This window comes from Adiantum capillus-veneris, chromosome 23, assembly GCF_014529385.1.
Source record: "Adiantum capillus-veneris isolate H3 chromosome 23, ASM1452938v2, whole genome shotgun sequence".
NCBI lineage: Eukaryota > Viridiplantae > Streptophyta > Polypodiopsida > Polypodiales > Pteridaceae > Adiantum > Adiantum capillus-veneris.
The window spans coordinates 116,426,004-116,486,951 of record NC_140953.1 but is presented as its reverse complement, the minus strand read 5'-3'; the positions used below and the strand labels follow the sequence as shown (position 1 = coordinate 116,486,951).

The following is a 60,948-nucleotide window of genomic DNA, read 5'->3' as shown; positions in this document are numbered from 1 at the left end:
AAAGGAAGAGAAAGATATTAGGCTGTCCCACAAGGAAATTCAGCTTTGCCGACTCCTAAATTGTGAAGGGTGAATGAACCAGCTATAAGCTAAAAGCCAAAGGCTGTCGACATTGGACATGGTGGTAGTGCAGATGGGACCGGGAGAGGAGAGGCATCTAGTTCACGGGTGGGACGACAGCTTGTCAGATCAGGCATTGGTTGAAGGAAGCAAGTGTGGAGCCAAGACCTTCACGATGAGATTGCTAGTCAAGGACTATTGGATATGTATGACAACTATGGCAAGGAAGAAGCAACGGGTTGTTTTAATGAAGGGAAGGCATTTCGGACGTAGCTGCAAATGCCTACGCTTGTATCTTGAAGACATGTGGTCTTATTCAATACCTTCACATAACAATGAGAAAATTCACACAAATGGGTGAGCTCAAGGACTATTGGAGAAACCTGTTATGCTTGACAATATATGTGTCAAATGTGGTGCTTAGCATGATCTAAACCATTGGACCCCAACCAATATCGAACGACCAAGAATGATAGAAACAATGTGAAAAGTCTCATGTAATCTTAATATTATTGGACAGCCAAGAGTGACAAATATCGTTAAAAGTATTACGTAATCTTAATATTGTCACACATGACGTAGTTGTGATAAAGCACATAGACCTTTTGATCACCTACGCTGACTTATATACAAAGGGCAAGAGATGGGAACTCACAAATAGTGAGAAGCAGGATGGAAGCATGGCAATGATGAGCACAAAGATCAAAGCAAGAGCGATCGAGATGCAACCACGACTCCAACTCGACAATACTGCAAGGTTTGTTATTTGCATCCAATTCCCCATGCCTATATGTTAACTTGGTGCAACACATAAATGCTACGGGGCAAGGCACAACTTCAGTTTCTTATAATTTTTGGAGAGACTATAGTGCCAACTCTCCACCATACTTTTGTATGGAACTTTTGCATGACATGCACTATGTAATTAGCATTTTCACTTTATGACGCTTCATTGCAAGACGAAATGTGATCTGTTTGTGCCAAGAATGTGACATATGATGTGTCCTTGAGATTGTATTTCAGAGTGTCATCATGCCAATCTGGAACTGTTTTGTAAGTGCACATCCATGAAGCTCCCAAGACCATTTCTTCATTAAGATACTATCTGCCATGATGTGGAATTGATGTGGGCAGTGGTTACCGTTGATGTTGACTGAGACATTGACTTGTCCCAATCTTACCCATTGTTCCTCTGCTAGCTGGAATCTGAGCTCAATGTTTAGCTATTCATATTGGTTTTATGTAGGTTGACAGAAACATTGTTCTCCGGCTTGGGCAATTGGACAACACCAGTACACGATTGATGTCAATCTACATATGTCCTTGTTTGCAATGCATTTTAGCCTAATCTTCTCCTCTACAGAATCATTCTTTAGCACGAGAATAACACTTTATCCCAGCATTTTCCTCCTCAGACATGTTTTGCATGATCGACATCCAAGACAATACTTCTCTCTCTCTCTCTCTCTCTCTCTCTCTCTCTCTCTCTCTCTCTCTCTCTCTCTCTCTCTCTCTCTCTCTCTCTCTCTCTCTCTCTCTCTCTACGAGAACTAAGGAAAAATTGAGTACGCTTGATTTACAGTTTGATAGGTCCCCGATCTAGAGACTAAATGGCCAATATTACTAGGTTGAATGTCAATCTGCAAACAACTACCAAAGTAGATTAAGGGATAGGGTTTAAGCAAAATGATGAAGCTGCAACCCTTTTCTTGATTCAATCACCCACTTTAGTAGCCCTTTGTTGTATAGTCAACTCTATGGGATGCAACTTGCATCTTTCCAATGCTCATCAACTCGAGCTAAGCTATTGTTGTTGCCTATCAATCTGTTCTCTCATCCGCTCGTGTTCCACAACAAAAATCGAAGCGACAACAATTACAACTAACTACGTACGTAATCAACTGCGCTCTAAAATCTATCAAAATACGTACGACAAAGAGTAGTGACTTGGTCTCATTGCTCAAACAATTGTAAAGAAATCCGTGAAATTGGACCATTTTACAGACAACTGTAGAGGTAACCAATCATCATATATGCAATATTTTTTTGCAAAGTCGCCATTGCACTTTGTACTTATTTACTTTAGTGGTAAATGCTTGATGTCAATCTGCGTATGTCCTGTTATGTTCTATAGCAAAGCCCATCAAGCAAGACTAGTTGTATTTTTTGAGTTTGTCAATGCTTCCTTAAGTTTAGTTTAGCTACATGTTTCTCAATGCATCTTTATACATTGCAACCCAACGTTCTCCTCTACGTAACCATTCTGTAGCACGAGGACAAATCCTTTATCCCAACATTTTCCTCCTTATATACGTTTTGCACTAGGTTATGTGATCGACATCCAAGACTCCTTGCTCCCTTGAATTGTTCCAACTAACGAAGTAACCAACTAGCATGTGGGGCAAAGAGCAACGCCCACCGAGCAAAGACTAGTTCTGGAAATGATTTTATTTTTCATTTTCAACGAGCCAATGTCCTACGACGTTAAAATTTCTTCTTCGTCGGCGATGGCTGCGTCATCTTCGTCGGCATGCAGTTTACAGACCCGGCTGCAGTACCTTCCGCCCGCTTCCTCCTCTTTCCTCCGATGCTGCCCTCTCCCTTCAGCCCCCAAATCGCCTCTTACCATTGACATTTCCAGCAGGTCCATGGCGGCAGGTGCCTCAGGTTCCTCTCTCTCTCTCTCTCTCTCTCTCTCTCTCTCTCTCCAAAGCTCAGAATTCGATTTTTGCCTCATCTGTAACGGAATTTTAGTCTATTAATGTCCATAGCCTATCAAAGGTCATAAAAAATATGTGTCCTTTAGCACCCTCATAAACTAACGCCTGTCAGAATATCTTTTCTTGATGCCTATATGGCATTACTTGCTGTTTAGTTGGGACTGATATGGGCCTTCTGCCTGCTTTTTGTCTTGTTTATGTATAGCGCAAAAGGTTCTTACCCAGCATGAGCTTAAGATGATGGCAGCTGACAAGGTAGCTCGATGACTCTGTATCTTACTTGTTGCAAGTAGAATGCACCTTTTCTTTTGTGGTTGTTGTTCCTTATGCGTTATTTTTGCTAGTGTTGCTCAAATGTGTCCCCGGGCGATTGTTCGTTCAGAGTACCAACCACAATCTCCTCCATCGATTGCTGCTTTTTATCATAGCGTTTGATTAGGATAACATTGTTTGCAGCTGTTGGCAACTGGGAACTGATGCTGGGTTCTTTTGAATAGGCTGTGGAGCATGTGAAGAGCAGGGTGGTTTCGGGATTGGGAACATATCTCAAGGTGCTATCGAACTTCTCAGCTGCTGGTTTGCTCAAGCATTTGGTTTGTTAGTATGCTGCACTAGTATGCATTATGCATGCATTTTATGATCATCCGAAGATCAGTTTCTGAAGTAAGTTTGTGCTTCACATGTGATATGATTGAAAGTGGTGTTTTTTTAACTTACATATTTGATCAAGAATCTTGAGATTGTGGTTTGATTTTTCAAATTGATTTCTCCGGGATTTATTTTCTTATTTAAATCATAAAATATTTATTTTCAACCCTTGACTTTGTTTGTTTGTTGCTTTTATCTGATTATTTTTAAAAGTTAAAGTGCTTGTCAGCACCCCCTAAATCTCAAAGAGAAATCAGTCGACTCTATTCCGATCCATGCAATCTTTGACAAAGGAGTGGAGTGGCTCCCTTCTTGTGCAACACACATTGCAGTAGATTCAACCTACGGAGTCGATGTGCACTTTGGAATAGACGAGACTAAATCAAAAGCCTCAAGGTAAAGCTCTAAAATCTCAGGGGAGATGGTTTGTAGACCAACTGTGCTCTGAGAACAATTTGGAGGATCATCGAGTAGAGAGCTGCGTCTCTTGAGTTTCTGAAAAGGAAGGAAAGTACCATTGAGTATGAGATGTGGAACGGAGGGTGGCAATAGTGCTCCACCTCCGGTTCATGTGCTTGTCTCAGATTCTTCCAATAAATAAATATACTCTTTAAGGGTGGCCCATCTTTTGGTCCTAATACTGCGTCAATCCCTTATTCTTTTTTCTCCCTACTTTCTCTGTTGGATCCTATTTATTGCATTGATTATTTGTGTGCGTTTCGGATGTCTAATGCACTAAATCTCGTCAATCCCTTATTCTTTTTTCTCCCTACTTTCTCTGTTGGATCCTATTTATTGCATTGATTATTTGTGTGCGTTTCGGATGTCTAATGCACTAAATCTCGTCACTCCGGATTCACATCAACAAGACTAAATGCTGCAGATTATCATCTTCACACATACTCAGACCAAACAACAATTGTAAGAGTATATGAATCATTCATTTATTAAGGAATTTCAAACCACAGTCCCAAAAATTATAGTCAGCTTTTATGTACATATCGATAAAATCACTCAGTAGAGGAGAGTACTGTCAGCTTGTCAGCACCCCCAAAATCTGGAAGAAAAATTTGTCGACTTTATTCTCTTATGGGCATTTTGTGACAAAGGAGTGGGACAACTACTTTCTTTTGCAGCACACACTGCATGTAACAAACTTGGACACTCCAAGTCAAGATTCTACCACGACACAACAGAGATTCACTTCAAAACAGTTCACAATTCACACTTAAGTCGACACGGCCCGGCATAGTTCCATGTCTAGAGATATTGGCCCCAAAGACTGGCGCCCCTTTCGGTATTTCTTTTTGTATTAATCTGTGTTCAAAGTACAAGAGAGTGGGAGGGTGCTCACTCTCAGACTCTGCGTCCAGATGCTCTGAGAAGTGAGGCCCTGCCCACTTATTTATTGGTACAAGGGATGCTCAAAAGTTGAGCCCCAAAAGCATTCATCTTTTAAAAGCTTTCAAAATAAAGCAACTGGCCCAAGAGCTGTCTTAAAATTTAGCCAGCACAAAATCAGGAATTCCGTATAGCTTTGTCAACGTAAAAAGCGAAAATCCGTATGGTAGGCCACGTCAGTACTGTCAGTACTTTTCACGCCGCAAAATCCAGAATCTGCCACATTAGCCTGTCGCCTCGGCGCTTGTCCGGGTCTGTTGCCACTCTGTCCAAGAGCATGCCACGTCACCCATTTGTTGAAAGCATTGTAATCGCCCTCGATTACGCCTGCAAGACAGACAGGCCATAAACTGTCTTAGTAGACATTGACTGCTAGTACCGACGCACTAGGAACAACACATCTAGCACATGTACCAATCGACAATCATATCACAGGACATCATTTGACATCACAAGACATCACATAACAAATCACATTGAAAATTTATTCCAAATCTTAAACCATGATTAATCGGCAACGTATTTAGCAATCGCATCTAGATCCAGTCGGAACGTAATAGATGCTCGATTAACTAATCCATATTGCAATCATGTCTATAGAGATTTATGATACCGAAATGGTGCAGTCATTTCGTCTATTAGTTCCTGCACTTAAACAAGTCAAGTACAAATCAATCAGTATCAGTTTCATTAGCGGGGATTCCAGTTCATAAAGTCATACAGCAGAATACTGTCAGCTCAGCAGTATCCCTGAAACCCAAAGGGACATCAGTGACGCTATATCAAAATATCGGGGCAATCTGTCGACAAAGGAGCGGAGTGACTCCCCTCTTGTGCAAACCCGCTGCACTAGATTCGCCCATGCTGAAATTGGGGTTCTATCAGAGTAGGCTATGCTAAACCGAATGCTTCAAGGTAAAGGTTCACAATCTGAGGAGTATCTGCTAGGTCCTCCTTCTCCATCCACTTCGCATCCAATGCGGGATTTTCTTGAATTTAACAAAAAACGGCCTTATCACTTTACCTTTAATCTTTCTATCTTTATGTGCCAGTATCTGTTCTGGAACGAGTATCTCCTCGCTTTCCTCCACTTCGGGTTGCTCATCTGGCTCCCCATCATGGGGCACATCGCCTTTAAAAGGCTTCAAGAGACTCACATGAAAAGCATTGTGATGTTAGGTGCAGCGGAATGAATGTTGTATTTTCTCAAGATTAGTGATCTTTATTGCTCAAGGTTCCTTTTAGTTCTTAGGGAAAGAAGAGAGTCTTCCGTCTTGTAGAGTGCTGTGGTCACGAACAAAGTGAGTGGATATTGTGCATGCAAGTGAATGAGACTGAGAGAAGGAGAGAGAAAGTTACGACACCGAGAGGTTGTAAAACCCTCCTCCGAAGGCCCCACTCTTGTCGGCGAGAGTGGTCTATTCTTTCATTGCACAAAGGTGTACAATGCGTATGCAATGGACTATGCAACTTGGTCTATGGCGATGACGATGACGATGACGACGACGACGGCTGAAATCTGAGATCTTCTAATCGCTGAATTTCGGGACTGTTTCGGTGGCTGAAAATGACTGATTTGGCTGCGTTTTCTTGGCTGAAAAATGAGGTTTCTTAGGGCTGAAAACTGATGGTCTTTACGGGCTGAATTTGCTACATTTTAGGTGAATAATGCCGGTCTTAATTTGCTGCTGAAATCCAAAACGCCAGGGGCTGAAATTGGTCCTTCTGTCGCCGGGGTTCTGCAAATGCAAAAACGCTAGGCTGATCTGCTGTGTCGTGATGACGCCGGGGCTGATCTGCTATGCACAAATCGCCAAGGCTGATCTGATGCAAAAACGCTAGGTCTTCTGTGGAGTAAACGCTAGAGTAGTCGCGGGGGTTGGTCTTGCCGAGAAGTTGCCTGTTGAGCAAGGTGCTCCTGCTGCCTCTTCTGCCAGAAAGTGCTAACTTGGGTTTGCTTATATATTAACTTAGCAAAATTGCCCTACCTACTTTTGTTGGAAAGTCACTTAAAAATAATAAGTGAAAATACTAATAAATAGGAAAATAGGCTAAATGCACTAGAAAATTCCCCTAACTGATGCTAATGGATTCTGATGGGAATTCCGATGATCATGTTGTGTGCAACCGGAGGATATGCATCTATGCTAAGTGACTGGGCATGCACGGTCTACGAATAGACTCACAAAAGTGCTAGATCACTGACTGAACCCTACTGTGGTGTAGCTTGTCCACGGACACATAGGGTTGGGATGTGTCACGTGACATCCCCTCCTTTTCAGAGTGAGGTACTGGTACCGAACTGTATGGCGTCGAGGGAGATCGCCAACAGCATCCTGAATCCTGGAAGGTCGGAATCCTGGAAGGGACTCTTCGCCGGCCCACTCTGATGTGTGGGTCGTGCGGTACTTGAACTTCATAAAGGTCTGCAACGCTTGCTTCTTTGGGCCACGCCGAAAGCGACTCAAAGTCTTTTGTGGCTCCTTCGATGCTTCAACTTTGTCTAGAGTCCTGCTTCTTCCGTCTTCAAGAATCTCCATGGCTGAAAATTCTTGAAACCATCTCCAACACAAAACCATGAACATACCCATTCCATGTAAAGTGAAGGAAAAAAAATCTTGTCTTCTCTAAAGACTGTGCATGCAATGTAGATGAACAAATAGACGGAGTGACAACCCGTTCATCAAACACATGCAAACACTGTTTGATCGAAATCAATCAACTGTGGCAAATCATAATGAAAATGCCCATGCTTGGTACTCATACAATCATGTGCTCGTTCAGAAACTATGTCATGCCAAGGAAGAGACATGGAATGTGACTTCCTGACATACAAACTTTTCAACTTTTCATAAACAATCCGCATACATTCGTGCTCATCCATGAGAGAAACGTGCTCAACATGCAATATGTCATGCCTAGAAAAAGGGATCACATAACGATGCTGACTAAAATACAGGAAACCTTCACGAATGAAACACTCGAACAATGCGTGCGTATCAATCATGCGAACACACAATACTTCCTGTGAGGGTAATTTTGACCAAGGCTCGAGAGCCACGATCGGTTCTTCGGGGTCTATCGAATCTTCTTGGGGGGATCTGTGGACCTCGACTCGAAAGCCAAGATCGATTCTACAACGAGGTTAGCTTCGCTAGGAAAAGCATCAACTAGCACATCATCCTTGTGAACAATCACATCTTCTTCATGCAACTCATCATGCTTGTGAGAAATCACATCTTGATCATGCAAATCATCATGCTTGTCATTGTCATCCAAATCATCATGCTTGGCATTCAAATCATCATGCAAATCATTGTCATTCAATTCATCATTATGCTTCAATCAATCATGCAAATCCTGTGTATCCTGCTTTGGAGAAGAAGAGACTGAGAGAGTCTCCTTTTCTCGAATTTCGTGCATCGGTGCCGGCACTTGAGAAAAGAGTTGCAACAAGGCGGCTTTCCTTTCTTTGTACTCATGCGTTATGGCTGCCATTCTTTCTTCATATTCACGCTCTCTTTCTGCTTTTCTTTCTGCATTTCGTGCTTCTCGTTCTAACTTCTGTTTCAGAAAAAATCGCTGCAAAGCCTCCATAGGAGTTAGTGTAATCTTTGTCGTAGATGGGGAAGGGTCGGAAAAACCTCCTAGTGGGGAAAATTCTTCTTCGCCTCTCTCATGCTCATCACCTCCAAGCGAAGTATCCATTCCGCTTTGAGTAATGACCATTCTGCAATCGTGGGTTCTTGTGGGTTCTTGGATTCTTAAGTTCACGAGGAACTTGGGTTCTTGAGGGTCTTGGGGTTCTTGAGGTCCTTGACTCGTGAGAATCTTGGGTTCTTGAGGTTTTCTTTCGCTTGCAAATCGCGTTGGAGAAGGATCTTCTCTTCACCCGAGTTCTACCCTTTTCTGCGGGCGCACCCCTTGGCGGCCTTGCGCTCACACCAAGGTTGCTTTTTCCCACCTCGCTTCGATTGGCCAGCCGCTAAGTGCACGGTCTGCTCTCAATGAGTGAAAAGAGACACAAGGGGAGGCTGGACAAGCCCTTCTTTCTTGGGATTCCTGTCACTCTTCAACAAAACACGATTAGGAATTGCCACGCCAAGTAAATTGGGTTCGTGCGATCGCAACAAGCAAAAAAATTCTTGTGGTTCTTTCCTTGCGTAATGCAGAACACTTCCAAAGCTCTAATACCAATGTTAGGTGCAACGGAATGAATGTTGTATTTTCTCAGATTAGTGATCTTTATTGCTCAAGGTTCCTTTTAGTTCTTAGGGAAAGAAGAGAGTCTTCCGTCTTGTAGAGTGTTGTGGTCACGAACAAAGTGAGTGGATATTGTGCGTGCAAGTGAATGAGACTGAGAGAAGGAGAGAGAGTTACGACACCGAGAGGTTGTAAAACCCTCCTCTGAAGGGCCCACTCTCGTCGGCGAGAGTGGTCTATTCTTTGATTGCACAAAGGTGTACAATGCATATGCAATGGACTATGCAACTTGGTCTATGCCGATGACGACGATGGTGACGACGATGACGACGATGGCTGAAATCTGAGATCTTCTAATCGCTGAATTTCGGGACTGTTTCGGTGGCTGAAAATGACTGTTTTGGCTGCGTTTTCTTGGCTGAAAAATGAGGTTTCTTAGGGCTGACAACTGATGGTCTTTACGGGCTGAATTTGCTACATTTTAGGTGAATAATGCCGGTCTTAATTTGCTGCTGAAATCCAAAAACGCCAGGGGCTGAAATTGGTCCTTCTATCGCCGGGGTTCTGCAAATGCAAAAACGCTAGGCTGATCTGCTGTGTCGTGATGATGCCGGGGCTGATCTGCTATGCACAAATCGCCAAGGCTGATCTTATGCAAAAACGCTAGGTCTTTTGTGGAGAAACGCCAGAGTAGTTGCAGGGTTGGTCTTGCTGAGAAGTTGCCTGTTGAGCAAGGTGCTCTTGCTGCCTCTTCTACCAGAAAGTGCTAACTTGGGTCTGCTTATATATTAACTTAGCAAAATTGCCCTACCTACTTTTGTTGGAAAGTCACTTAAAAATAATAAGTGAAAATACCAATAAATAGGAAAATAGGCTAAATGCATTGGAAAATTCCCCTAACTGATGCTAATGGATTCTGATGGGAATTTCGATGATCATGCTGTGTGCAACCGGATGATATGCATCTATGCTAAGTGACTGGGCATGCACGGTCTACGAATATACTCACAAAAGTGCCAGATCACTGACTGAACCCTACTGTGGTGTAGCTTGTCCATGGACACATAGGGTTGGGATGTGTCACGTGACATGTGAATTCTCCAAGTATCGGGCAGCTTCAGTCTAAAGGAGACATCATTTATCTTTTCTTTTATTTAGAAAGGTCCATAGTATCTCATGCTCAGCTTTGGAAAAAAGCCGCTCCTTTCCCTTTTTCTTCTCAAGCGTGCCTTCTCAAAACGTAAGAGCACCCAATCTTCTTCCTTTAATTTCAAATTGCGACGGTGTCGATCTGTTGCCTTCTTGTGTCTTTCCTGAGATTTCTGTAAAGCCTCCCGGACCTTGGCAAAAGTAGTGTCCAAGTCCCACGTGTACTGGTCCGCTTCAAAAATCTTATCTTTCGTGGTTAGGAAGGGTGGAACCTTTGTAGCACCTTCAATAACCTCAAATGGCGCCTTCCCCATCGAAGAGTGAATCGTGTTATTATAGGCAAATTCCACCAAAGGCAAAAACTTTTCCCATTGAGTCTTCTGATCCAAAATGTAAGACTTCAGTAAATCCAGTACGACTGAAGTTGCAATCTCAGATTGCCCATCTGTCTGCGGGTGGAGAGATGACGAGAACTGCAAGTATGTGCGAATGTTTTCCCAAAATAGCCTTCCAAAACAAACTCGTGGATCGGGGATCTGTGTCAGAGACTATTGTCTCAGGCATGCCATGTAATCTGAATATCTGGGCAATGAACAGTCTCACTAAATGATCCGGCTTGACTATTTTCTTCATTGGAATGAAATGAGCTTGCTTGCTAAATCTATCAATAACAGTCTCGATACTGTCGTGTCAACTCTGTGTCTTCAGGAGATCAAAAATGAAATCCATTGCAGTACTTGCCCACGGGCGGGTGGGAATGGGTAAAGGCTATAATAATCCCTGTGCTTTATGCCTATCAAACTTGACCTTCTGGCATACCAAGCAACTGAGTACAAAATCGTCCATGTCCTTCTTGAGTCTCGGCCAAAAGAAGTATCGCTCCACACCTTTCAAGGTGGTGTCAATGCCGGAGTGACCTGTAAATGGTGGACAGTGGCATTCGGTTAGAACCTTTTCCCTCAACGGCTGTGTAACGCACAGCATAGTTTTCTTCATCAAGTAGCCATCCCGAATGGAATATTCCGCTACTACCTCCCCATTCTGTATTCAACTCAATACATCTACAAAATCTGGATCTGTGGCGTACTGATCGACCATGTCCTCGAAGCTTCTATGATGTATTGCGGAAATAGCCAAGACCAACGACTTCCGGGACAAAGCATGTAACAAACTGCTGACGTGTCAAAGCCTAAAGAATGGAGCCAACTTACAGATGCCGGCCGAGGGGCCTAAACCCTAAGAAGAACAAGTACCAGAAGAAGTCCTACCAACTTATGGGGACCCCGTCCGATGGGGCCCCAAGAGACATAAAGGATTAAAATAAAGCAGGACCCGCAAACGGATGACATGGCAGTTTTTTCAAAAATTGCACTGACATGATGACGTGGCATGTTGTACGGATTTCCGCGTTCTGCGCTGGCATGATGACGTGGCAGCTGTATGGATTTCCGTGATTTACACTGGCAGCTTTTTGGCTTTGCTTTTGGACCAGATGCTTTTGAGTTTTAAAGGCTTTTCACTGTAACTGCTTTTCAGGCCAAGGGCCTTTAAATATGAGGCTAGGGCTCATTCTTTGGCATGCTTCCTGGAGAAGGTGCACAGTCTGGAGTATCGGCTTGTACTGTGTTGATGCAATATAAAGAAATACCGAAAGGGGTGCCAAGGTTTGGGGCCAATACTCTCTGGGGTGGAATTCAGCCACTCCGTGTCGCGTGTCGTCTTTCTCTATTTCAGTTCAGTTGTTATTTGAAGTGCTAAAAAAGTCTGTTCAGTCTGTTCTTTTCTATTGGCACGTGGTGCCCGTCTGTGACAGTGGTATCAGAGCATCAGGCGTGTGCTTTTCTGAAAGCATACCGGTCCCACAAAAGAGCAAATAGAGCTTTTTTTGAAATATCTTCGCCCTCCAACCCGGACTTATTAGCCACTCCCACCCTTACTTCATCGCGCATCGGGCGCGCTCCCGTCTTCACCGCTCATGTCGTACAGGGCATAAGCCATTAAGATCACTTGTAAAAAAGGATCCGATATTTGTTTCGAGTCACTGTTTTTCTCAAAAGCAGTGCCATGCAAATGTTAATTTCTATAGCTACCAAGCCGCACACGCCAAGTACTTGGCAAGCTTTCAAGAAAAAGAATTTATTCAAAGTTATATGGTTTCTGACATCTTCCTTTGGAGTGCAACTTCTGGCAGAGGGGTATTTTGAAATGCTTTCTATGGAAACCCTAGTAGATTATAACTTGAAATTTCTCGACATCTCTCAGTAGATGTCTCTTCACGAGCAGATGACCTTGGAGGTTCGGTGTGATTGCTATCTCTTGGGACTACTATCGCTGCCAAAGAAACATTGTCTGTCCAAGAGCTGATGGACCATGCTGTGCTCGGCTACGACCTCATGGAAGGAACCTAACCCTAATTTTTGGTGCAGGTTTCAAGATGGAAAGTCAGTCGACTTTTTGAGCTCGACTGATGTCGAGATTGCTTTTAAGTTTGAGTTCTGTTTGATCTTGTTTGGTGATCCTGTTTGGAATTTTTTTGAAATGGATGGTATCTGTTTTGGTGCCGATTTGAATTGTTTGACTCTGGTTTGATACTGGTTTCAATAATTGGTGATTTACTCCCGGGTGGAGAAGTGAGAAATACTGTTTTGGTATTGTTTGAACCTCGGAATGACGCAAGCCGATGCCCGGGGAGTGTTTCGTTGTATGTTTGAAAACCTCGGAACGACGCAGGCCGATGCCCGGGGAGCGTTCCGTTGTATGCTAGAAAACCTCCGAATGACGCAGGCCGATGCCTGGAGAGCGTTTGGTTGTATGCTTGAACCTCCAAGCATGCAAATTGCGGTCTGGGGAGCGTTTGGTTGTACAGTCCTCTGAGCTCATGACCCGGACCTTTTTAGGTTATTTGCGAGGGAGTAACGAGGTAGTCGTTGAGTAGCTTCATATAGCAGAGCGTTTGTCTTGGGGGAGTGCTCAGCGGCGCTGTTTGTTGTGTCTTGTGACATGCATATGTAAGCATTTATGTTGCATGTGATGTGCCAATTACTGAATATTTCTAATTGGATGAGATTGCCTGGGTATGTAATTTTTTAGTGCATCAAGACACCCGTGGAAGATCAGTACGGTCTGGGTGTGATGGCTAATTTTACTACGCCGGAATATCAAGAGTTCCGACCTGGACGAAAGGAGAAGCTAACTCCTTGACCAAAAGAGCAGAAAGGAGAAGCTAACTCCTTGATGAAACAGCCGAAAGGAGAAGCTAACTCCTTGATCAAAAGAGCAGAAAGAAGAAGCTAACTCCTTAACAAAAAAGAGCAAACAATTGTCCCTTAAAATGTCCCTCGAAATGACCCTCGGAAATTTTTGAGCTAACTTGAGTTGTTTTGCAGATATGCTGTAATAATGTAATTGCGTATGATTACTCTCTTTCAAGAAGGAAAGATGTAACAAACTACTGACGTGTCAAAGCCTAAAGCATGGAGCCAACTTAGAGATGCCGGCCAAGGGGCCTAAACCCTAAGAAGAACAAGTAACAGAAGAAGTCCTACCAACTTATGGGGACCCCGTCCGATGGGGCCCAAGAGACATAAAGGATTAAAATAAAGCAAGACCCGCAAACGGATGACATGGCAGTTTTTTCGAAAATTGCGCTGACATGATGACGTGGCATGCTGTACGGATTTCCACGTTTTGCGTTGGCATGATGACGTGGCAGCTGTACGGATTTCCGTGATTTACGCTGGCAACTTTTTGGCTTTGCTTTTGGACCAGATGCTTTTGAGTTTTAAAGGCTTTTTACTGTAACTGCTTTTCAGGCCAAGGGCCTTTAAATATGAGGCTAGGGCTCATTCTCTGGCATGCTTCCTGGAGAAGGTGCAGAGTGTAGAGTACCGGCTTGTACTCTGTTGATGCATTATAAAGAAATACTGAAAGGGGCGCCAAGGTTTGGGGCCAATACTCTCTGGGGTGGAATTCAGCCACTCCGTGTCGCGTGTCGTCTTTCTCTATTTCACTTCAGTTGTTATTTGAAGTGCTAAAAGTTTGTTCAGTCTATTCTTTTCTATTGGCACGTGGTGCCCGTCCTGTGACAAAGTATCTGCCACCAAGTTCTTCTGTCCCTGCACATGGACAATCTGGAAGTGAAACTGTGACAAGATGTTAGCCCACCGCATCTGCTTTGTCGATAGTTGCTTCTGTGACAAGAAGCAGCGTAAACTATGATGATCAGTGAAGATCGTAAAATCAGCTCCGAGTAGGTAATGTCGCCACTAAGTAAGAGCATGGATAACTGCCAAAAGCTCTTTCTCATATATCTGTGCTGTCAATTCCGGCCTTGAAAACAATCGGCTCTCATAGGCAATGACATGGCCTTCTTGCATTAAGACCGCACCCAGACTACGACCACAAGCATCACCAGTATACTTCGAATGACTTCTGCAAATCCGGCAAAGTCCAAACTGGTCCCGTAGTCAATTTCTCTTTCAATGTCTGAAAGGCAGTCACCTTTGTGGGTCCCCACGAGAAAGGGACTCCTTTTTGAGTCAAGATATGCAAAGGGGAAGCACCTCTGCAAACTTTCTAATGAACCGCCGGTAGTAAGAACATAAGCCCAAAAAGCTTCTAACTTCATGGACATTCTTCAAATCGGGCCAATCACGAATAGTCTCAATCTTGGCCGGGTCCATCTGCACTCCTGTTGTTGAGATGACGTGTCCCAAAAAGTGTATCTCTGATAAGAAAAATTCACTCTTCTTTGCATTGATCACCAAGTTGTGATCTCGCAATGCTTGAAAGACCTGTAGCAGATGTTCTCTATGTTCTACCTCATCCTTGGAGAAGACTATAATGTCATTAAAGAAATTGCCAACAAAAGATCTGTACTCTCTGAAAATCCTGTGCATCATTCGGTTAAAGGTCGCTGGAGCATTGGTAAGGCCAAAAGGCATCACCAAAAATTCATATAAACCGAAGCTCGTCCGAAAAGCTGTCTTGTAGACATCTCCTGGCGCGATTCGGATTTGATGATATCCGCTCTTCAAACCGATCCTGCTGAAACAAGAGGATCCCTATAGTCGGTCAAGAATATCATTGATCCTCAGAATTGGAAATCTGTTCTTGATGGTGATTTTATTGAGAGCTCTATAATCAATGCACATTCTCCAAGATCTGTCTTTCTTCAAAACCAACAACACCGAAGAGCAATAAGGTGAAGTACTCGGCTGGATAAGAGCCTTTTCCAAGAGGTCTTTCACTTGGTTCATAATCTCTTCATTCTGGGCTTGGCTCACACGGTAAGGTGGCCGGTTCAGTGGTGTGCTTCTAGGTATCAGATCAATGGTATGATCCTCAGGACGAGTTGGTGGCAACTCGCTTGGCAGGCCCGTAAAAAAGCATTCGGCATGAGTGTGGAGAAATTCTTGGCGTTCTTTATCAAGTTCAGACATATTTGTCGTATGCTCATCATTCAACTCTTTCAAAAAGATCGAGCAAACAAATAGACTGGATTTCATTAATTTCGAAACGACCGAAGCCGATACAATAAGGACAGACTCGCCCTTCAGTTTCACATCAAGTACAATGTTTCGGTCCCTTTTCAGTAGTCAATGTCGCTTTCTTCGCTCGATAATCAACCACGACGTTGTTCTTATGGTACCAAGGGACTCCTAGGAGGACATCACAACCTTTCAAGGGCATTATGTAGAAGTCCTCGTGCCCCAAATACCCCTGACAATGCAACCGAAGTTTGCCAATGACAGGTGTAATGGCCACACCCCTGCCGGCTGTCGCCAGAACTGCCTCTGCTTGTGGTCCCATCTGATCGGGTGTAATCTCGAGCCGCGCCGTCGAAATGAAGTTGACCTTGGTCCCTCCATCAAAAAAAAATCAGGGCTTCTTGATCCTTCACTTTGCCCGAAGCTCGGCAAAGTTCTGTACTTTCATCAATCGTGCTTGGGTCAGTACCCATGCAATCTGGAACCAATCCTGCTTTCATCTTGCCTTTTCGTCCACGTTCCTCAGCTGCTCTCGAACTCTCTGGCCTGTCTTCATTCTATTCTTGCCATGCCTTTTTAGGGCACTTCACAGAGACGTTCCCTGCATCCAAAACACTTCCCCTCTTTGATGTAGTTTGCCCTCTCCCAAAGAGTGAACCGGGGTCATGAATCCTTATCTTTCTTTCCTTGGGGGCTCTTTTTCTTTCTACTTTCATTATTAGGAGTGTGTTGGGTTCTCTGAGTCAAGATTGACCCATCAATTCTTGAATAAAATTTGACTTTGGTTCTAAGCAGTGATCTCGGATCTCTGTAGGAAGTCTGCAGCAAAACCACTCAATCTGTTCTTTAAACGAGATCTTCTTAAATGAAGAAGCTGGTAGAAAAGAGCTCCAAAATCTCTCGCAATACGCGTCCAGAGAATCTCCCTGTAGTCATCCGTAGATGATTCCAAGCAGTTCGTATATCTCGTTCGTACTCCCGAGTCATCGAAGAAGAAATAAAAAGCCTTTTGTATTTCAACCATTTAACGAGAGCTTCCTTGTTCAATAGAAGGGTGGACCACCATGTTCGAGCATTTCCCTTGAAGAAAGAAGTAGCCCTCCGAATCTTGGAGTGCTCTGAGTAATGCCCTCTAGAGAAAGCTATGTCAAACTGCTGTATGAAGGCCAAAGCCCTCGAAGCATCTAAGAATCCAGAAAAAGTGTCAAACTTAATTGATTGTCCACCTTCTGTAAATTCTCTAACTTTTTTGTTTTTATCTTCGAGGAAGTCATACTGGTTGGCTTCATAGAAATGCTTCTTCTTTGCGTAAAACATGTGATCGTCGGAGTCCGAACTATCTGAGGATGAGTCCTCTGTAGAACTGTCAGAAATTGGGCGAAACTTAGGCTTCTTTGCCTTTTCCTTGCCCTTTTCGAAGCTTTGCTTTTTGCTTCGCTTTTTCTCTTTTCTGTTGTAGCTGGCTACAGTGTCACTTTCACAGGACAGTTAGTACAATTGGTCTTTGGTCTAATCTAGTTCACACTGGACGGACTCGATAGGCAGTGACACGTGGCAGGGATACGGTGGTCTAGTGGACATCGTGGCCAGGTCAGCACCACCAGTCAGTGGAGACAGACTTAGATGCTGACATTTATGAGCCGTTGGTGGCTCGTTATGGTTGTACATATGAGTAGTAGCGGTTGGGTCATGACTTATCATCTTTACGTCGTCGTCTAGAGTAGCGAGTCTAGACACAGCACGTTTGCACATCTCTGCACATCTGAGCCTCGACACCCCCGTTGTACCTGTGAGTCCTCGGCTGGAGCTGAGTGTGCTGCCACGCCAAAGTCTATATCGGTTCTTTGAGATAGTCGAGTCCTATGTTCTGGTCTACTGTCGTGTCTCTGTGTGTGATCAGTTGTTATCTATTGTTCCTTTGTTTTCAGTCTGTTTGAGTGAGATGTCACGCACATTGCACTGAGGAGCACCCACTGTAGAGAGCACGTTGTCATGCAGCTCCGCTCCCATGCTAAGAAAGATGCTAGAAAAATGCACGTCAAGCTTATTTGAAGCTTACTTGATTAATGGTTAGTGATCAGGGCTTGTTAACAGGTCAAGTTTAATGATTAATGTATGCCAGATGCGGCTTAAAAGGACCAACAGATGCCTTAATGATGCTAAATAGGAGTATACTTGAAGTGAGCACAAATGGGAGATTATGATCTAGAAATGTAGTGTTTGAAGTGCTCTATTGGCTTGCCTTTACGGCTTGTCAATTGGAGCTACGATAAAGAAAAACTGGCAGTTTGAAGTTTAAGTCGATTGCAGATCCGTACCGGATTGGGCAACTGTAGCTGAGGGGATAGAAATGAAGTGAATGCACGGGCTTGAAGTGCCTACTTTGTGGAGCGCATAGGTCTTTTCAGATCAGTGATCGGAGTTACGGTTGCCAAGTTATGGGCCGTTAAAGATTCACCAAGGGCCGGTTTCATACCAGTCTAGTCGGCGCGGCCGGAGTACCATTTGGGAGTTTTTGAGCTTCGGAGCTTCGAAGAGGTGCTTCAAGCTTGGAGAGGCACGAGAAGGGCTCTCTCTCTCTCTCGAGCAACACAAGGAGTGCTCTCTCTCTCTCTCGAGCTTGAACGGAAACAAGGAGAGAAGCAGCTCTCTCTCGCGTCCTCGGTTAGCAAAGGAAGGGAGCAAAGAAAGGTAATCAAGAGGAGAGCAAGGAGGGTTACGGATTCGAACAAGGGATCTCTCTCTCTCAAGCCAAAGCATCGAGGAGAAAGACTCAAGGGTTACATAAACAAGGAAAAGCTTGAAGCGGGAAGCGAGGAGAATGCACGAAGGGGTTGTACTTGTAAGCGATAATTAATGCAGTGCAAAGCACATAGAGCAAGAAGCTACGGAACAGTTGACAATAACCGAAGCATGATGATTGAGGCAGTGAACTTAAATTAAAAATTTGTAGAATCGAAGAGCAGTCGGAGCTACGGTAAAGTGGCAGGCAAAAATTTTCTTCACCGACATCAGTCCGAAGGTTAATTAATCATCGTCTTAAGCCGGTGTCATTAATGGCCCGATTAATTTTGTTAAAAAGAGCCCGCCTTGGCTACCGGTTATATTGTACTGAAAGCTTGAATTAATTAATTGAAGAATACGATGATTGCCAAAGCCATATGCATCTGTTTTTTTTGTTCTATCTCACACCTCTCACAGCCAGAGGCCCAGCGCCTGCTCGGCTCATGTTTTGAACACATATCCCCTGACATCTTTGGTGAACCCGATGCGAAACGCGTTGGGGTGTGAGGTTAAGATGGAGAATCTAGAGCAGATGATGAAGATGATTGCAGAGTTAAGTGCAAACGGTTTTGATGATAAGTTAACAGTTCTAGATTTTCAAAGATGCTTCAATTGGTTCAAGGATCTTTGCTTGAAATGGAGACCGTAAAGAAGAAAAATCAAATGGATGCAGCTTTAGATCCAGTATACGACGAGAGACGAGTCTTTGATGGATATGATCCAAAGGGCTACTTAGAGTGTTATGAGCTGGAAACCAAGTTAAGAGGGATATCTGAAGAGTTAATGGTCATATCTTTTGAGCAATTAGTGAGTTCAGATTTGAAGGAGCAGATTCAAAAGGTTACCAAAGCCTGCAACGACGATTGGGAGTATTTCAAAGAAGCTATTGTACAGGTAAATTATGAGCATTATGAAAGCTATGAGAACAGAGTCAAAGTCTACCAAACTACGCAGATATACGAGGACAAGTACGATCAAAATTAGAAGCTGTAATTGATGAGTGTATTGTATAGGATGCTACCTTCTTACAGGCTAGTGATGAAAATAAAGTTGAAGCTGTGTATGAAAAGCTGGGTTTAGTAGATGTTGTGCATGAAGTAGAAGTCTTTGAGGGTGAGTCCTTACAACTTCAGGATATGCAGGATGAATTTTGCAAAGAATCTATACATGCAGTACTCGAGGAAAAGAAATTAGGGAACAACGAAGTGGCTAAAGCTCAAGAAGAAATTGCGCAGGTGAATGAGTGCAACTATATTCAAGTAGACATGCAGGAAGATTCGATTACAACTGATACTTTTGCTACTGACTCAGAATTAGAGCAAAATTTTTCTGGTATAGATTCTACCATAGAGTTGATTAATGATACAGACGTTATAGGTCAGTTGTTGAGAGTAGCAGGACCATGGATTTTGGTATACCAAATTTATCGAATTTGGATGTACCAGATTTTGAGGACTTGGTTAAGCAAGAGTATGTGCTTGAAGATCTGCAAAATGTTGATTCAGAGGGGCTGTAGATTCCTTCATTGACAAGCTGTTGTGAAGCCGAGCTACCAAAGTGGAAAACTGATCTTGAATGATGATGAATCAGAGGGGGTGCAGACTCCTTCTTTGACAAGTTTCTGTGACCTAGAAACCGATCTGGCAGATTGATCCTGAATTTGCTGGTGGTTTAGAGAGAGAGCAAAATTCTTTTCTCTCAAGAATTTGTGACACAAGGCTCACACTATGGCAGAATGACCATGAACTTGATGATGCTTATTCAGAGGGGGTGCAGGGGTGCATAGTGAAGTGCAATCTCTTGGTGTTGAATATAGTTGGTTTCATTGTGCCGATGATACAGACAGGGTAGTAGATGAAATTTTCAATGTGCATGCTGAACTTTGTGCTACAGAAGTGCAAAGATATTTGAATGAGGGTGAAAGACATACAGAGCAGTCTACAGCAGATGTATTTAGTATGCATGTCATATATGGAAATCTTAGCTGAATTTTGTGCTACAGAAGTGCAAAGATATTTGGATGAGGGTGAAAGACATACAGAGCAGTCTACAGCAGATGTATTTAGTATGCATGTCATATGTGGAAATCTTAGTTTACAGGAGCTTGAGATGTGCAAGATGGAGGAATCTTCTGAAGCGGTGGACCTAGACCTTGTGTGCTTATTGGACGAAGCTTTGGAAGGATTCTCAAATACAGATGCTAAGGATACCAATCAATCCGGATTCATGCATGAGCTAGTTTGTTCAGATGCAGCAGATGATGAACTTATGCAGTTGTTGGATGATGCTTTACTTGATTTTGAGCCTCTACAAGATAGAGAATTATTTTCTGATGCATCTTGCGAGCCTAATGAAGAGAGTTTTTCCAGAGACTTGATGTACTTAGATATGCATGATTGGGATTCAAGTACTAGTGAGAGTGAAGGTGTACTGCCAATTCTTTTACCTGTGATTGATGAACGACAATTAGATGAGCCAGTTGCACAAGGGATATGGCAGTATCTAGTGATACCTGATGCTATCTGGGATCTGATGTTACCCTATGATATAGGGGACTTTGAGTTAGCTTTTGACCCAGGAAGTGACGGATATATGCATGGTCCTGGGCAATTGACTTATATGCCATATGATCCAAGCGGTTTGCATGAAGATTTGTGGGTTAATATACGTTTATGCTCTACTGATTGGAAATTCTTGTATTTTCCCTATGATCTTGGAGGATTGTCACTTGTGCAAATTTTTTAAAGGAATGCTCACAGTGGGGAAAATGATTGGTTTCCCGATTGATCTTGGGGGACTACTAAAGTGCAAGCTGCAAATTCAAGAGTACTAGTTATCTGTTGTAGCAGGTTGCATGGCATAAAGTTTTGGTTTCTAGATTATGCTCAGTCAGGAGAGTTTTTGGTTATGCGTCCAATAAGATTACATGGCTGGCTTCCAGTTGACTTCTTTGGACAATTAATGAAGTATCTTCACATCTTTTGGGTTGGTTCTGCTACCAAAACTTGAGGTAAAGGACTTGACGGCCATTCCGTGTGCAGACAGAGTAAGGCATACTTGAGCTTGACAGGGTTCCCTAAAGCGAGCTTAATGGTCAAGCCGTGTGCATCATTAACTGGAGCACTTGAGTCTGGCGGGGTTCACTAAACAGGATTTCCATGATTGAATGCTTTGAAGATACGGTTCATAGATTTATGATGGGCAGCTACCTAACGATTTAACTAAAACATTGATGATAGGGTGTAAGCCTTACTTTATTTTTCATATGTCTACCAGTTATGTGGGTCTGATGATGGCAATGTGGGTCTGATGATGGCAAGAGCTTAAGGTACCTATAGCAGATGCAAATTAAAGTGCAGTTGGCAGGGACCAGAGGGGGTGGATGTCGTGCAACTCCGCTCCCATGCTAAGAAGATGCTAGAAAAATGCACGTCAGGCTTATTTGAAGCTTACTTGATTAATGGTTAGTGATCATGGCTTGTTAATACGTCAAGTTTAATGATTAATGTATGCCAGATGCGGCTTAAAAGGACCAACAGATGCATTAACGATGCTAAATAGGAGTATTATTGAAGTGAGCACAAATGGGAGATTATGATCTAGAACTGTAGTGCTTGAAGTGCTCTACCGGCTTGTCTTTACGGCTCGTCGATTGGAGCTACGATAAAGAAGTTATGGTAGTTTGAAGTTTAAGTTGATTGCAGATCCGTACCGGATTGGGCAACTGCAGCTGAGGGGACAGAAATGAAGTGAATGCACGGGCCTGAAGTGCTTACTTTGTGGAGCGCATCGGTTTTTTCATATCAGTGATCGGAGTTACGGTTGCCAAGTTATGGGCCGTTAAAGATTCACCGGGGACCGGTTCCATGCCAGTCTAGTCGGCTCGGCCGGAGTACTATCTGGGAGTTTTTGAGCTTCAATCAGGGAATACCGCAAACGATATGCTTTGGAAGTTAAATACGCTAAATGTGGTGCCCGTACGGAAGCACATAAGTACTTGAAGAGCATCGTGTCCGAAATGACGTCTCTTGGAATGCAATGATTGCGGGGAGTGCCCAACATGGATGGGGTAAGAAGCTTCGGGCTATTTTCAACGAGTGCGAAGAGAGTGCTTTCAGGCCAAAGCAATCACCTATGCTTGCATCTTGAAGGCGTAATTGCACTAAGAAGCTGATAAGGGCATTAAAATTCTCGATAATATTGTCAGCCAAGGACTGTTGAAGGAAGTTTTCGTGCTTGGCAATGCTTTGGCCAACATGTATGCCTAATGTGGTGCCCTTATGAGGGAAGCCGGCCGCCCAAAGGCCCAAGGGCCCATAACAAAAAGCCGCCCAAAGGGTGTCCCCCCACTTGCTAAAGGAAAAGGGGGCAACCCTATTTTTCTTGAAGGAAAGTGTGAACCAAAAAGCAAAGCATGGCGTAGACCAGGCAGGCAGAAAACGCGAGGCTTTACTGTAGCTCCGACTGCTCTTGGATTTTGCAAATTTATAACTTAAGTTCACTGCCTCAATCATCATGCTTCAGTTATTGTCAACTGTTCCGTAGTTTCTTGCTCTATGTGCTTTGCACTGCATTAATTATCGCTTACAAGTACAACCCCTTCATGCATTCTCCTCGCTTCCCGCTTCAAGCTTTTCCTTGTTTATGTAACCCTTGAGTCTTTCTCCTCGATGCTTTGGCTTGAGAGAGAGAGATCCCTTGTTCGAATCCGTAACCCTCCTTGCTCTCCTCTTGATTACCTTTCTTTGCTCCCTTCCTTTGCTAACCGAGGACGTGAGAGAGAGCTGCTTCTCTCCTTGCTTGTCTGTTGTGCCGTCAAAGAGAGATAAAGATAGCAAGCCCTTCCTCCTTGCTCGCTTCTTTGCCTTGCCGAGAACAAGCTCGAGAGAGAGATAACAAAGCCCATTGCTCCTTCCCTTAGTTCAAGCTCGAGAGAGAGAGAGAGAGAGCACTCCTTGTGCTGCTCGAGAGAGAGAGCCCTTCTCGTGCCTCTCCAAGCTTGAAGCACCTCTCCGAAGCTCCCCTTGCTCGTTTCCTTCACACCTCCTTCCTCTCCTCCAATTGCTCGCATGCAATAGTCATCCCTATTTTAAGCCCCTTCCTCCCTTAGCAACGACGGCGCCGTCGTTGCTAGGGAGGCGTAAAAACTGCCTCTATGACGTGGCAAGCTAATTTCGAGCAACGCACAAATTGACGCCGATGACAACGTGTCACGTGACACCTCCAACCCTATGTGTCCGTGGACAAGCTACAACATGACCAAGGTTCAGTTCAGTCAAGTAGTCTAGAATAGGAAGTGATCTGGCACTTTTGTGAGTCTGTTTGCAGACCGTGCATGTCCAGAAACTTAGATTAGATGCATATCCTTTGGTTGCACACAGCATGACCATTAAATTCCAGTCAGATCCCATCAGTAGCATTTTTACAGTGCATAGATCTGTTTTCCCTATTTTTGACATTTTTCACTTATTATTTTTAAGTGACTTTTGTTAGAAAGTAGGTAGGGCAAATTGAGTAAGTTTGTATATAAGCAATCCTAGACTAGCACTAACTAATTGGCAGTAGAGGCAACAGGAGCACCATTGCTCAACAAGCAACTTCTCAGCAGAACCCTAAGCCCTAGCGTTTTTGCTCCACAGCAACCACCTACGTTTTTTGGACCAGATCAGCCAGCGTTTTTGCTCTTGCAGATCCTTGGCGACAGAAGACTCAACAAGAAGCCTACCGTTTTGCACTTGCAGAACAACCGGCGACAGATTGCAGATTTTCAGCGCTAGCGTTTTTGCATATGCACCATAACCCAGTGTTTTGCAGATTCACCGCGACGGAACATCAAGAAACCTCAGCGTTTTCAGTTTTCAGCCCTTAGACCCCGCAGATCAAGTCCCGAACCTCGCAGATCTCACCATCCCGCAGCAGTTCCTCGCCACACGGTCAATTTCCGCAAGGTTTACAGTTTCAGCCCGGACAACGCAGATTTCAGCATCTGCGTTTTCAGCACGTTGTCGTCGCATCGTCGCCATCGACATCGTCACCAACATAGAGTCAGAATTCAGCAGATAAAGATTTGTAGATTTCAGCCCGTCTTGTCGTCGTTGACATCGTCGGCAAGTCCCAACATTGTAGAGATTTGTGCAATCAAAAATAGACCGCTCTCACCATAGAGAGTGGGGCCTTCGGAGGAGGGTTTTACGTCTCTGGTGTCGTATTCTCTTTCTCTCAGTCTCATACACTTGCACGCACAATGTCCATTCACTTTGTTTGTGATCATTGCACTCTCTCATTAAGAACGGAAGGCTCTCCCTTCCATAAGAACAAAAGGAACCTTGAGCATAGTTCGGAGCACTCATCTTGAGCAAAGTTCAAACATTCATTCCGTTGAACCTTACATTGGTATCAGAGCTCTGGTAGTGTTCTGTATCACTCAAGGAAAGAACCACAAGAATCACAATAATTTTTTTTTTGCTTGTTGCGATCGCACGAACCCAAGTTCGCTTGGGCGTGTCGATTCCTAATCGTGTTTTTGAAGAGTGACAGGAAACCCAAGAAAGAAGAGCTTGTCCAGCCTCCCCTTGTGCCTCTTTTCACTCATTGAGAGCAGATAGTGCACTTAGCTGCTGGCCAATCGACATGAGGTGGGAAAAAGCAACCTTGGTGTGAGCGCGAGGCCGCCAAGGGGTGTGCCTGCGGAAAAGAGTAGAACTCGGGTGAAGAGAAGATCCTTCTCTAACACAAATTGCAAGCGAAAGAAGAACCTCAAGAACCCCAAGAACCCACGTTCCTCGAGAACTTAAGAACCCAAGACCACAAGAACCCAAGACTTCAGTGGATGGTCATCACTCGGAGCGGAATGGATACTTCGCTTGGAGGTGATGAGCATGAGAGAGGCGAAGAAGAATTTCCCCCACCAGGAGATTTTTCCGACCCTCCCCCTTCCCCATCTACGCCAAAGATTGCACCAGATCCTATGACGCTTTTCAACAAGAGGATGATGGACAAGAAGTTAGACCGAAAAGCAGAAATAGAGCGTGAACAGAAGAAAAGATGGCAGCCATAGAGCGTCAATACACAGAAAGAGTGGCAGCCATACATCGCGAGAACAAAGCAAGACAAGCAGAATATGACCGCGAGACCAAAGCACGACAAGAGAAGAGCGATCAACACATGAAAGAATTCTTGCGACTCTTTTCTCAAGTTCAAACACAAATGCAAGAGATTCGGGAAAAGGAGACTCTCTCAGTCTCTTCTTCTCCAAAGCAAGATACACATGATTTGCATGATGATGATTTGAATGACAATGATAAGCATGATGATTTGGATGACAATGACAAGCATGATGATTTGCATGATCAAGATGTGATTTCTCACAAGTATGATGATTTGCATGAAAATGATGTGATTGTTCACAAGGATGATGTGTTAGTTGATACTTTCTCTAGTGAAGCTAACCTCATTGTAGATTCGATCAATCACGAAGAACCGATCTTGGCTCTCGAGTCGAGGTCCACATAACCCCACAGGAAGATTCGATCAAACAGAAAGAACCAATCTTTGCTCTCGAGCGTAGGTCCAAAGAACCCTCATAGGAAGTACTACGTATTCGCATGAGTCAACACGCATTGTACAAGTGTTTCATTCGCGATCGTTTCCTGTATTTTTAGGATCTTTACGTGATCCCTTTTCCTAGGCATGACATATTGTACGTTGAGCATGTTTCACTCATGAATGAGTACGGGTGTATGCGGATGTTTCATGAAAAGCTGAAAAGTATGCGCTCCAGGAAGTCACATTCCATGTCTCTTTCTTGGCATGACACATTTGTAGAAAGAGCACGTGCAAGTATGAGCACCAAGCATGGGCATTTCTATTGTGAAGTGCCACAGTTGATTGATTTTGATCATTAAGACAAGATTCGATCTCATTGTTTGCGTGTGTGTGGTGAACGGTTTGGCACTCCGTCTCTTTGTTCATCTACATTGCATGCACAGTCTTTGAGGAAGACAAGATTTTTTCCACTCACTTTACATGGAATGGGTATGTTCATGTTTTTGTGTTGGAAGTGGGTTCAGGAATTTTCAGCCATGGAGATTCTTGAAGAAGAAAGAAGCATGACTCTCGACGAAGTTGAAGCATTGAAGGAGACTCAGAAGACTTTGTGTCTCTTTCGGCACGGCCCAAAGAAGAAGGCATTACAGACCTTTATGAAGTTCAAGTATCGCAAGACCACACATCAGAGTGTGCCGGCGAAGAGTCCCTTCCAGGATTTCGGATGCTATTGGCGATCTCCCTCGACGCCATAGAGTTCGGTACCAGTACCTCACTTTGAAAAGGAGGGGATGTCATGTGACACCTCCAACCCTATGTGTCCGTGGACAAGCTACAGCATGACCAGGGTTCAGTTCAATCAAGTCAGTTTAGAATAGGAAGTGATCTGGCACTTTTGTGAGTCTGTTCGCAGACCGTGCATGTCCAGACACTTAAATTAGATGCATATCCTCTGGTTGCACACAGCATGACCATCAGATTCCAGTAAGATCCCATCAATAGCATTTTTACAGTGCATAGACCTATTTTCCCTATTTTTGATATTTTTCACTTACTATTTTTAAGTGACTTTTCTTGGAAAGTAGGTAAGGCAAATTGAGTAAGTTTGTATATAAGCAAACCTAGACTAGTACTAATTGGCAGAAGAGGCAGCAGGAGCACCATTGCTCAACAAGCAACTTCTCAGCAGAACCCCAAGCCCTAGTGTTTTTGCTCCACAGCAACCACCTAGCGTTTTTGGACCAGATCAGCTAGCGTTTTTGCTCTTGCAGATCCATGGCGACAGAAGACTCAACAAGAAGCCTAGCGTTTTGCACTTGCAGAACAAGATGCAGATTTTCAGCCCTAGCGTTTTTGCATATGCACCATACCCAGCGTTTTGCAGATTCACCACAACGGTTCATCAAGAAACCTCAGCGTTTTCAGTTTTCAGCCCTTAGACACCGCAGATCAAGTCCCCTCGCAGATCTCACCTTCCCGCAGCAATTCCTCCCCGCACGGTCAGTTTCTGCAAGGTTTACAATTTCAGCCCGCAAAACGCAGATTTCAGCATCTGCGTTTTCAGCGCATCGTCGTCCCATCGTCGCTAGCGACATCGTCATCGACATAGAGTCAGAATTCATTAGATAAAGAATTGCAGATTTCAGCCCTTAGCATTTTCAGATTTCAGCCCGTCTCGTCGTCGTCCTCATCGTCGTCAACATCGTCGGCAAGTCCCAGCATTGTAGAGATTTGTGCATGCATAAGTAGACCGCTCTCACCATAGAGAGTGGGGCCTTCGGAGCAGGGTTTTACGTCTTTGGTGTCGTATTCTCTTATCTCTCAGTCTCATATACTTGCACGCACAGTGTCCATTCACTTTGTTTGTGATCATTGCACTCTCTCATTAAGAACGGAAGGCTCTCCCTTCCATAAGAACAAAGGAACCTTGAGCACAGTTCGGAGCACTCATCTTGAGCAAAGTTCAAACATTCATTCCGCTGCACCTTACAGCACGACACACTATCCACGCTACAGGTGCTCTCATTTTTGGCGATCACTGTGGGACCTCAACTGAAGTCTCTCTCTCTGTTCAGGTGCAAATCGAGGAGCTAGCTGGGTTTCCACCCTAGACAGCTTACTCTACTCGCCCTTTGGTCTGGTCCTCTCTCGCCTTCGTCCAACCAAGTCCTCGTCCCTGGTCTAACCTTCCTCGCCCCTGTCCACCTAGGTGGTCTAGTCACTTGCCCTGGTCCTGGACCAGTCTAGTCTCTTGTCCTGGTCTAGACATGTGTTCATTCAGCCAGTTAAAGGGCTTCTTGCCCAAGGTTTGTGGTCACTGCATGACACATACAAGGCGGTCATTTGAGCGTCAAAGCGCACTACTGAGTCCTTTGGAGTATGTCACAAACGGGAGCGCATAACAATATAAATTATACGCATAACAATATAAATTATACTCAGATAAATAGAATTTATCACTTAATACTGAAGCCAAAGGATATAGAGAGAAATAGATAGAGAGAGAGAGTGAGAAGATCGACACAGTACTCGGGACCAGAAGATGGGATGGTCCCCCCCCTTAAAGAGAATCCTTTATTAGGGAGAATCTTTTTACAAGCACAAGAACCGGAGAAAACCCCTCCGTTCTAAATCTCTGACTCGATGGTCGTTCCTTCCCGTAAGGGAAATCCGAGAGACGAGCTCTCAATCCTTTTTCCGTCTGTACTCGGAGTCGAGACTCCATAGTCAATTTTCGAATTCCGTTCCTGGAATTCCCAAGCATAGGCCGAAGCCTTCTCGCTTCTCCTTCGTGATGAAGTACCTGCAAACACACACGCAAACACGCGACAACAATTCGTATGGCGAATCCACAATAGATACCTATCGCTCTTTCGCGGGAAAAGCAACTTCCGTGCTTAGTAGTCTCGCGATCTCTTATGTTATCTGGCGGCAGAGTCTTCTCTTGCTGACGTTGGTAACCTCCTTTCAGTGAGGGCATGTGGTGCTTTTATAGCTCCTTGGCCACGGCACGAATAGCTGCTCGCGTAGAGATCGCACCCGTTTTTTTTTTTTTTTTTGCGCTTCTCTACCCGAAATAGGGAGAGAGAATTCGTTGGCTGGTTTTGTTGCTTTATTTTCTAAGTGGCTGCCCACTTATTAAGTGGGCGGCCGGCATATTTTAAAATTGGTCTGAACCTGCCCAAAAACTCAATAAAACCTTCGAAGTTTAAAACAATGCTTTTCACAATACTTCCCAGGCGTCCCTGGATGTAACCACATGCACAAATGCAATGCAGACATAGATTCCTCGCGGGAAAGCGTCTGCTCTTCCCGGAACACTCGTTAAAATATTCCGCTTTTTAAAAGCTTCTCAAAACCCATCTTTATTCTTGTGCTTGCGTCTTTACGCGTATTCCTCTTTCCAGTTTGGATTTCCTCTCAACTGTGGATATCCCCTTTCCAATGCACCCGTCACCCACCTTGTGACGCATCAGGAATACCCATCACCTAGTCCTTTCCCACCGAACTTACGGTACAATCCCCTTCACGATGCTCTATGTCACCCGTCCTATGACGCATCAAAGATGTCAGTTCCCGGATGGTCAGATACTTCTTATTGATTGCTCCCTGTCACCCATCCGTTGTGACGCATCAGAAGTACCCGTTCCGTGTGGCCTTACAGATATTCCCTTTCACAGTGCTCCCGTCATTACTTTGAATGACGTACTAGGAATACTCTGTACTCGGATGTCTCCAATGAGAAAAAACCTCTCACTTAAAATTCCAATAATTCATTTAGAATTATTTTTCCTCGGTGTAACCAAGCGAGAAAACCCTCTCACTTATAAATCCAATAATTCATTTAGAATTATTTTCCTTTCAGATAAAGCCAATTTAGCAACATGCCTCTCACTTATAAACAGTTGTCCTCAACTGTAGAGATCCAACTGAACTGCCGGGGAGAAACCGGAAAATTTCAAATCTTGCTCAATGGTGAGTTGAGCTACTCCTTTCTCAAAAGAGAACTTAGAAATTAAATTAAACAAAAATTCAATAATTCAATTCTTACCTTACCGGTTCATGTCCTTCCTCTAGTACCTCGAGGATATCCTTCACCAATCATAAACTTACGATTCACGTAAGAACTCATCATTCGCGTCTTTCCAACAGATCGGAAGTTTTCTCATCCGAGAATCTGTTAACTCAATTTCACCTTCTCAATCCCGAGAAGAATAATCCTCCTAGAAATCAATCCAGGTCTTTGCCCTTGCGCATAACCTTGCGCTATTAGTCATGAGGATATTAAACCTCTTGTGTCCTCCCACATAGGGAATGCCTAGTCATAGAGCATTAAGCTCGATGTCTTTCTTTCACAAACAGAGTTTGCGATCACATTAAAGAAGGTTCTTGTTCCGAGCCGTCGCTGAATGTAGGCAGACAGTTCCAATCCGAAGATTCCTTGTGCACGGCGGCACTTCTTTCCAATCTTTTCCTCTTGCGAGTTATTACCACCAGTAGTGTTTTCCACTACTTGCTTTGACTCGCTCGTGTTCCCATTGGGTAAATCGATCCCAATCTTCTTGGATGCCTTCCTCAAAGCGTAGAGGAAAAAAATTTGTCGAAAATTTCAGCCTTGAATTGAATCCAAGTCTTGTTGTAAGTTCCTTGCAGAGCTTTGGTATACCACCAAGTACTTGCAATCCCCCTTGCGGTGTTTGGTCACATGCCTCACCTTCCACACTTCTCAGAAATTGCCGTTTGCAAAGGCAACTTCAAATTGTCGAATGAAAGCAGTAGCTTTCAGGACATCTTCCCTTCCGTCAAAAGTATCAAACTTGACTGGAGTGTTCCTAGGTCTAGAAACCTTCTTCATATCCTTCCCGAAATGACGGGATTTCTTTGCTATGGTTCTGGATTGATGTTCATGAATATTTTCAGGATTCTTAAGGATCTTGAGCATTCCGCTCCTTGGATTCTCTAGGTTCTTGAGCATCATGCTCTTGTCGCCTTCTCAGAGAATCCAAAGTCTTGTGTTGACTTCTGCAGAGAGAAAAAAAAAATTCCCAACTCTGCAAGCTTTTCCTGCAGGGCTTAGGGTTCCGCCTGCTTACTTCTCTCTTGGCTTGTCATGGCTTCTTCCTGTATCTTCCCAGAGTCGTCCTCCTTTACAAAGAAAGAGAGGAGACCATACTTTGATACCACTGTCACAAACGGGAGCGCATAACAATATAAAATATACTCGGATAAATAGAATTTATCACTTAATACTGAAGCCAAAGGATATAGAGAGAAATAGATAGAGAGAGAGAGAGTGAGAAGATCAACACAGCACTGGGGACCAGAAGATGGGCTGGTCCCCCCCTTAAAGAGAATCCTTTATTAGGGAGAATCTTTTTACAAGCACAAGAACCGGAGAAAACCCCTCCGTTCTAAATCTCTGACTCGATGGTCGTTCCTTCCCGTAAGGGAAATCCGAGAGACGAGCTCTCAATCCTTTTTCCGTCTGTACTCGGAGTCGAGACTCCACAGACAATTTCCGAATTCCGTTCCCGGAATTCCCAAGCATAAGCTGAAGCCTTCTCGCTTCTCCTTCGCGATGAAGTACCTGCAAACACACGCAAACACGCGACAACAATTCGTATGGCGAATCCACAAAAGACACCTATCGCTCTTTCGCGGAAAAAGCGACTTCCGTGCTTAGTAGTCTCGCGATCTCTTGCGTTATCTGGCGGCAGAGTCTTCTCTTGCTGACGTTGGTAACCTCCTTTCAGTGAGGGCATGTGGTGCTTTTATAGCTCCTTGGCCACGGCACGCATAGCTGCTCGCGTAGAGATCGCTCCCGTTTTTTTTTTTGCGCTTCTCTACCCGAAATAGGGAGAGAGAATTCGTTGGCTGGTTTTGTTGCTTTATTTTCTAAGTGGCTGCCCACTTATTAAGTGGGCGGTCGGCATATTTAAAAATTGGTCTAAACCTGCCCAAAAACTCAATAAAACCTTCGAAGTTTAAAACAATGCTTTTCACAATACTTCTCAGGTGTCCCTGGATGCAACCACATGCACAAATGCAATGCAGACATAGATTCCTCGCGGGAAAGCGTCTGCTCTTCCCGGAAAACTCGTTAAAATATTCCGCTTTTTAAGAAAAGCTTCTCAGAACCCATCTTTATTCTTGTGCTTGCGTCTTTACGTGTATTCCTCTTTCCAGTTTGGATTTCCTCTCGACTATGGATATCCCCTTTCCGATGCACCGGTCACCCACCTTGTGACGCATCAGGAATACCCATCACCTAGTCCTTTCCTACCGAACTTATAGTACAATCCCCTTCACGATGCTCTATGTCACCCATCCTATGACGCATCAGAGATGTCAGTTCCCGGATGGTCGGATACTTCTTATTGATGCTCCTTGTCACCCATCCGTTGTGACGCATCAGAAGTACCCGTTCCTGGTGGCCTTACAGATATTCCCTTTCACAGTGCTCCCGTCATTACTTTGAATGACGTACTAGGAATACTCTGTACTCGGATGTCACCAATGAGAAAAACTCTCTCACTTAAAATTCCAATAATTCATTTAGAATTATTTTTCCTTGGTGTAACCAAGCGAGAAAACCCTCTCACTTATAAATCCAATAATTCATTTAGAATTATTTTCCTGTCAGATAAAGCCAATTTAGCAACAGAGTACTACAACAGAAGACATAAACCCTTGGTACCTAGTAGAAGTCCACCAACCTCGTCACCCATACCTCCACTTCCTGCATCCGGTTCTACATCCTCCATGTCACCTTCCCCAGTAAAGCTCTCCCTTACTTTGTTACAGCAAGCTATTGAGCAACGGGCCCCTGAGCAAGAGGCCATGGAGGCGTTGACCAGTGTTTTGGCCAAGGTAAACATCAAGTTTCCTACCTTCAAGGGACTCTCCTCAGAAGATGCAGACGACCATGCAAGGAGGTTTGTATCTCTCTGTAGAGGTCGTGGTCTCAATAGAGAAGATGCTTATTTGGTACTCTTTCCATCTACCTTGGATGGCTTAGCAGACAAGTCTTATAGTCAATTTGCAGAGAACCATTTTGCAACGTGGGCAGCTTCAAGACAACAGTTCTGTGCAGCATTCAGGCCAAGCGACTACCAGGAAAAGGTTTTGGATGAGTAGGCCAACATGGTGCTCCAGCCAGAGGAAACTTTTGCAGAACTCATGACTAAAACCAAGTCTCTGGTTGCAAAGCTTCCGCAGCAACCGAGTGAATTTATGGTTAAGAAGTGGGTGGAGAAGGCTCTTCCCAAAACTTCTCAGCAAAAACTTCGAGAGAGACTTCGACCTGATGCCACTCTGGAGGAGTTTGTCGCGGCTGCTACTAAGATAGAGGGAGCGAGGAAGCTGTTCACCAACTCCCCGCAGGCAGAGACCCCCTCAGTGTTTTCGGAAAGTCCTTCTGATCCATTAACTTCTTTACGTAGGGAACTTGAAGCCCTAAAACTACAACGCACTCTTCAAGAGGAGAAATCAATCTCTTTTAGACAAGAGAAGTCCCCACATCACGAGGCTTTGGATCAAATCAAGAGAGAGCTAGAAGAGCTTCGGTCTCAGCAGGAGACTAAAGCTATGGTATGGTGCAACTCGTGTCGCTCTCCAAGACACCCTCCACAGGACTGTCCCCTTCGGGCTTATTGCCACTTCTGCGAAAAGTCGGGGCGACAAATACAACAAAGTCTAGGTCCTTCCCTCCAACAAGGGCTAGCACCAACATCTAATATGGCCTCCCTCTATGGCCATCAAAATTACATGCCACCTTTGCTCAATCCCCCTATTGTCCAAGGTATGTCAAGTACGTTTCCACCTCAAAATTTTTATACCCAGGCTGCTTCAGCTCCTCGGAGCTTCTACACCTCAGCCTCCAACTCCATGCAGCAACAAGAGCAGAGACCACCTCGTCCCCCGTTTCGTCCTAATCGGCCCATCTTATGCTACAGATGTGGTGAATATGTGCATTACCAAAGTAAGTGTCCTTTACTTGAAGGGTCTCCTCCTTGCAGACATTGTCCAGAGTCTAAGGACCACTACAGTAAGGATTGTCCCAAGCAATGGGCATCCTCATCTTCAGGCCCAACTTTGAACCAACAAAATTCACATTCCCGAAGATCAATCTAATCACAGTGAACACCACCCCTCAACCATCACCTGCTACTCATACAGTTCGGCCACAACAAGTGGCGGAGCCCGCTGGCGTACTCACTCGGGCACAAAGAGCAGCTCTGGGTCTCAGCTTGCCAACAGGTCCATCTCGTCCATCACTTCCGCAACCTCACCAAACTGACGAACCCTTAATTGGTGAAAGGAGTAGGCCAGTCTCTATGCTTTTGGACATTGATGGAGCCTTCCTGGAAGTAGTGGCTGACTTGCAACAGGTCAAAGTTCCAGAGGAAGCCCAGATTGTAGGAGCTAAGCCCACAGCGGAAGCAATCTTGAAGAACACCTTTCAACAAGTGTCCCTTTATGAGATGCTCCAGCTAGATGCAACCCTCAGAAGTGACACCCTCTCAGTCATTCAATCTCTGTACCCGGGTGCGGGGCCTAGTGGCGGGCATCTCCCTGTACAACCTTGTTAGGTGCAGCGGAATGAATGTTTGAACTTTGCTCAAGGTGAGTGCTCCGAACTGCTCAAGGTTCCTTTTTGTTCTTATGGAAGGGAGAGCCTTCCACTCTTAATGAGAGAATGCTATGATCACAACAAAGTGAGTGGACACTGTGCGTGCAAGTATACGAGAGTGAGAGATAGAGAGAGAAGAGATATACGACACTAGAGATGACGTAAAAACCTCCCCCGAAGGCCCCACTCTCGTCGGCAAGAGTGGTCTACTTATGATTGCACAAACTGGTGACTGATGCAAGTCTAGGCTATGTCGACGATGACGACGGGGATGGCGACACCGACCTAAGGGCTGAAATCTGCAATCTTTTATCTGCTGTCCAAAAACGCTATGGGCTGAAATCTGCTGTTGTCGAAAACGCTATGGAAAACGCTGATTTTGCTGGTCTTTAGGGCTGAAAATGTAACTAACTGCTGACGTGTCAAAGCCTAAACAATGGAGCCAACTTCCAGATGATGTGGCTGCCCGAGAGCAGAAACCCTAACCCTAATTTCTGCCAGAAACCCTAACTTCTGAAACCCTAACCTTAAAACCTGCAAACCCTAATTTTGGAAACCCTAACCCTAAAACCTGCAAACCCTAATTCTAGAAACCCTAAGAAGAACAAGCAACAGAAGAAGAAGTCCTACCAACTTATGGGGACCCCGTCCGATGGGGCCCCAAGTGACATAAAGGCATTAAAAATAAAGCAGAACACACTCAGACTTTGCACATCAAAATATGATGATGTGGCACCTGTACGGACGTCCCGGAATTCGCGGCGGATTTTTAGGGAAATCCCGAAATTTTAGGAAAGTGATTTTTTGGGGTCAGATTTTCATATTTGATGCTTTTAGGTTTTGGGCCTTTAAATATGAGCCTTGGTGGCCCTCTCTGGCACTTTTTAGCGCGCAAATTACAGAGCAGGTGCTCCCCGGCTGTTGTACTTTGCGAATCAGCAGTAATATAAAGAAATACCGATAGGGGCGCCAAGGTTTGGGGCCAATACTCTCTGGGGTGGAATTCCGCCACTCCGTGTCGCGTGTTGTCTCTCTCTCTCTTTCAGTTCAGTTGTTATTGAAGTGCTAAAAGTTTGTTCAGTCTGTTCTTTTCTATTGTCACGTGGTGCCCGTCTTGTGACAGTGGTATCAGAGCATCCGGCGTGTGCTTTTCTGAAAGCATACCGGTCCTACAAAAGAGCAGACAAACCTATTGGAATTTTATTTGAGGCATCTTCGCCCTCGAACCCGGACTTAGTAGCCACTCCCACCCTTACTTCATCGCGCATCGGACACGCTCCTGTCTTCACCGCTCATGTCTTATAGGGCATAAGCCATTAAGATCACTTGCAAAAGAAGGATCCCAGATTTGTTTCGAGTCACTGTTTTTCTTAGAAGCAGTGCCATGCAGATGTTGATGTCTATAGCTACCATGCCGCACACTTCCAAGGACTTGGCAAGCTTTCAAGAAAATTTTTGCCCGAAGTTATATGGTTTCTGACATCTTCCTTCAGAGTGTAACTTCTGGCAGAGTGGGGTATCCTAAAATGCTTGCCATGGAAACCCTAGCAAATTATATGTTGAAATTTCTCGACATCTCTCTGTAGATGTCTCTTCACGAGCAGATGACCTTGGAGGTTCGGTGTGATTGCTATCTCTTGGGACTACCATCGTCGCCAAAGAAACACTGCCTGTCCAAGAGTTGATGGACCATGTTGTGCTTGGCTACGACCTCATGGAAGGAATTTAACCCTAATTTTTGGTGCAGGTTTCAAGATGGAAAGTTAGTCGACTTTTCGAGCTCGACTGATGTCGAGATTTCTTTTTAAGTTTGAGTTCTGTTTGAACTTGTTTGGTGATCCTGTTTGGGATTTGTTTGATGTGGATGGTATCTGTTTTGAACCTGTTTTGGTGCCGATTTGAATTGTTTGACTCTGGTTTGATATTGGTTTCATTGATTGGTGATTTTTACTCCCGCGTGGAGAAGTGAGAAATAGTGTCTTGATATTGTTTTAACCTCAGAATGACGCAAGCCGATGCTTGGGAGCGTTTCGTTGTATGCTACACAACCTCCGAACGACGCAGGCCGATGCCTGGGGAGCGTTTGGTTGTATGCATGAACCTCCGAGCGACGCAGACTGCGGTCTGGGGAGCGTTTGGTTGTACAATCCTCTGAGCTCATGGCCCGGACCTCGGGGGAGTGCTCAGCGGCACTATTTGTTGTGTCTTGTAACATGCATATGTGAGCATTTGTGTTGCATTGTGATGTGTCAATTACTGAATATTTCTAATTGGATGAGATTGCCTGGGTATGTAATTTTAGTGCATCAAGACACCCGTGGAAGATCAGTACGGTCTGGGTGTGATGGCTAATTTTACTACGCCGGAATATCAAGAGTTCCGATGTGGACGAACGGAGAAGCTAACTCCTTGATCAAACAGCCGAAAGGAGAAGCTAACTCCTTGATCAAAAGAGCAGAAAGGAGAAGCTAACTCCTTGATAAAAACAGCCGAAAGGAGAAGCTAACTCCTTAATAAAAAGAGCAAACTGATTGTCCCTCGAAATGTCTCTCGGAAATTTTCGAGCTAACTTGAGTTGTTTTGCACATACGTTGTAATCGCGGACGATTACTCTCTTTCAAGAAGGGGAGATGTAACTAACTGCTGACGTGTCAAAGCCTAAACAATGGAGCACACTTACAGATGATGTGGCTGCCCGAGAGTAGAAACCCTAACCCTAATTTCTGCCAGAAACCCTAACTGCTGAAACCCTAATTTTGGAAACCCTAACCTTAAAACCTGCAAACCCTAATTTTGGAAACCCTAACCCTAAAACATGCAAACCCTAATTCTAGAAACCCTAAGAAGAACAAGCAACAGAAGAAGAAGTCCTACCAATTTATGGCGACCCCGTCCGATGGGGCCCCAAGTGACATAAAGGCATTAAAAATAAAGTAGAACACACTCAAAAGACTTTGCACATCAAAATATGATGATGTGGCACCTGTACGGACGTCTCGAAATTCGCGGCGGATTTTTAGGGAATCCCAAAATTTTAGGAAAGTGATTTTTTGGGGTTAGCTTTTCATATTTGATGCTTTTAGGTTTTGGGCTTTTAAATATGAGCCTTGGGGGCCCTCTCTGGCACTTTTTAGCGCGCAGATTGCAGAGCAGGTGCTCCCCAGCTGTTGTACTTTGCGAATCAGCATTAATATAAAGAAATACCGATAGGGGCGCCAAGGTTTGGGGCCAATACTCTCTGGGGTGGAATTCCGCCACTCCGTGTCGCGTGTCGTCTCTCTCTCTCTTTCAGTTCGGTTGTTATTGAAGTGCTAAAAGTTTGTTCAGTCTGTTCTTTTCTATTGGCACGTGGTGCCCGTCTTGTGACAGTGGTATCAGAGCATCCGGCGTGTGCTTTTCTGAAAGCATACCGGTCCTACAAAAGAGAGGACAAAGCTATTGGAATTTTATTTGAGGCATCTTCGTCCTCAAACCCGGACTTAGTAGCCACTCCCACCCTTACTTCATCGCGCATCGGGCACGCTCCCGTCTTCACCGCTCATGTCTTACAGGGCATAAGCCATTAAGATCAGTTGCAAAAGAAGGATCCCAGATTTGTTTCGAGTCACTGTTTTTCTCAGAAGCAGTGCCATGCAGATGTTGATGTCTATAGCTACCAAGCCGCACGCTTCCAAGGACTTGGCAAGCTTGCAAGAAAATTTTTGCCCGAAAAGAGCAAACTGATTGTCCCTCGGAAATTTTCGAGCTAACTTGAGTTGTTTTGCAGATATGCTGTAATCGCGGACAATTACTCTCTTTCAAGAAGGGGAGATGTAACTAACTGCTGACGTGTCAAAGCCTAAAGAATGGAGCCAACTTACAGATGATGTGGCTGCTCGGGAGCAGAAACCCTAACCCTAATTTCTACCAGAAATCCTAACTATTGAAACCCTAATTCTGTAAACCCTAACCTTAAAACCTGCAAACCCTAATTTTGAAAACCCTAACCCTAAAACCTGCAAACCCTAAGAAGAACAAGCAACAAAAGAAGAAGTCCTACCAACTTATGGGGACCCCGTCCGATGGGGCCCCAAGTGACATAAAGGCATTAAAATAAAGCAGAACACACTCAAAAGACTTTGCACATCAAAATATGATGATGTGGCACCTATACGGACGTCCCGGAATTCGTGGAGGAATTTTACGAAAATCCCGAAATTTTAGGAAAGTGATTTTTTGGGGTCAGCTTTTCATATTTGATGCTTTTAGGCTTTGGGCCTTTAAATATGAGCCTTGGGGGCCCTCTCTAGCACGTTTTAGCGCGCAGATTGCATAGCTGGTGCTCTTCGACTGTTGTACTTTGCGAATCAGCAGTAATATAAAGAAATACCGAAAGGGGCGCCAAGGTTTGGGGCGAATACTCTCTAGGGTGGAATTCCGCCACTCCGTGTCGCATGTCGTCTCTCTCTCTTTCAGTTCAGTTGTTACTTAAGTGCTAAAAGTTTGTTCAGTCTGTTCTTTTCTATTGGCACGTGGTGCCCATCTTGTGACAGAAAATCTACATCTACTGTAGGGTTGAAAACTGATGATCTTTGGGCTGAATCTGCTACTCCTTTAGGGCTGAAACTGATGGTCTTTCATTGCTGAAAATTGCCAAGGCTGAAAGCTGTAAAGGCTAAAAACTATAAATGCCAGAATCTCCAAAAACGCTATGGGTGCAATCTGGAAACGCTAGGTGCTGGGAGTGTGTGGGCGATAATCCTCCTGATGGAAAACGCGAGGCTGATGCTGATCTGGTGATGAAAACGCTAGGTGTTGGCTCTGCTCCAAAAACGCTAGGTCTCTTGGGGAGGGTTGTGCTGAGAAGGTGCCTGTTGAGCGTGGAGCTCCTGCTGCCTCTTCTGCCAATTAGTGCTAGTCTAGGTTTGCTTATATACAAACTTAGTAAATTTGTCCTACCTAGTTTCCAACAAAAGTTGCTTAAAAATAATAAGTGAAAAATGTCAAAAATAGGGAAAATAGGTCTATGCACTGTAAAAATGCTCTTGATGGGTTTTGATGGAAATCAGATGATCATGCTGTGTGCAACCAGAGGATATGCATCTAATCTAAGTGTCTGGACATGCACGGTCTGCGAACAGACTCACAAAAGTGCCAGATCACTTCCTATTCTAGACTGACTTGACTGAACTGAACCCTAGTCATGCTGTAGCTTGTCCACGGACACACAGGGTTGGATGTGTCACGTGACATCCCCTCCTTTTCAAAGTGAGGTACTGGTACCGAACTGTATGGCGTCGAGGGAGATCGCCAATAGCATCCGGAATCCTGGAAGGGACTCTTCGCCAGCCCACTCCGATGTGTGGGTCGTCTCCTTTTCAAAGTGAGGTACTGGTACCGAACTGTATGGCGTCGAGGGAGATCACCAATAGCATCCGGAATCTTGGAAGGGACTCTTCGTCGGCCCACTCCGATGTGTGGGTCGTGCGGTACTTGAACTTCATAAAGGTCTGCAATGCTTGCTTCTTTGGGCTGCGCCGAAAGCGACACAAAGTCTTCCGTGGCTCCTTTGATGCTTCAACTTCGTCTAGTGTTCTGCTTCTTTCTTCTTCAAGAAACCCCATGGCTGAAAATTCCTGAAACCATTTCCAACACAAAACCATGAACATACCTATTCCATGTTAAGTGACTGGAAAAAATCGTGTCGTCCTAATAGACTGTGCATGCAATGTAGATGAACAAAGAGACGGAGTGCCAAACCGTCCACCACACACACGCAAACAATGAGATCGAACCTTTCTCTTATGATCTAAATCAATCAACTATGGCAATTCACTACGGAAATGCCCATGCTTCATGCTCATACTTTCATGTGCTCTTTCTGATACAATGTCATGCCAAGGGAGAGACATGGAATGTGACTTCCGTGAATGCATACCTTTCAGATTTTCATGAACTATCCGCATACATCCGTGCTCATTCATGAGCGAAACGTGCTCAACGTACAAGATGTCATGCCCAGGAAAAGGGATCACATAAAGACGCTGACTAAAATACAGGAAACGATCACGAATCAAACACTCGAACAATGCGTGCGTATCAATCATGCGAACACATAATGCTTCCTGTGAGGGTTCTTTGGACCTAGGCTCGAGAGCCAAGATCGATTCTTCCTGAGGGGTTTCTTTGGACTTAGGCTCAAGAGCCAAGATCAATCCTTCGTGATTGATCGAATCTGCAACGAGGTTAGCTTCGCTAGAAAAAGCATCAACTAACACATCATCTTCTTGTGAACAATCACATCCTTTTCATGCAACTCATCATGCTTGTGAGAAATCACATCTTGATCATGCAAATCATCATGCTCATCATTGTCATTCAAATCATCATGCTTATCATAATCATGCAAATCCTGTGTGTCATGCTTGGGAGAAGAAGAGACTCAGAGAGTCTCCGTTCCCCAAATCTCTTGCATCTGTGCCTAAACTTGAGAAAACAGTCGCCAGAACTCTTTGTTGTGTCGGTCGCTCTGTTCTTGTCTTGCTTTGGTTGCCTTTCTTTCTGCTTCCCTTTTTGCGTTTCTTTCTACATGTCTGCGATCCATTTCTGCTTTTCTTTCTTTTCATTCACGATCAAATTCTGCCATTCTTTCTGCTTGTCTTGCTTCGCGTTCTAACTTCCTTTCGATAAACATCTGGTCCAAAGCCTCCATAGGAGTTAGTGCAATCCTTGACGTAGATGGGGAAGGGGGAGGGTCGGAAAAACCTCCTGGTGGGGAAAATTCTTCTTCGCCTCTCTCATGCTCATCACTTCTAAGCGAAGTATCCATTCCACTTTGAGTGATGACCATTCTGAAGTCGTGGGTTCCTGTGGGTTCTTGTGGTCTTGGGTTCTTAAGTTCACGAGGAACTTGGGTTCTTGGGGGTCTTGGGTTCTTGGGTTCTTGAGGGTCTTGAGGTTTTCCTTTCGCTTGCAATCTGTGTTTGAGAAGGATCTTCTCTTCACCCGAGTTCTACTCTTTTCCGCAAGCGCACCCCTTGGCGGCCTTGCGCTCACACCAAGGTTGCTTTTTCCCACCTCACGTCGATTAGCCAGCCGCTCAGTGCACAGTCCGCTCTGAAGGAGTGAAAAGAGGCACAAGGGGAGGCTGGACAAGCACTTCTTTCTTTGGATTCCTGTCACTCTTCAAAAACACGATTAGGAATCGACACGTCCAAGCGAACTTGGGTTCGTGTGACCGCAACAAGCAAAAAATTCTTGTGATTCTTGTGGTTCTTTCCTTGAGTGATACAGAACTCTGCCAAAGCTCTGATACCAATGTAAGGTGCAGCAGAATGAATGTTTGAACTTTGCTCAAGATGAGTGCTCCGAACTGTGCTCAAGGTTCCTTTTTGTTCTTATGGAAGGGAGAGCCTTCCGTTCTTAATGAGAGAATGCTATGATCACAACAAAGTGAGTGGACACTGCGTGCAAGTGTATGAGTCTGAGAGATAGAGAGAGAAGAGAGATATGACACCAGAGACGTTGTAAAACCCTCCTCCGAAGGCCCCACTCTCGCTAACCCACTCTCGTCGGCGAGAGTGGTCTACTTATGATTGCACAAACTCGTACAATGGGAATGCATGTGACTGATGCAAGTCTAGGCTATGTCGACTATAACGACGGGGATGGCGACACCGACGTAAGGGTTGAAATCTGCAATCTTTTATCTGCTGCCCAAAAACGCTATGGGCTGAAATCCGCTGTTGCCAAAAACGCTATGGAAAACGCTGATTTTGCTGGTCTTTAGGGCTGAAAATCTGCATCTATTGTAGGGCTGAAAAGTGATGATCTTTGGGCTGAATTTGCTACTCCTTTAGGGCTGAAACTAATGGTCTTTCATTGCTGAAAATCGCCAAGGGTGAAAGTTGTAAAGGCTGAAAATTGCAAACGCTAGAATCTCCAAAAACTCTAGGGATGCAATCTAGAAACGCTAGGTGCTGGGAGTGTGTGGGCGATAATCCTCCTGATGGAAAATGCCAGGCTGATGCTGATCTGGTGATGAAAACGCTAGGTGTTGGCTCTACTCCAAAAACGCTAGGTCTGTTGGTGGGGGGTTGTGCTGAGAAGATGCCTGTTGAGCGTGGAGCTCTTGCTGCCTCTTCTGCCAATTAGTGCTAGTCTAGGTTTGCTTATATACAAACTTAGTAAATTTGTCCTACCTAGTTTCCAACAAAAGTCATCTAAAAATAATAAGTGAAAAATGTCAAAAATAGGGAAAATAGATCTATGCACTGTAAAAATGCTCTTGATGGGTTCTGATGGAACTCAGATGATCATGCTGTGTGCAACGAGAGGATATGCATCTAATCTAAGTGTCTGGACATGCACGGTCTGCGAACAGACTCACAAAAGTGCCAGATCACTTCCTATTCTAGACTGACTTGACCGAACTGAACCCTAGTCATGTTGTAGCTTGTCCACGGACACATAGGGTTGGATGTATCACATGACAAGCCTTCAGAGTCTTACATGATTTCTTATCCAGCCGCTCCTCTCACCGACTACTAAAGTCCTCGTCTCACTGTGTCTATTCTTGGGCATCAATTCTTAGACGTCTAGTGGATGGTGGATCTGGGATAAATCTGATGCCAAAGTTTACTATGTTGGCTTTAGGTCTGCAGCCTGCCCGCCTTGCTTCATTCATTGTTACATTGGCGGACCAGAGGACAGTCTATCCAGTGGGCATAGTAGATCAGGTGCCTGTGAAGGTACAAGACTTCACATTTAGCTTGGATTTTGTGGTGGTCAGTCTTCCCCAGGTGGAGGGAGGATTTCCTTTGCTTATTGGTAGACCATGGTTGCGGCATACTAAAGCACTTCATGATTGGAGAAACAACGCCATGTGGATACATACGCCTGGCTCCCCCATGCAACCAATTCGACTCGAAGGAGGTATCATCCCACCTGACGGGTTTGACGAAGACCTGCTGCATTGGTTGGAAGCTACCACATCGATGTCGTGCTATGTGGTCTCTATTCAAGCCTCACCTGTGCCTGTGACACTCTCTCCCCCAGCTCCTCAGGCCGACACTAGTGTCCCAAGCCCTACAACAGAAAGTGTGTCAGTCAAAGAAGCAAGTGTGTTTGTCCCTGATGACCATGATTCAAGTGTTCCTCTGATGGAAGCCGTCGGCCTTGGTGAACCTATAACACATCACCGAAGGGGGAAGAAATCTCCTCTGCATGAGCTCGCAAATGTTTCACCTCTTCCTCTAACAACTCCTGGGTCTGACGTCGCGCCCACTCAAAAGCACTCTGCTATGTCTGTGTCTGAAGACTTACCCTTCGAGGAGCTTCCACCAGGATGGCTACAAGAGGAATATGCAGAGTTTCCAATCGATAAAACACAAGTCCATGATGTCTCGAAGCTCCAAGAGGCAGCTCACTTTTCATCTTCTGAAGCACCCTCTCCAACTACACCTCCTGACCCGGTCAAAGAAGTCAACCTGGGGGAAGGTGGACAGTCAATTAAATTTGACACGTGAGGAAATTTTGAGTACGAGAAAATGAACTGCTCGCTCGCTGCTGCTGCTCGCACCCCCACCCCCTGTCGCCATCGCCGCCCCCCCCCCCCCCCCCCCCCTTGCGTAGCCCCCCTGCCTACCCTCTCGCGTGCAGCATCCCTGCCCGCCCCCTGCGCGGTCTCCCAACCCGCTGCCACACCCGCTGTCTGTCCGTCGCCTACCTGCTGCCTTTCGCCAGCCACACCCGCTACCCACCCCTTCCCCGCTGCCCGTCGCCAGACCCCCTCTTTCTGCTTGTCCCATTGCCCGCCCGCTGTCCCCCGCCGCAATCGTGTCCGCCTGCCGCGCCCGCCTTCCTGCATTTTACCTTTAGCCATTGCCCCTCCCGCTCCATTTTATTTTCATTCCTGCTTGTCGGGCCTCGCCAACATCCTTGACGTGCTCGGTCCCGCAGGAGTTTCCCTCTTCATCGACGTTTCTCCGCCTTTTCTTCACAGCAGCAGACACAGATGGAGGCTCATGCTCCGCCACAGAGGAACTCCAATGAAGTCCCCTCGCCCGACCCCGTTGAGCCCACCATAGGTCGAAGCGTTTTGTGATGCTTCCATTACAGTGTGGCAATAAGAAAAAGGAAGCAAAGCAACATTTCCTCAAATTCAAGGATCAAGGGACACATGAAGAAGCTTCGGTGGACGAGGAATTTTTCACCAACTATTCAGATTTGCTAGCCTCATACAAGGAGGCCATGCAGATCGAAACTTGTACCTCGTGTTAACGAGGAGGGGATGTCACGTGCACATGGCTCTGTGTGCCACGTGGACATGCTTCATTGACTTCCAGAGCCAGTTTTTCCCTTCTTCCTCGATAGGAGTGTGTAGAATCCTAGGAAGATTAGTAATGGCAATTTTGTGAGCCTGCTCGCAAGACATGCATGTTCGGACGTGTCCATTAGATTAGGTTTTCCAGTTTTGGAACCTGACAGATGTTATTACACTACGGAGGGGATCTAGCATGACGTGCCTGTAGTTCTAGGTTAGAGGAATCCAACGAGCCATTCCCCGCGTCGATCGGATTCCCGGGTTGGCAGATGTGCGAGAGTTTCACCCAAACTCAACCCCCTGGCCTAACTTTTTAATAAATCAATTTAATGATTTATTTGTTGGGTGTGGTGGACGGATTGCCCAACCTAAGCTTAAATAAATTCATAAGCCCAATTCGTGGCCTATAAAGGGACCAAGAGGGCGAGCATTCTCAGCAGATTGCAGAGCGGTAGCTGATAAGCAAGGTAGTCCTTCGGTGTATACTCCTCCCTCTCTTGGAACTGCAAGCTTGGGACCATGCGCCTTGAGCATCGGAAAATAGCAACCAATTGTATACCGGTTGTTGCATGCGGGGTGCGCCAACGAGGGGGATAGTCTCGCGAAGATTAGTCTGCAACATTCCTTGACCAAAAGTGGAAATCCTTGCTACACAGATGACCACTCCTGAGAAGATCACGTTTAGTAAGTATGACGGTAAGATGGATGTTATGGTCATTTATTCTTGTTTGCATCAATATACATCCTTTTTTGCGGTTGTTAAAGAGTCTGATGATAACAAAGTTCTCTTGGCTTCCATGCATCTCACGAGTGATGCCATCACTTGGAAGGATGAGTGGATGGAAAAGAAGGAGGCGGCCCACAAGACAGCCCATTCCGAGTCTCTCCTGGTTCCCCCTCTCGAGCTTAGTTGGGAGGAGTTCGAGGAGGATCTAAAGACTCTCTTCTTACCTCCACAGTACTTGAAGCAATTAAAAGAGGATTTTAGGGCTTTGTCTCAACAAGGTAAACCTGTGATGTCGTATGCTAATTGTGTGTTTGAGTTAGGTGGACAATTGCGGAAATCGGATGAGGAAAGGTTGGAGGCTTTTCTCTTTGGATTGGACTACTCGATCAAGTTTGATGTGGAAGCCGGTGATCCGAAGACATTGCAAGAAGCTATACGCTTGTCTCAAGTCCAAGAGATGAAGCACAATGGTAACTCTTTGTCTCATGACACTTGTCTAAGGACAAGAATATTAATGGGAATGGTAACAATAAATAGAACTCTTCCAATTCTTCTTCTCAATCTAATTCTCCATCTCAATCTCAGGCAAAGAGCGATAAATCTAAGGATAAGGTAAAGGAAAATTTGATAAACCTCAACTCACACCTGATGAAAAGATTGCTCAAGGAGTTTTAGGCAGTCAATTAAGTGAGGAAGAACAAGCATTGTATACAAAGGAACATAGGTGTTTTCATTGTCACGTAGTAGGTCACATGAAAAAGGAACGTCATAAGAAAGAATCTAAAAAGAAAAACTCTACTACGTCACCTTCTGACTCTACCCCTCCAGTGAATGCTATGAGTGTGGTTGAGCAAGAAGCTAAGCAGGAGAAGACTTTCAAAGAGGATTAACTCATCAAATGTTATGGACATGTGAACGGTCAAAGGGTCATTGTATAGTTTGATTTTGGAAGTTCTCATGATGTCATAAGTGAATCTCTTGTGAAACGTGCACGTCTTCAGACTTCTCCCATCCCCACCCTCCCGATTTTGGGGTTTTCTAAAGGCATGGACGCTTCGATCTCTCAAGAAGTTAATGATGTCAAATTGGTCATTCAACAGACTCAATTTACCTGTCGTTTTGTAGTCTCTAAACTTGGAGGATGTGATATCATTTTGGGCATTAAGTGGTTTTGCAGGTTCAAGCCCGTTATCGATTGGGAGAAGCTCACATTTTGCATCAAAGATAATTTGTCGCAGCCCGTCCTCGTTCGAGGCGAGAGCGGTATTCCCCCTCTCCCTCTCATCTCACATTCAGGAAAACAGAGAGCTACGTCGAGGATCCCAAGAGGCGGTCGTCTATGTCAACCCCACATCAAGGAATTTGGGTATTTCTGAAAGGTATAGTGAAGAGTTTCTGAAGGTCAATTCCGTGCTTTCCTGGGATCATCACTCCTCTACACACCCTCCCAATCGACCTATAGACATTGTCTCTAATTAATTGCATGACGCAGAACACGTAGGAGGCTTCGCTGTCCCAAGGTACGGTCGTTTGGGTTAACAGCTCTCTTTGTTCGTAAGAAACCAACCTCATTTCAATTTTGTGTGGACTTCAGGGCACTCAAGACAAGGATTGTCAAATTCCGAAAGCCGGGACCTCACATGGCCGTTCCTTTGGAGCGTCTACAGGAAGCACAGCGAGTTTCCACAATGGACCTGACGAGTTGCCGCCACAAGGGTGAACTTCCAAGGAGCAATCCAAAAGAAGAACCATCTGAGATCATTGTGACCAAGTCGAAGCGTTTTCTAATGCTTCCATTACAGTATGGAAATAAGAAAAAGGAAGCAAAGCAACATTTCCTCATCGAGGGACACATGAAGCGGCTTGGATGGACTAGGAATTTTTCACCAACTATCCAGATTTGCTAGCCTCATACAAGGAGGCCATGCAGATTGGTACCCGTATCTCACGTTAAGGAGGAGGGGATGTCACATGCACATGGCTCTGTGTGCCACGTGGACATGCTTCATCGACTTCCAGAGCCAGTTTTCCCCTTCTTACTAGATAGGAGTGTCTAGAATCCTGGGAGGATTAGTACCGGCAATTTTGTGAGCCTGCTCACAAGACCTGCATGTCCAGACGAGTTCATTAGATTAGGTTTTTCCATTTTGGAACCCTCTTGCATAAATGGTTATACACGCGTTTTGACAAATGTTATTACACTACGGTGGGCATCTGGCATGACTTGCATGTAGTTCTAGGTTAGAGGAATCCAACGAGCCATTCTCTGCGTTGATCCGATTCCCGGATGGACAGATGTGCAACAGTTTCACCCAAAACTAAACTCCCTTCTTTCCTAACTTTTTAATTAATCATTTTAATGATTTATTTGTTGGATGTGATGGACGGATTACCCTACCTAAGCCTAAATAAATTTATAAGCCCAATTCCTGCCTATAAAGAGATTAAGAGGGCCAGCATTTTCAGTTGATTGCAGAGCGCTAGCAAGGCAACCCTTCGATGTATACTCCTCCCTCTCGTGGAATTGTAGCTTGGGACCATGCGCCTTGAGCATCGGAAAATAGCAACCAATTGTATATCGGGTGTTGCATGCAAGGTGCACCGACAAGGGGGTAGATAGTCTCCCGAAGATTAGTCTGCGACCTTCCTTGAATCGAGAACGGAAATTCTTGCATGGTCAAGACTCGTAGCGGTATGGAAACCTCCACCAATCAAGAAGGTTAGCAAGTTCCACCAATGGATCATCCTGTTAGCCCTTCTCCTACCCTCCATCTTGACACCAAGTCCCATGGATACTATGATGCGGATGATGATGGAGATAATGATGCAGTAAGAAGAGACACGTCGACAAGAGCAGGTGGGAGTGGCAGAGCGTGAGAAGCGTCGATTGGCGGCCCGAAGCCGAGGGTCGTAGGTTGGAGAGGCAACCATGCGTGATCTCATCACCACTTTGGCGGTGCAATCGGATACCCCTTTTTTTGGAGCTCGATTATGAAAATCTTGCAAAGACCATCGAGGAGGTGACCAATGCTACCTGGACGACCAATGAACCCATTCGCGAGAAGATCACGTTTAGTAAGTATGATGGTAAGATGGATGCTATGGTCATTTATTCTTGGTTGCATCAATTTACATCCTATTTTGCGGTTGTTAAAGAGTCTAATAATAACAAATTTCTCTTGGCTTCCATGCATCGCACGGGCAATGCCATCACTTGGAAGGATGAGTGGATGGAGGAGGAGGAGGAGGAGGCCCACTAGGCAGCCCATTCCGAGTCTCCTCGTTCCCCCTCCCGAGCCTAGTTGGGAGTAGTTCGAGGAGGATCTAAAGACTCGATTCTTACCTTTACAATACTTAAAGCGATTAAAAGAGGATTTTCGGGCTTTGTCTCAACAAGGTAAACCTGTGATGTCGTATGCTAACTGTGTGTCTCAGTTAGGTCGACAACTGCAGAAATCAGATATGAAACGGTTGGAGGATAGGTGTTTTCATTGTCATGTAGTAGGTCACATGAAAAAGGAATGTCCTAAGAAAGAATCTAAAAGGAAAAACTCTACTACGTCAACTTCTGACTCTACCCCTCAAGTGAATGCTATGAGTGTGGTAGAGCAAGAGGCTAAGCAGAAGTGGACTTTAGAAGAGGATGAACTCATCAAATGTTATGGCCCCCTCCCGATGTAGGGGTTTTCTTAAGGCATGGACCCCACATCAAGGAACTTGGGTATTTCTGACAGGTATAGTGAAGGGTTTCTGAAGGTCGATTGCATGCTTTCCCAAGATCATCATTCCCGTACACACCCTCCCCATCGACCTATGGACATTGTCTACAACCAATTGCATGACGCGGAGGTAAAAAACAAAAAATCAATCGGATAAAGAGAAGCCATAACCAGGTGACTTCTTGTTTAGAAGGCTTCGCCCTTCCAAGGAACATGTAGGTTAAAAAAAAAATCAATTGGATAAAGAGAAGCCATAACTAGGTGACTTCTTGTTTAGAAGGCTTCGCCCTTCCATGGTACGGTCTTTTGGGTTACCAGTTCTCTTTGTTCGTAAGAAACCAACCTGATTCAGTTTTGTGTGGATCTCAGGGCACTCAAGACAAGGATTGTCAAATTCCAGAAGCCGAGACCTCAAATGGCCGTTCCTTTGGAGTGTCTTCAGAAGGCACAACGAGTTTCCATAGTGGACCTGACGAATTGCCGCCACAAGGGTGGACTTCCAAGGAGCAATCCGAAAGAACCACCGCCGGAGATCATTGTCACTAAGTTGAAGCGTTCTTTGATACTTCCATTACAATGTGGCAATAAGAAGAAGGAAGCAAAGCAACATTTCCTCAAATTCAAGGATCGAGGGACACATGAAGCAGCTTGGGTGGACAAGGAATTTTTCACCGACTATTCGAATTTGCTAGCCTCATACAAGGAGGCAATGCAGATTGGTACCTTAAGGAAGAGGGGATGTCAATGCTTCATCGACTTCCAAAGCCATTTTTTCCTTTCTTCCTGGATAGGAGTGTGTAGAATCCTAGGAGGATTAGTGCCGGCAATTTTGTGTGCATGTTCGTAGGAGGTGCATGTCTAGACGAGTCCATTAGATTAGGTTTTCCAGTTTTGGAACCCTCTTGCATAAATGGTTGTACACGCATTTTGACAGATGTTATTCACTACGGTGGGCATTTGGCACGATGTGCATGTAGTTCTAGGTTAGCGGAATCCAACAAGCCATTCCCGGGTGGGCAGATGTGCGATAGTTTCACCCAAAACTGAACCCCCTGGCCTAATTTTTTAATAAATCAATGTAATGATTTATTTGTTGGGTGTGGTGGACGGGTTGCCCTACCTAAGCTTAAATAAACTCATAAGCCCAATTCCTGGCCTATAAAGGGACCAAGAGGGCCAGCAATTTCAGCAGATTGTAGAGCGCTAGCAGATGAGCAAGGCAGTTTAGCGTTTTTGCCAACATCAGGCCTAGCGTTCTCAGCCTACAGTCCAGCCAGCGTTTTGGGAGTAGATCAGCTAGCAATCTCAGCTTGCAGCCCTAGGGCTTTCAGCATAGCATTTTCAGTTTTCAGCCCATTCGTCGCAGAGAAGTGCGAGATCTGCTAAATGCAAGCCCGTTCCACATGCGGTCCGGTACTTCGGCAGCCTATTGAGCCTCCCCTCGGTCATTCTCTCGCCGGCATAGAGCTCCATTGCTGTCCATCATTGCCGCCATCGAGATCTCTTTCTCTCTCCCTCTATACATCTCTACCGCACTCGTATTCCCTCTCTTCAAGGAAAAGTAAAAGGAACCATCATTCAAGCTAAAAGGAATTACTAACGCAAGGAAGGAAAGAAAAGGATTTGTGGAAGTGTAAAACCTAGATCTTCATCATTCAATTCCACTACACCTGACATGCTGGGATATGGGATTTTAGCAAACTTATAGGAGGGGATGGAACTCTATCACTAGGGGCTCATTATGCAGCCCTGTATGCATTGAATTTATTATCATGGTATGCAAACGTAGCAAGCTCCATCTAGTACCATACTGGGGGTGGGGGTGTTGGACGGTGTACAATAGTAGGGGGGTGAGGAACTTCTGCATAAACATCTAGGCTCTGAGCGGAACTGGGAGAGCTTCTATTGCACTTAGTGTTAATGACTCGCTTTGGATGTGGGAGAGTAGAGTGCTAAATGGAGATAGCATGAGAAGATCTCAACCGTCTTCTCAAAGTAGGTTCAAAAGGAAATGTTGGATCTCCTAAGCTGCTCTTCAACGTATCCCCCATGTACACCTCCTTAGGGTGAGCCACCCATTGCATGTTATGGCATGACTTTTCTGACCGGATAAGAGGAGCAAGTGCAGAAAGGAGGCAGATTGAATCAAGGGACACAAGTCTGACTCCGGGCGAGCGTGACATGCGGGGGGGATTCTGGATTCCCAGGTGGCTGTCCGTATATTTTAAGACTCAATCACTATTTTCTTTGTATACCTAGGTATTGGCCGCTGTAGCTGGCATGTGGCAATGTGTAGTTTGCTGCCCTTATGAACAATGCTTGATTGGCTTCTCTTTGTGAATCACTTCACAGCTGGCCATTCTCTGGCTACCATGTGGCACTGCCAAGTTGGCTGTGTGTGTTAAGTGTGTGTATATATATTTTTCATCGCTGAGCCCAGTATACAGCATCACTGAGCAGCGGACCATTCAAAATGCAGTTTTTACTAGTAAATGTTGTTTCTTAAATTTCAGCCTAGAGCTGTTTATTTAATGTGATTGACCTCTTCTTGCAGGCAGATAGATGTTCCGCTGAGCAGCAGACTATCCAGAATCCAGTCTCAACGAAAAGTCCTGCCCAAGGTATGCGTAGTAAATTTTTAGGTTGGTTTTGGCATATTTTCTTCGAAACTGAGGGAAGAAAATCTCAAGTGATGTTGGAATGTATACAGCACGGCAGAAGGAAAATCTTCCAAAGCTGGATGATGGTGGAACTGGAGGTGGGCCTGGGCGTGGTGATGATGGCGGCGGAGGTGGAGGTGGTGGTGGTGGTGGAGGCTGGGCAGGTGGCTTTGCTCTCTGGGGATTTCTTTTGCTACTTTCTTTCATAAAAGAGAAGGAGAAAGACAAACCCTACAGGCGAGACGCCTTAACCAAGAGCAAGGTGAAGAAAATGCGTGAAGCGTATTCGTAGCAGTGCACAACTTGGTAGTTATATGATTCTGAGGTGTAGTTGGTGCAAGGTGTCCTCCTGTGGCCTCGTGTATGTGATGACTGCCCTCGGTAGTGCTTGTGAGCAATATAGCCTCCACTTGTTCTCTCCCTCCGTTGTCCAACTAAATCTTGTTGACGATTTCATAAGCGAGGCATACTATTCCATTCAATCAACCTACCTTCTCTTGGAGTTCATGAGGAAGGTAGTCTAGGTGGGTAGGTGTGCTTATGGCTTCACATGGAAATGCATGGTGCTTCACATGGGCTAGATGCCCTCTTGAGACCTTCAACGAAGTCGTGTGCAGTCATCAAGAAAGTAGTCCAAGTGGGTAGCCAGCCTCTTGGCTTCACATGGAAATGCATGGGGCTTCACATGGGCTAGATGCTCTCTTGAGACCTTCAACGAAGTCGTGTGCAGTCTTGACTGAAGTGGATTCGGCATCGGAGGCATAATTTAGGACAAGCTTCCATACCTCTACAAAGGAGTAACGTATATCGGGTTTATATCTTGGGATTTTGATTGCTAGACACCTTACTTTGATTGAGAGTCTTTGAGCAGAAGAAAAGAAATTGGCTTTGCTACTTCAATGTTTGAATTTTTCCTCATTGAGTTTTCCTACACAATATAATCTTATGCAAGGATTTAACGATCATTGCGTGTGTCTTCAAGAAGAGTTTCTATGGACTCTCACTCAAAAATGATCAGTAGCGTAAATCACACATAAATATGCTTTGAGCATGTTGGGGGAATTTGATACCGTTTGTGTATGTTTGGCTGAGCATGTTCTTATTGTGGTTAGTTTAGAGAGGTTGATGAAGGTACCAAATCTTCTCATTCTAAGAGAAGCCAAAAGAACATAACATTTCACAGAAAACGGAAACAAAAAAGTTTGATTTACTCTCTTGTTTGGCTGTTTTCAATGCTACGCCATTGTAAATGAGCTTTCATTTTCTTTAACTTTCCTTTCTAGCTTTTTAATGTCCTAGTTCTTTGTTTTTTGTCAGTTAGGGTAATGTCTTTCAACAAGGCTGTTTCGATGATGGCTTTGTACCATTATAGAATGTGTGTTGGTGAGAGAGAAGACGGGTTTATGCAGAGTAAATAAAATTATAGGGTTTAGGATTTTGGACAAAAGTAAGCTACTTGTTAAATCATTGTTGTCCATTTCTAGATTGTGTGAAGAACAGGCAGTCAAGAAGACACCTCATGCTACCTAAAACTGTTGCATGTAATAAAAATATCAAACTACTTGTAAACTCCAATTGATTTAGTTTTCAATCTTTGTCCAAAACATTCTTTTCGCTGAGTTTATCTTTTTCAACACAAATTAAAAAGGCACTGATAGAGCCCCGATCGATTAGGACAAGGATGAACAACTATTGAGCATCATTAGTATTTTCTGAGTGCCTTCCATAGGTATTAAACTAAACAAAGTAGTTTTCTTGATATACTAAGTGTTTTTGCTGTGATCTCTTTTGCATTCTCTCATATGAAAGTTTCCCCCTATCTATAACATTTGGTATGTGCTATCCAAGTTTCATGGCTTTGAGGCTCATCCTTGTAAGTATGTGGCCTTTTGCAATGGAGTGTAATGCAAATACATGAACAAATGTAGCAAAAGTGTAAAGGTATTCAAACATTGCCTTGATGCATGTTTCATTTATCAATAACCGTAAAATCTTTGCTATGACACGATAGAGGGAAAAATGGTTCCCATTTTTTCTTTTGGTGTCAATTGTTATCATCATTTTGGTGTGAGGATACTAGGGAGAACAATTCAAATAAGAAGTTATACCAAGCAAGCAACTCCACACGATTTTAACCCGAGTAAGATGTATACGCACGAAGTCAATTTATGTGGCCATCTTGTTAATTATTAAAGGTTCTAGTCAATCTCTTAGTATTTGAATCTTTCAATTTTGGCCTTTGAGGTATTTGTTGAACAGAAACACTCTATGTGAATTGCACCTTCGAATATCTATTTTTGGTTTCTTTGGTGTTTGTTGAAGATCACCATTTTATAGGCATGATGATGGTGTGTGTGTGTGTGTGTGTGTGTGTGTGTGTGTGTGTGTGTGTGTGTGTGTGTGTGAGAGAGAGAGAGAGAGAGAGAGAGAGAGAGACCCTCCCCCCTTTCATTTCATACTCTCGTTTATATAGAGAGATGCCAAATAGCTAGGGGTGGTCCCAAGTCAAGCAAGGAGGCACCATTGCTACTTTGGAGTGTGTGATCCTTATTTAGTGCTCTCTACTCTATCACCTCACCTTCCAAGGCTCTTTAGTAGAAAAATTGGAGAATGACTTTGATTAATTTGGGTGTTGAGGTTGACAAACAATTTACTATCATAAGTGTTGAGTTGAAGTTGAGTTGTTTGTTGAGTCATCCTACATGGTGAGTGCATGGGTGAAAAGTGAAAAAAGTCTCTAATGCATAGGTAGAATGATAGACATTTGCATGCATGCAAGTCATTAGGTTCATTTGTTGGGCACAAGGCTTTTAATTGCCACACTAGCTTGGCCTTTATGGATTCTTGTTCTGGTTTAGTCATGATATCTTCTTGCTTATTTAATGATGATAGTTTTGGATTTGGGTTTGTTGATAGCCAAATTTTCCAATCTTTTGTGCAATAGCTTGTGAATATATGAAAATTTTAGCTAACTAATTTTGCACCATTTCCCTTGAGGGTTGTGGAAAGCTTTGGAAGCAATTGTAGCAACATTATTTCTAGATGTATAGTAGTTTTGCTTCCTCCTGGAATGTCCTAATGTTCTTTTCTTATAGGTGCTTACATGAGCATTTGCTTGTATCAAGATCATTGCCCTGAGGGGTTCACATCGCATAATTTGGTCGCCAGTAAAGAGAGTTGGTTGCTTGAGTTTTCCAAAGTGCTAAATGCATTCACCAAGGTGGCTAGATCATAATCTTCATTGACAATAGGCATTCGGTTCCCAAATTTTCTCAAAGACATAAGAGTTCAATGGAGAATGTAGCAGGTGTATTGAGCTTGCTACATATTACCAATTTTATATTTTAAAGAAATTAGGAGCTACTAAGTCTTCTACTTAAGCCTTTGTAGACACCTCTGATGGTTTTTGATATTAACTCTAGACTCCCTGATTCATCTTATAAAAATTATGTCAAATTAGCGTTAATGAATGGTCAAAGTCAAGTTTACTGTTGGGGAGTTTACTATATGTAACTCTATATATCATGTACGTTCGAGGACTTATTAAAAAACCCCATATCTATAGATTCTGTCCAAATATAACACACCCTTTTCTCTTGAGTCTAGCTAATGGCCAAATGTCTTTATTGCGGTGTTTACCTCTTTATAATTGTTTCTTGCTTTTAGTTTCTTTCACATGCAAAATTCTGTGCAAATAGTTGATATATATATTATCTTCCCACAACTCGGCCCTTGTTTTCACATTAAAGCTCTCACAACTATGGAACATGGACTTGTGTAGATGAGTGCAATAGTCTTGGGCTTAGGTACTCCCTTTAACTTTCAACCAAGTAGTCTCACAATGAGTGTCACACAAGTGCAACCTAGAGTATTAATGATTGGTTCGATTCAATAGGACAGTGACCGTATGCTTCCTGTTGCCATATATATGGTAGTGATGTGTGTGAACACATTGACCTGGTAGGGTACTTTTTTCCTTCACTAGGAGGTTTTTTTTTCCATGCATTGTGTATATATGTCCCATCACTCTAGAGTTATCTTATCTTGTATTTAAACACTTAGTAATTGACTCTCTCATGAGTCCCTTGATCTTCTTCTCCATGTCCAAGCTATGTGTGTATTCTTGCAACCCTAATTACAACAATTGGTATCAATGCAGATTGTGTCCCCTATGCACATAGTCGTCAATGTCACAAGCACCTTACCTACTCAATTTCTTAGATTTAGGTGAGCTTTTGTGAGCATCATGTTACCATATACATGTGGTAGTGACGTGTGTGAACACACTTAGGACCGTCGGGCCATTTTTTCCCTCACTAGGAGGTTTTTTCTCCCGTGCATTGTATATATGTCCATCCTAGGGTTAACTTATCTTTCCATTGTGCACTAAGCAATACATACTCTATGTTGTGTGCCTTGAGCTTCTTCATCTTCTCCAAGCTGTGTGTTTCCATGCAACCCTATTTTCAACAATTGGTATCAGAGCAGGTTGCGTCCTCCCGGGCATAGTCGCTAGTATCGCAACACACGTCTGCTCACTTTTCTCCGATTTGGGTGAGCTTTGGTGATCGCCAGCATATCAAAAAAATTCTTCGGGACAGCTCACAGAGCTTGGTCTACTAAGAATTTTCATTCGGGCTCATTTTAGCCTCCATTTCCACTATAGGCAATACTATGCAGGCAATTTCGTCCTTTTGTGTAAAATTTTTGTCAGTGGTATTTTCTACATAACAAGCCCCTTATAGTCTTTTTTGGGTTGTGCTATATAGCACATGTTAGTTCTTGTTTGTTTCTCCTCTTTTCAGGCAGTTTTCACATCAGGTACAGGCGTCGCCATGGCGGCTGGCAACAACACAGATGTGTTCAAGATGTTTGCTGCTGAGGATAAATTGAATGGGGAGAATTACCCAATGTGGGCTTACATGATGCAGCATTTTCTTGTTCAAAGGGCATTTGGAATGTTGTGCAAGGCATTGATGTACGTCCTGATTCTGTGGATGTAGGCACTGTTGAGGATGTTGCAGGTTTTGGTGGCAAGATTGTCGTTGCTAGAGCTATTTTGCCTACAATTAAGCAGGCTCGTTGGGATGTTAGAGATGTGCAGGCTCATGCATTAATTACATTATCTTTGAAGCGCATTGTTACTCCTCTCATTCGCTCAACTAAATCAGCTAAACATGCTTGGGATATTCTTGTTGGTCTTTATGCTAGCCGCCACAATGAGGCTAAAATTGCATTGCTGCATAAAGACCTGGAATCAAAGATTATGAGAAAGATGACATGGACACTTTCCTTATTGGTATCAAGGATATTAATGAGTAACTCATTTCTGTATGTGAAGTCATCTCTGACAGTTCACTTGTGTAGACTGTTCATGATGCATTGCCAAATTCTTACTAGACTTTTGCTAGTACTTGGAGACTTATGACCCAAGGAAATCCTGATGTTGTCAAGTTTGATCATTATGCACATTATTGTTGCAAGAGTCACTTTCAAGGAAGAACAGGGATAAATAACTTGCAGTTGAACAGACTTTTGTTGCTGCTCAAAGGAAAAGTGGTAACAACAATGTAACCACTTCTCATGGTTCTTCCGTGATTGGAAAATCACATGTTCCTAATCGTTTTGCATGCAGCACTTCATCTTGAATTCTGGTGAAAAGTGCAAAAAGAAGATGGGTTGCCATTATTGCAAGGCCAATGACCACTTGATTACGCGGTGTCCTAAATTGAAGATGGGAAGTCTGGTGAAAAGGGAAAAAGGAAGATGGGTTGCCATTATTGCAAGGCCAATGATCACTTGATTAAGTAGTGTCCTAAATTGAAGGCAAACAAGGCAAGAAGAAAGCGATTGGTTCCACCACAAGTGCCATCATTGTAAAATCTTTTATAAAAGGAGATTGTGATGCTGATGTAGATGTAGAGTGGGCATTTAGTGTAGAGTGAACTTATGATCCATTTGTCCATGATGCATGTATGTCAGTTGTTGCAGATTCACATGTGTGGTACTTTGACAGTGGTGCTACAAAGCACATTACATCACATCGTGACAACTGTTTACCTCTCTTGAGGATATCCCTCAAAAGAATACGGTCACTTGTGCCAACAATGCCTCTTATTTGGTCAAGGGAGTTAGAAAGATTGTGTTGATTGGTGTAAATGGCAGTTCTTTCACACTCATTGATGCACTTTATGTGCCTGGGATAAAAAGGAACCTTTTGTTTGTATTTGCACTTGTTAGACTTGGTCTTATTGTGAGATTTGTGTAATGTACGATTCATGATCTCGATTTTGGTGATGATATTGTTACATCTCGCATTTTATGCCGTGGACTGTATAAGACACTTTGTATGATAAGTGTGGAAATTTTTTTACTAATGTAGCTGTGAATTCAAAGGTTGTTACAAATGCAAAACTTTGGCATACACGTTTTGGCACTTTGTTGCATTCGCAGAAATCTGATGTGGTTGCTTCTTTGCCACTTCTTGAAGCACCTGTGAAGCATGTTTGTGAAGGCTGTAGTTTGGGTAAGATGCAGTGTTTGAAGTTTCCAAAGGATGGTTTAGTTAGGGCTACATACAGATTGCAACTTGTGCATAGTGATGTTTGTGAGCCAAACTCTATCCTTGGGCAATTACCTTTACTTCGTGACTTTCATTATGATTACTCCAGGCATGCATGGGTGTATCCCCTTAAAGCTAACTCTGAAGTGCTTATGTGCTTCAAGCAATTTTTGCCTATGGCTGAAAATGTCTCTAAATGTACTATGGACACCCTCTGTTTAGATCAAGGGGGGGAGTATATGTCTCATGAGTCTACATTCTGGCTAGTCGTGGGATAAAACACCAATGTACAGTTTGTATACACCTAGCAAAGGAAAAACATGTCACTTACAAGAATGGCACGATGTATGGTCAAAAGTTAAGCTTTGCCACATTCGTTTTGGCTTGAGGCTATCATGTGTGCTACTTATGTATTTAACAGGTGTCCTACGAAATCTTTGCAGTCTATGGCTCCTTATGAAGCATGGCATGATAAGAAAACATCTATTGATCGCATGCGCATTTTTGGTTGTTTCGCTTATGCTTTGGTGCCACAAACACAATGCAGAAAATTGAATGATAAGACTGTTAATGCATTTTTGTTGGTTACAGTAATGAATGAAAAGGTTATAGGTTGTACCATCCGCAAACAAAAAGTATCTTGGTTTCACGAGATGTTGTGCTTGTGGAAGATTCTATTCAGCCCTTGTTGTCATGTACTAGAGATAGTAATGTAAGCTCACATGACATTTATGACAGTTTGTTGCCTCTTTTCAGTGTTGAAAACTCAAATTTAAATTCCAATGAGGCAAATGTACACCCTATGGGGGTTCCAAAAAATGCTATGGATTAGCCTATTATTGATGCAGATATACATTATGTACTTGATGTGGAGAGGGCTGAGAATGAGCTGGCTAGAGGTATGCCAAAATGGCTAGTGCATACTTTGTGTGACAATAAATTGGATGCACCTTTGTCTAGTGGTACTCGATCAGGTTCTCGTCATGCATCTTATGCATCAGATTGTTATGCTTTGGCTATTTCTAGCTTATGTGATATAGAGGAACCTCTGTCCCTTGATGAAGCAAAAAATTCAAAAAATTGGATGGCACTTATAAAAAATGACACATGGTCTTTATGTGATTTGCCACCTGGAAAAAAGGCCATTGGTACGAAATGGGTTCATAAGTTGAAACGTATAAGAAAGTTGTGAGATTGATCGCTACAAGGATCAACTTGTTACAAAAGGTTATGCACGGCAGAAAGGCATAGATCATGAAGAGACTTTTGCTCCCACATGTCGTTTTCTATGTGCATTGGCAGCTCATTTTGGATGGGATGTACATCAATCGGCCATTGTTAGTGCTTTCTTGAATGGTGATATATTTGAGGAAGTGTATGTAATGCAACCTCATGGTTTCATAAAAGGACAAGAAGATAAAGCGTGCAAATGTAAGAAAGATTTGTATGGGTTGAAGCAATCTCCTTGTGCTTGGTATGAGAAATTGACACTCATTTGTATAACCGAGCCTTTCAAAACAGTCCAATAGAAAGCACTTCGTATGTAAAGCATGAGGGTGATGTACTTCTCATCGTCATTATTTATGTTGATGATTTGGTGATCATTGGACCGAATGAAATACATATTTCTAAATTTAAGGTTGATTTGAATGCGATCTTCAAGATGAAAGATTTGGGACTGCTGCATCATTATTTGGGCATATTGTTTAAGCAGTGTGATGGTGGTATTGCCTTATGTCAAACAAGTTACATAGAGACATTGTGATGTAATTTTGGACTTGATGACTACAAACATATTGCTACTCCCATGGAAACAGGTTTGAAATTGAGTCTTCATGGTGCTGGTAATCCCGTCGATGTCACCATTTACCAAATTTGTTGTTGGCCGTCTTATTTATGTATGCAACACTTTCAGTTTGCAGTCTCATAGGTCAGCAGATTTATGCATAGCCCAGGATCTAAGAATTGGCAAGCTGTCAAGACAATTTTTCGCTACTTGAGTGGACTTTGCATCTTGGGTTGTTTTATCCCAAGGAAGGATCATTGCGGCTAGATTTACGTGCTTTTTTGGACTCAGATTGAGCTGAGTGTTTTGACACGGGAGTGTCCACAAGTGGTTTATGTTTCATGCTAGGCGGTTCATGCATATCATGGTTGAGGAAGAAGCAACCTAATGTGGACACTTCGAGTTCTGAGGATGAGTACAAGGCACTCTTCACTGCTACGGTTGAGTGTGTATAGCTTGGACACCTTATGGTTGGTTTGGGTGTTGGACACTACCTATGCTTACTCCCTTTGTGGATTGATCATGCACTCAATGCATGGCACTTCCCTATGCACTATGTT

The 60,948-nt window shown here is 44.1% G+C and overlaps 1 protein-coding gene across 1 annotated transcript; it reads left to right on the top strand.

Annotated features, from left to right (window-relative positions):
* Window positions 1–2,503: 2,503 nt before the first annotated feature.
* Window positions 2,504–53,005, top strand: LOC147428418 (uncharacterized). The gene is made up of 5 exons (XM_086496672.1): window positions 2,504–2,727; window positions 2,986–3,035; window positions 3,278–3,331; window positions 51,935–52,001; window positions 52,091–53,005. The coding sequence occupies exons 1-5, from the start codon at window positions 2,532–2,534 to the stop codon at window positions 52,330–52,332; spliced, it is 609 nt and encodes a 202-aa protein (XP_086352798.1). The 5' UTR covers window positions 2,504–2,531; the 3' UTR covers window positions 52,333–53,005.
* Window positions 53,006–60,948: the final 7,943 nt, after the last annotated feature.

Bases quoted from the DNA above. Each gene is read 5' to 3' on its own strand.
- LOC147428418 (XM_086496672.1), top strand. From the start codon at position 2,532: ATGTCCTACGACGTTAAAATTTCTTCTTCGTCGGCGATGGCTGCGTCA. The intron at 2,728-2,985 runs GTTCCTCTCTCT...GTTTATGTATAG, and splicing joins CATGGCGGCAGGTGCCTCAG to CGCAAAAGGTTCTTACCCAG. The intron at 3,332-51,934 runs GTGCTATCGAAC...CTCTTCTTGCAG, and splicing joins GATTGGGAACATATCTCAAG to GCAGATAGATGTTCCGCTGA.